Source organism: Stegastes partitus, unplaced genomic scaffold (assembly GCF_000690725.1).
Source record: "Stegastes partitus isolate 25-593 unplaced genomic scaffold, Stegastes_partitus-1.0.2 Scaffold38, whole genome shotgun sequence".
Classification (NCBI taxonomy): domain Eukaryota; kingdom Metazoa; phylum Chordata; class Actinopteri; family Pomacentridae; genus Stegastes; species Stegastes partitus.
In genome coordinates, this window is record NW_007577769.1 from 322058 (window position 1) to 394146 (window position 72089).

Sequence of the window (72089 nt, forward strand, 5' to 3'; positions counted from 1 at the left end):
CACGACTGTTTGTGTTGTTCGAGATCCGCTGTGACGATGTTTTCCTGTTTCTCGTGACTGACAGCCTGTGGCCCTGAAATATCAACTTCAAAGCAGCCCTCTTTCTGGATTAACTTGCTAATTGTACGCAAAGCTAAAAACCAAAAGACCTGTTAAAATAAATCCTGTGCAGATGTGAAGCGCTCTGTGTGAAAATGTCCACCGTGCCGTGTTGCATTTTTGTTTGCGTGACAGTGTTTGTATGTGCATGCCGATGTGAGTGTAACATTCTTTTGCCTGCATGAGCTTGTACGAGAAAAAGGCCCTTCTCATGCCAGCTGAGGTCAGGTCCGGACACCGTGGGGTGCACGCTTCTCCCGCCGCGGTGGGCCGAGAGGCAGGGGGAGGATTCCAACGCTTCTGGGAAACAGTCTGGGCCTAATTGGAGCCTGACTGGTCTCACATGTCTCCACTTACTGGAGGAGATGGAGGATCCCGCTGCCTGGCCTATGAGAGCTGCTGTAGGCCCAGGCCCCCCCCTTCATCAGCGTAACCACAGAAAAGTGAATCCACCAAGCGGGCCTGACATGACAGCACGACTGTCTGCGTGGTGCCGTCGTGTGTTTCAGTGCAGAGAGATCAGGTATGCTATACTGAGCTGTGCCCATTTAGATTGTGTTTTTTTAAATATTGATCTCTCTGGGGGGCTGTTTAATTGAAGGATCTTATTTTAGTGTAGCATGTGCGCTCTCCTCTGATATTTCAGCTCCTCACTCATTTGGGTTGAGGACTGATGAAACCTTCCCTCCTACTGCACAGTATACCGCATTCGTCTTCTCGTGCAACGAATCTCAACCTCAGAAAAACAGACATACACGTACACCATCTTTTCAAGTTTCTGCATATCCGCAGGGTAGTGAAAAAAAAAAATTAGAATAGTGCAGATAAAAAACAAAGACTTCCCAGCTGCTGCTGCTGCTTCACAACCACCACACGTTCACTTTTTTTTCACAGTTTTTTTTTTCTTTTTTCTCACTGTGGCAACATGCCTCTCATTTCCCATCAGCCTCGGTCACCTCCTTGGCCCCGCTCTGTAATTCTCAAAAACGTCATTATCCTCGTGTTTTACAGCAGCGATGTGAAATATTGTTTGAATGCAGTAATGCAAAGATGAGTGTAGACAATTTTCCAGTCACTTTGCTTTACAACGCACATCTGGACCAAACTGTTTCATAATTTGTACTCATGTTTTTGCAAAACACAGTGCAGGCGATGGCTCAGAGGTAATTATCATGCTAATAGGCACTGATTTATGCAGCCTTAACTTTAGGGACAGTTTAGTTTTTTTTATTTGCTTGCTGTTGTTTTTTTACAACTTAAATGCCTTTAATAAGTAATTCTCTTTGGACTCGTTGCCTTTTGTTGCTGACAGGTTAGACTTGAGTAGGTATTCACAACATTTTAAACCTTGAGACATAGATTCTACCTCATCACCACATTGACTCATTACCTGCTCACAGCTACAGTTCAGTCATTTCTACTGCAGGTGTCAGATCAGTTTAGCATTTATCCATCTTTGTGAATGTTTAGCTTGGACTTAAACTGGTTTACCTAAACTGCTTTGAATAGCAGTCTGCTTTGTCTGTAAATTACACATAGGAGATCCTCAAAACGAGACTGTTTTTGTCAGCAGAAAAAAAAAGTGCAGACTGTTCAACATCTGATTTTGGGTACAAAACCACCACAAGTGAGTTTTTTGGAACTTGCTGTTTTAACTACAGTCAAGTTAAAACAATGTGTACTCTCTATCTCAGTATTTACAGTTTACACTGGTCGTGTAAGATGCGAATAAGAATATGTAACCACTTTTCTACACAGGTTAGATTTCATGTCTCTTTCATTCACATTGAAGTTTTATATCAGCCACGCTCAGTAAAACAGTTCTCTTGACAACACATGTGCTCTATGGTACATATATCCTAACAATCTGCTGTTTCTCCTGCATGCCTGTTCCATTGAGAAAGTCGTTTCTATTGATTGCTTTTCCAGGCATCATTTAATATGATACATATTCACTTGTAAATATTGACCTTTCCCTGCTGCCCTAAACATTTGTGCCATAAATACTTTTAAAAGAACAAGCTTCAGAAAAGATATAAAATGTTATGAAGCTGTAAATAAAGGCTGGCTTTCAACAGTAACAGGAGATTGTTTTTGTGTTATTTTTTGTAGAGGGAGGATGTGGTTGGAGTAATGCAAACTCTGGAAGTGTTGTGCCTTATCACAACAGAGAGCATGACTCAATTTCAAGGCTGCCCTCAAAGTGTAAATATTATTCAAGATTCAATAAAACGTAGATTAATTAGGCAAAAACTTTAATTCATCAGCAATATAAAAATGCACATTATACTTATTGCATGCTGCAGTTCTGCAGGACAGTCTTGGCAGCAGAAAGTCTTTGAAGTCCTTGTGGCATACTGCCACCTGCTGGCGTGATTTTGAAACTGAGCTCAACATTAACATTCACAAAGAGTCATCATTGTGACAAATTTGTCTTTATTTCAGCTTGATTAAATGGCATTGATAGAAACCTTAAATCAAACATTATGACAGTATATCAAAGGAAAATGGTAAAACTAATAAGAAACAAAATGAGGACAAAATACCCACTATACATTTAAATATGTACAACTTTGATAAATAAACCAATACTGTCTAGAATTATGATTGTTTTGCATTTGTACTTTACCCTCTAGGAGCAGTGCGCTTAGAGGAGCAAAGGAAAAAAAAAGAGACCCAGGAAACAGAACAGGCAGGGAGCGTGGATTATGGACAGCAGGCACAGATGAGACAACTGTAGACGAGAGTAGAAAAGACAACTGCTTGATGCACAGCTCAGACTGCATTTGTAAAATTGTGCCGCGACACAATTTTTTTTTTTGCTTTTTGGACGCGTCACTGCTGCAGCGTGACCGTCGGATCAGCCGTCCTGTCCTCTATCTTTTGGTTCACTGCAGTACATTCCTGATACAAAAAGTAGTCCTGTATTGTTTCACATCAAACATTGGATCCTGAGACGGGGACAACCCTTTCTTTTCTAGGCATAGCTTCAATAATCCACACATTTATTTGTGCTCCTTTAAAGCCTCAACAACGACGTCATAAACTATATCATGACGTCAACTTAGATATAAACAAGCCGAAGAACGCAGTATTGTACAATGATTGGTGAGGTTGGGCTGAAGGCCTACCGTTAGAACGGTAACCCTCGACAGAGAACAAGATTTGAAACAAAAAATTCTATGCTTGATCAGGAAAAGAAAAAATGAACTATTGTCGCTAACCAGCAGCATTTCTCATCACATTTCATCTAGAGCGCCAGGCACTGTGCAGCAGTAAAGTAACTTTTCTAACACTTAAATAACTTTTGTATGATACAGTAATAGAAAGTGGTTTTGTGTTGGAGACAAGGTGAGAGCAGAAGAGAAAATGTGCAGGAAGAGAAAACAAAAAGGGGCTGACAGTTGTATTTTCTAGACAACCTAAGACCTCAGAAGCCCAAGGTGAAAGACACTCCGCTCTTTAGCGGTCACTAATCCCCAGGATGCATCTCTGGGACCTTCAGGAAATGAACATTGACAATCAGATCAAACGCTGAGACCCCGTCCAGACAAACAGACACCCTCACTGCAGCTTCACATACACAAAAAAAAACTCTTCAGTCTGGGACTCCGCCGAGTCTTTCATTCCTTGCATGGAGGTCGTGTTGTGAACAGGATCCAAGTCAACCTGACATGAACATTTTCAGAACATTGTAACAATCTCCTGAGTGGCAACTTGTTTTTTTTTTCTTTTTTGTTTTTAACAAAGAGGTTTTTGTTTTTCTATAAAATTATCAACAGTTTGCAAATGATACCCACCCTCCCTCCCACAACAGCCCCTCTGCAGTTTCTGTTGCGAGACCTTTATATTTTACAAAAGCAAACAAACAAAAAGGAGGAATTGACACTAAAAGCTGTAAAAATAGACACGTATTACCAAAACATATTAAAGCACATCAGAAAAGGTCTTTTCTTTCAGATAGTGAGGAATATTTTGGTTGGGTAGCCACACTCGGTCAGACCTGCTGAGTTAAAACGATGTGTGCGACGGGGGGACTGCATGAGTGTATGCATGTTGTGTAGGTATGCGATGTATATGGGAAGTATGATTTTTTTCTTTTTTTTTTCTTTAAAGCATCTTCAAAGGGGATTTTGCTGAGTTGCACAGCAAGACTCCCTTCCGGGCCTCATACACAGAGAGCACATACAAAGCTGTAAGAGAAAGAGAGACATTCAGACAGGAGGTTAGAGGAGCCCTTGGCCCTGACTCTTATCTAAAAACCCCAGCATGCTTCCTGTTTTTTCTGGCGCATTGAGTCCCAAAGCCAGACCTGGTATGCATCCTATAGAAATCCCTTGGAGAGGTCTGAGGCAGACCTCGACCATGGCCTCTGCACCAGCCCAGAATAGGCGAGCAGACACCTGGACCCCACCCCCACCCCTCCCCCGGCTATGTCAAGTGCAACGTTGGGAGAGCCGAGCAGCTCTAGTGCCTCTTCATGGACGACACCTTCTTCTTCCTCGCTGCCAGCATCTCATAAAAGGGGTCCCTGCTAATGGCTGCTCTGTTGGGCACAGATGCAGAGGAAAATGTCAGAAATTGCATTAAGCGTGCAAATTGATGCATCTGTGTGATTGAAGTCAGTATTCAAATGAAATGGTAAAACTAACACTTGTAGCGCTGATACTTTTACTATTTCTTCTGTTATCTTGCTTAGAGGAACTACTAAGCATAAACGGTAGCAAATCAAATGTCTGTCTGTGCCACTATGGGTACGTAACAGGAATGTGAATGGCTATTTCGGCACATATTTGTTGGGGAAATGTTGCCGTTGTCTTGACTTTATCTAAGAGGCAACTCACAGTCAGTGTTGTAAAGCCTTCTACCTAAAGCGCCCTCCATAATTATTGGCACCCCTGGTTAAGATGTGTTCTTTAGCTTCTTGTAAATTCAGTTTTTGTCTAAACAATATAGGACCACAATGAAAAAAAGAGGAAAATTCAACCTTTAATTCAAGTGGATGTATTCAGTGTGAAAAAAAATCCCACATTAAAAAATAATTCTTTTACATCAAATCATGTGTGTCACAATTATTAGCACCCTTGATGTCAATACTTTGTACAACCTCCTTTTGCCAACAATTCATTTGAGTTGAGTTGAAGGTTACATTTTTCTACAATTTTCAGTGTGAGAGTATGCTTCTGCAATAATTTATTTTAAGGCTTTTAGCACATCTTAACAGGGGTGCCAATAATTATGGAGGGCGCTGTAGTACAATGAGCCTTATGAGCAAGTAACAACCACACACTGTATCTATAAGAAGTAAAGAAAAAAAAACACTTACTTGATGCTGTTCATCCATTCCTCCTTCTCCTCAGCAGTCGGGGCAGAGATGCGGTAGAAGGTGTGGTTGCCCTCCACAACACGTCCGTCAGCCTCAGTCTTGCAGGCTTTTATCACCTGGTCCTTGTTGTCAGGAATGAAAAGCTCAAAGCAGTTCTATGAAAGTAAAGCAGATATAAGTTAACTTTAACAGACAGTATGTCTTAAAGAAACTTGAAAATGCCATGAATCCAAAATCCCTGTCCTGATGTGACAGTGTAATTCCAAAATGAACCAGTAAGGGGCGCTGTACTCACAGGCTTCTTATCCTCCACCTCCTTGATGCTCAGGTTCTCCAGCGGGATGATTCCTCTGGGCTCTTTGTCCTGCACAAATATAAAGTATGTATATGACAGAGCGCTGGGACAGCAGAAATGGAGCGAGCTGTGACTGAGAAACGGAGCTGCACTCACCGTGGTGTACTCAAAGTAGTATAGACAGTTGTCTGTGAGGATGAACCACCTCCTCTTCCAGGTTTTAACTCGTCCCCCTGTAGAGCAGACATTGAGCATCAGAGAGGCTCAGCAATAGAGAGACAGAGAAAAAGAGATAGAGAGAGAGAGAGAGGGAGGAGGAGAGAGAAACGAGCACCAAAGCACCGGTTCGAGCAGCAGACAGGCAGACAGATGTATGGGCAGACAGACAGATGACGGCTCCAGAGGACTCCTTTTATCCACAGCATCCCGCTATTCACCCTGAACCACCTTCACACCATGTGCTCCCCGTCACCACACCATGTCTTGACTTCATAACCACTTTTTCCTTTATCTTTACCTTTCATTTCTTTACAAATTACATGTAAATTAATTGCATTTGAAGGATCTCCTTAGATTATGTCTTCACATGCTGGAAACTGGCCCTGTTTTTCTTTTCTTGTTTGCTGACTCAGCGGGATACAGCTAGAAAACCAGGATCAATAGGACATATACAGATCTATGTGCCTTGCACTCACTGAACCTAATGATCCATCTAAATTAAGTTAATAGAAGACACAAACTTGGAAAAACTCAAATTAGTATATGAGGGTTGAATGTAAGGTGTAACTAAGGTTTAGGTTCTCTCCTATTTCACGCCCAGTGGGGGCTTTGGGGTTAACTGTGTGCTTGCTGATCTGTAGCTGACCTCTTGCCCCCTCTGTCACCCATAGTTCCTGTGAGAGGAAACCCGATCACAGATGCAGATGGCAGCCTTACTATGCTGGGGGGGAAGGGGGGAGAATGGGATGCCAACAAACAGAGCAGGGCAGGAAGCTCAGGGCCTGGAGCTATGCTCAGCTTCTCTACAGGCATCTCAGACTTGAATTTCCTGTTTGGGCTAAGTTAAGTAATTTCTCAAATATATAGAAGCAATTGTCTAGTTAGTAGGGGGATGAAGGGGGGCTTTCTATCATGGCATACAGACCTAAGCCTTGTCTAGACTTGGCTTTCCCACCACCAATGTTAGCAAAAAGCTGCATTCTGAAACCCATTTACCAACAGGCGACATTTTGAGGATGTCTCCGTACAGACACGTAGAACACACTTGCATTATCATATAACAGCATTAGAACTGTATATGATATCCTATCATGTTAAAGACATTATGATAGGTCAAACACTTGAATCTATGCTAAGTATCTACAGACAGTATTGACACGATTGATCTGCGGCTCATCACCACATCTTAACTCATCAGTGTGTTGCAACAGAAAAAAAAAGCAACAGATAACACAGACGCGATGGCAGAATCACACAGCTGACGGCCGAAGAGTTGATTGGTTTGAAGTTGTGATCGGTTTAATGACCATGTCTTATCACACCGAGGAAAAGAGAGATGACCTCCTCCCGTGCAAGAATTCCCGGGACGAGATGGGACGTCCCAGCAGATTGATGCAGGGGTGTGTGGACGGTGCTAGGCCAGAGTGGAGCTGAGTGGAGGGAGTCACCCATGCAAGACGGGACTGTAGGAGGTTGGACGAGTGGAGGTTGAGAGGGAACAGGCTTTCTTGTAAATCATTTGTTGTTGTTTACAATTTTATCATTCTTTTGGAAATGATTTAGCTCAACATGATGAATTTACCAAATCATCCCGAATCATACTCAATTACTATTTTCCCACCTAATTGTTTAATAATTACTTGAAAAGATGCACTAATTACAGCAATGCATGACCACCATGCTGACCACTTTAAAAATGCATGAACCATTCGAACAATGCCTGAATCCCTTTCAGCACACTCCTCTGCCCATGGTTCTCTCCTACAGTTTGGGCCAGTCTGGTCCAGCACCACACCAGGCCGTAGCCACACTGTTACTCTTGAGATCCATTTGTAGCATAAGATTAGGAGAGCAGCGCTACACTGATAAAAAGGTGCAGTATTCCTTTTCCATGAAACCAGAGAGCAAACAACAATTTTCCACTAGAGTAAAGTGGCGCATGATTAATTTTGAAGGACAAGAACAAGTCTTTTGTTGTGCTCGCTGTATGGGAAAGGGTATAATGCAGTTTCCAAAAAAAACAGAGATCAAAGAGAGTGACCACCACAGCATACAGAGAAAAAAGGGTCAAACTGCTGAGCAGAGCGGTCACAAAGCGCCAGCCCCCTGAGTTGAGCCCACGGGGTGGCAAACGCACCCAGCAACTGCCCAACAAAGATAAAAGAGTGTGGACAAACTGCCAGCTCAATGAGAGACTAAACAGACAGACACACATCTAAAGATCAAATGAGTCAATGAGAGACAAAATGTAAAAAAAAAAACAAAAAAAACAAAAAAAAAACCCCTGTATGAATGTAGTAAAAAAAAATGCGGAAGAGAACGAAAGCATGGCAGACCACCAAAAGCACCTGAGAGCTGAGAGATGAACTAGCGTTGGGGAAGAGCAGGTGTACATACCTCCTGAGGAAAGACAACAGCCAAAATCATGGGAACAAACAAACAAACGAAGAGGAAAAGAAAACATAAAAAATCAAATTAAATGATAGGGAATTATAGCACCATAGTCCTTTTAATCTGGTTCCAGTGAGGCTTTGATGCACTGCTTCACAGCTTTCATGATCAACACATTCTTCTCATCTGCTGGTATTTATCAATCCACAAGAGGGAGATCTACTCAATGTAGACTGATGCAAGCTACTGTAAAGCACTACATGAAATATCGCCTCCACTTGGGTCCATTTTCGTTATTTTAGGTGATTGACCTTCCACCCTGATTGTTTTTACCTCTATCCGCCAGTTAGGAATCACTGGAGAAAGAGTAATCTTTCACTCCTTTGGAATAGCCGGTTGTAAAGATTCACTGCAATTGGACGATTTGATTTCACTTCACACATTCATGCTTTTTACCAAATTCATTGTGAATCTCTACAACAGAGAGAAATCTCAGAGGAAACAGAAGTTGAAGGGTTGGAGCATCCGCGGTTGTGCTTTTTTCTAGTAATGGATTTTTACCTGTAAACATGGTAGCTGGAAACCTGTGGAACATTTCTAATGACATTGGTATACAATTTTTGTTGTCCAAAAATATGGCTGATTTAGATAGTAAAGACCATCAGAACAAAGACACCCTTTAAATGTCACAAAACTCTGATAAAATGTACATAGGGGGAACAAAACGACATTGAACATGTAAAGACATCGTTTATTACAAAATAAATCTGTATGTGAATGAACTTAATTTGCAAAGTAGGTACTTGTGTGCATGCGTGCATGTCAAGTGTATGAATATGCCTTGTCTTAAATAATTGAACAGCCTCCACATGTGGTGGTCTGATCTCAAGACCATATTCATAATAGATTAAAGCAGGCAGAAATGTCTTCAGATGTCTTAGGACGAGGGTGTACACACCTATTCATACATGCTCATAGGCACCTTACACACACACGCACGCACATTATTAACCTCAGGGGGAGACACTGGTCAGCTGGTTGTCCATTAAATATGCTGCCATAAAGACAAAATAGAATCATCTATGGGAATAGCAATAAGGACATAAATGCACTTGCTATGTGCCCAAACAACTGTGTACACACTGTATACTGTCACTCACCCAATTTTAGCAGCCAGCCCTCTCTGTCTGGATTGAAGAAAGTGTGTGTGAGGTCGTTGCCGTCGTCTTCTGGAATTTTGAAAGGCTCGTTCTTGATGCTCTCATACAGATTCTACAATAAAGAGAGTTGAACGTGAATACAAAGTATGTTTGAGATGAGAGTGCGGGAGAGGGGCACAAGAGAGAAATGACAAGAAACTTAGTTTGGTACTACTCACCCTGAGCAGGTCTTCAGGTAAGTCTCCTCCATCATTTATGCCTCTGTTCATGGAGATGAATCGTTCCACAGTTGGCTTGTCTTTCACATTCGGGTTGTGGAGGCTGGTGTTCAGCATGATGATGGCAAATGACAGGATGTAACAGGTGTCTATAACACACACAAACAGTGATCGCACAGTGAGGTAGAGATGAGGTTTATGAGATAGTGAAAGGCTGCAGTTCACCATAAAATGGTGCCAGTGTTTAATGTTATGTTTAAATATGAATGTAAAATAGCTGAGCTGAAGGGACTGCACTTTAGGGACCACAGCCAAACAGAGAGCAACAGATAGATGTCGCTTTGTTGGCGAGGACAAAGGGCCAGAATAAAAGACTGCACGTGGGAAGCTAAGTAGGCATGTGTGTTTCTGAATGTGCACTCTAATGTGTGTGCATGTAAGTTAAAAGAGAATGTTGCCAGAGCACGGCTGACGCAGCAGCACTTTATAAATGCCGTTAGGCTGCTGAGAAGTCCCATGCATTATTCACATCCATCTGCATCCATGTTAGAGGCAGTCGTCTGTCTAGGAGCATTATTTCTCAAAAGCCAGACGCTCTCTCATGACATAGTTCACCTCAGCAGACTTTGTGTCTGCTAAATAAAGCCATTTAGATATGAGTTCTATTGACATGACATTAGATCTGAGTGCAGTATTTAAAATTGTGTGCTTCATGGACAGTATTGTTTATCAAAAACAATCTGAAAGTCAGAATTAGTTGTTACTATGAATTGAAATTTAAATTATAGTAACATTATTTCTCAATACTATTTAAGTGAATATTTTTTCTTTTGGTGTCACAGCTGAGACATTTATGACTACTGGGTGTTTTATTGACAGCACTGATGGCTGTACCTGTGGACTGGAAAACACCAGGGTTGCATTGACAGTAGCGCTGAGCAAATGCCTCCATCATGCGGTCAATCTTCTGGGCTTCTCCCGGCAGCCGAAAACTCCACAGGAACTGTCTGTCAAGGGACACAACAAGGCACAACAGTCATCAAAATGCTCACTTCCACTTTTTGAAAAAGTGGAATTTTGTCTGTTGTGGTACGAGACTGAAACAGCACTCTGCATCCTTACGAATTGCGCATTTGGCTCCTCTTGAAAAATTTATTTGATCACACATGATTTGCATAAAAAGGGGGCAACAGCTTTGAGGATATGGATTACGAAGCAGGTGCCAGGAAGGTGCCTTACCTTAGGGCCTGAACCAGGTTGAGGTCTGTGAACTCATGGAGCTCCACAAAGGCATGAAGGACCTGGATATTGAATTCATCTCTGAAACAGACAAAACAAGAGTTTCAAAATTGATATTTTGCTTTCACAAGGAAAAATAAACACGCTAAAGCTGGAAATAATTATTTGTTTGTTTATCAATTAATCTGACAGTTATTTCCTTGATAGATAACTTTGTCACCCTTTCTCCTCCCAATTCTACTTTTTCTAATCACAGTCCAAATCTTCAATATATTCAATTTCCTATCATGTAAGACAAAGAGACACGCCTGGTCTACACAGAAAACAAGCTGAACATTGTACAGTAGCACAGGTTTAATAACATTTAGCATTGTTGCTGGAAAAAAAAAATAAAAAATTGAAATAGACACCATAATACCAAAACAAATAGAGTAATATAATAATTGTTGTAAAATGTCATTATCTTATATTAAACCTATACAAGTGAGTTCTTAGGAGGGATTTCATGGTTACTAAGAAAGATTTAACTGTGCTTATGCTTTAGTGGTTGGTCTCATTTAAAATGTAAGTGGACCAAACAGGAACGTGTCTGAGGACATCTCAGCTCACATGGGCTGAAAAGACCTGTGATACAATAGATACTCCCAACAAACCCAACAGAACGCACACCCCCCACCCTCTCTTACTTATCATCTACACTAGATCATGACATCATCTGGGGCCTTTATGCCCTTCAGAGTAAGTGATCTGCCCTGTGGGATCATGGGAAAGCTCAATGGAGAGCATTATCCAGTCACCAGCATTTCCAGTGGACAAATGACCAATCGTATCTCAAGTCTCCCCATGCTGCTGTGACCGCTCTTTACAGACTGGAAGAGCTTGATAACAATCAAACAGAGAGCATCCATCAACGATATGCACTGCATTTGGTTGTCTGACCTTACAGACCACACCCTGACTGTAACACTCCTGGCCCTGTAGTCCCTGAGCTGTGAACACCACACATCAGATCCATACCTATTTCCTGTAATATGTCTTCACTTTATCACAAGATCTCTGCTCTCGAGTGAAATCTTTAATTACTTTCAAACACATGCATTCCCAAGTTGTGAGTCTCTTGATCACGTTACTTATGAATGAGTAAGATAATCAAAGACATATGGAGGCTATTGAGTAACAGACATTGTCTCAAGAGGACACTCTAAATGTGGAACCAATAATCTGTGTTTGGGAAAGGATGGGCGTGTGTCTGACCAAGAGGAAACAGAGCAATAGGGAAAGTATGCGCTCTCTATTTGATGCTTTTATCAACCACATGGATGAGTGCTGGAGAACGATGATAGAAAATATGAGCGGGAGATGGTTAGAAAGAGGAAATAAAAATCTTTTTCCTGACCTTTCTCCAAGGTAATCTCCAATGGCTGTTTTGTTGAGGCCCTCACCCTTGTAGAGAAATTGAGCAATGTCATCGCTGGTATTCTTCAGCAAGTCATTCTCAATCAGGAACTGGATACCCTGAGAAAGAGAAGGGCCCCAGGTTACATCCTGCTTATGATAAAACATGAGGGCCAAAACATATTTCTGAAGATTCACAACAGTTACTTCCACCTACCTTTTTGGGGTCCATGTTAAATTTTTTACGGCCCATGGCCACCTGTTTATTCCTCTGCATATTTTTCCTGAAAAGTAAAAGCATATACTGTCATTCGCTGTACTTGACAAAAGAACATAGAAGAACATATTTGAATTGCAGGTGTATGGATGATGTATTGGGGCTAAAACTTACAAGTAAGTCCCATTATTAACTCATCTGTTGATTAGTTTATTTGACAAATCAACAACATAATTTGTGTCTAACATGTCAGAAAATGATGAAAATGCTTTTCAAAGTTTAGGGCTAGACCAATGAATAATATTGACCATAATATTAAAAAGTTCTCTTTTAACTAAACACTACTGTGTATCAATTCCAAATATCAGTTATCAGCCTCCTTGATTACCATAATCAGCATCGATATCGGCCTTGAAAAAGCATATCGCTAACCCATAAGATATACATTAGTGTTTTAAGAACTGAGAAGAAATTGCATCAAATTGGTTAAGGTAAATAACATCACATATATCTATAGTATCTATAAATTTAAAAACTAAACCATAACACAACAAAACTGAGGCATTTAAATTATTATTTTTTGTTAGTACTGGCCTTCTATATTCCATAAACGGGTCAAAACTGAAATACATTCAAGTCACCATTACATAGGACTAAGAAAATCAGCAAATAGTCACATCTGAGAGGATCGAATTGGTGACTTGCAGCATTTTTGGTTATTCATTATTCATACAAATCACATGTTAATCCAACAAATGGATGGTCCATCAACTGACTTTTTCAGCAAGGCCCAGACCACTACGGTAAATGTATTCACTTTAGCTGAACATTTTTCATGTTTGGGCAGGGGCTGGCCTGTCTTTCAGCTCAACTGTTGATGACAAGGCATTGATCAAGCAGATATGTCAAAAGGTTAGGGCATACATAGGAATGTCTCATTTCTCAAGTCTTAAGTAATTCATCAGTCAACAAGTAACTACAAGCTACCCATCACCATGGTTACGTCTCCATCCCCAATCGTTGAGACGTCATCACGTCTTCCCACTAATTCACTCACACCAGCATTCCTTTGGCTTTTGTCTGTCAAAGTCCAGCAATCATCTGAACAGCTATAACTCTAAGTCTAACTAACTATCATTTACTGCCTTCAATAAATGGATCACAGAAAAATCTGTTCACAAGAAAGCATTGTAACCCTTAATGGCTTTTAGATGCCTGTAAAAGAGTGCTTCAGAAATTTTCGGTAGCTGATGGGATCCCTATCCACTTGAGTAGACCAAACCCGAGCGCTCTCTCCTGAGACCATCCATTGTCTGCTTCTGCCCATACACCCACTGCATTATTCAATGAGGCCTCCCATCATAGGGGTGTGCCTAATGAAACATTTAAACGGCCTTAAAAGCATAGCCAATTTGGGGAGGGGATTTGGTGTGATGGGAGGCCCGACTTGGCCATCAAACATGAATACTTGACAGCTTCATTTGCTAAGTTAATAGAAGACCAGCAACAAGCCAATTTAAACTCAAAACAGAGGGAAATGTGTGTGCAAGGTAGGGCAGTCAGGTCCCACTTTCTTACCTCTCCTCAGTGGAACCCAGGTTCTCAATCTCACTAGTCACTTCTGCTATCTCATCCTTTAGCCGCTGTAGAGAAAAAAAAAATATTAGTCTTAAAATGTTACAAGCTTGAGAAGGGAATCATGTGTCCACCAATTTTCCCTGACGCCACCGAGGCGTGGAAGGGTGTGACCAACACAAACAACAGGCCAAGTATTTGTATAAAAAATACGAGAGCTCTATTAAACCATGCAGAGGGACAAACCGACTCACCTGTTTGCCGGTAAGCCAGGTGGCCTTTTGTTATGTTACATAAACACTTACATCATAAGCAACAGCTCAGCAAAGAGATCAGAGTCACTTTTTCGGCTGTTGATTAACTGACACTTCAGACAATAATTGTCTCTCTCCAGTTATTCTTTAAATATACAGTAATTATAAGTATCATCTCAGACAGTGTGTGTGTGCGTGCGCTCTCTCCCAAACAATCCTCTCAATCTGAATTTCATCGGGTGGAGAACATTCAGGGATAACCTCAATATAAATGGAGTAAGAAAGCGTCGAAGTGGATTATATTTTGTGCGGCATTTTAGTGATTAATGGCCTTATGGGCAGATTTAGTTGATCAAGCCAGGGCCGCTGGTGCCAGTCTGGCGCACTAAGGGCATTGCAGATGGAAGAGGATAAAGAGGCTCACATCAGCTTGATGAAAGTCTAAAATCGCAGACTGTAACATAAGAGAAGCCCTGTATACAAATACTTTTTCGCTACTGTTGGTCATGCAAGGCTTCTATACTTCAAGTAAAGGTTATCATTATCAAGCATATTCATTCATATCTTGCCACAGACTTAAAGTGTATCATTTTTCATGCGCAACACCAACTAACGAAGGCCTACACCACAAAGAGAACATCTGTGTTTTCAAGGCCTGCGCAATCACAACACATTCCTCAGATGCTTGCCTCCGCAAACAAAGGCTGTGCTCATACAGCTAAGACGGTGGTTGTCATACAGGGCCTTGACATGTAGTACCAGCAAAGAAGGGTGTAGGATTTAGAGAGGAGGAGAGGGGTCAGTATGCAGATCAGTGAGGTGAGGGGGCGAGTATGGGGGCAGTAGTGGCAGCCATAGAGGGGGGAAGGGTGGCGACGGTGGCCCTGGCTCATAAAAGAGAGGGTGACGGATCCCGCCTCCAGTGTCCGTCAGGGCCACCGGAAGTTGAGTCAGTCTCTGGGGCATCTGGAAGTCAGCTCCCTGAGTGGACGAGGCAGTCTGTCTGTCCTACGAGTTATTTGCTTATTATTGTTGCTTACTGAGTGACAGGACTGACCTGAGCAGCTGGAATGATCGTTTGTGCTATGGGCTTAAGTCAACAGCCAAAATAAAAATCATCATGGGCCATGGACAGGAATCAAATAAACTACTTTAGGAAAATTCAACAGATCTGATTTGAATTTCTGCTCTGTTTGAAAATCAGGAGGGATGTTCTACTGGCTGTTTGCACACATACAGCGATAAGAGCATAATCGTATTTTATCTGTATGTGGAGTCATTTGCTTGTCTTATTTTTATACTCATGTTACACATATAAATAGAACACTCCATAAACAGAGGTCTCTGTTAACACAGCATACCTACAAAGCAGGAATGGCTGATTAATAAACAGAAACAGCACGCTAAGGAAGTGACATGACAGGAAGTGTCTTACATTCCATTTGGGGTGAAATGTTCAAAGGGACCTTTCCTTGGAAAAGTGGAATTTGCACCAAGGTAACAAATCCTGGATTAGAGGTAAATGTTTATTCAAAAAGCAGATGAGCTGCAGTTTTGGATTGTTTGGATAATGTCAAAAAATCCTTCTTGCATTCTTCAACTTAAGCCCCATCATTTTAATACTTGGATCAGTTCACATTTTATCATGTAGCATCTACTGCAATGTCTGGATCCAGCTGACAGTTTGTGTAGGGCATACAGAAGCGTAAAGCCTCAACGTTGACCTTGCATTTTTGTTTTTTGTACCCGTCTGCTGTTTGGGTGCATGAAGATCTCTACATGCAATTTTAGAACAGCCTAATTGTCCTCTGCCAGCATTACCTGAATGTCCTCCAGCAGCTCTTGCTTGCGCCGGCGGATATTCTCCAGCTCCTGCTGCTCCTCTGGGGTGAGGTCTTCTGGCACTGGGGAGAAATAACAGAGAAGGTGAAGGGTTAGGATACCTTTAACTTTTTCTTCGCATACTATTCCTGAAGCATATTCCTAAGGGTAACTCTGAGCACCAAAATAGCATCTAATATTCCTTCATATCAAAAGGTGACTGAAAGTCCACAGTAAGGCACGTAAATCCACAAAGACTGTTGACATGTTTTTCAGCAGCAGCAGATTTATAGTCAAAGCAAAAGAGAGGAGAAGAGTTATGTTTTTTACACACCCTTACAATCATTACAAACACTAAAGCATGCAAAACACCTACACCAACAGTGGTCCAAGTCAACAGTAGTCAAAGTGCGCTCTAAAGAGGACTGAACCTTTGTGTGACAAAATGAAAAAGCTCAGGTCAGCCAAGCAGTGCTGAGCATCAGTGCCAGAGTAGCAAAAACTGTGACAGGTTTCAAAGTGCTGCCCGTCCTCTTGTCACTCACACAATAGGCGGTTATAATTAGCTTTGTCTTTGCCAAGGACTGAGGGACAAGCAAAGTGTCCTAGTTGATGGACACTGTGCTTATATGACTGTGTGGGCAAACCCCACCTGCACTGAAAGCAGAAAGGGACACCAGCAGTTTCAGCACTCTAATCATGCCAGCAGTCCAAGCATGGTCTCAGTTTCATTTACTTTATCACTGTACTGGAAGCATTTTAATTTTCATGTGTTCTCTGTTGTATTTAAGAAACAGTCACAAGTTACTACTGCATCAGAACTACCTGGTAAACAAACCAAGTATAACCTCGAAATGAGGTCATAATAGCTTAAGTGCATCTTGTCTGTTTACTGGCCACTAATATAAAGGCATAAATATAATATGCAACATTCTGTGCATTATCAAAAACCTTTGTTCACTTGCTGAAGAGATGCGGCCCAGTGAAGTACTCAGTAATGATTCAGGAGTGATAAACACAGGTTGATATTCCACTAAAAGTACAAATAATATACTGTTGATATAACTATTCACATTTTTTGAACACTTTGACGTATTACTTGAACTTCCAGTGAAATTATATTCAAAAACACAGTGCAGTCTGAGGTGTAAGACAAACTATTTGGCTGGTATCCTGCAAAGTGCTGCTTGCACTGAAATAGTCTTGCAGTATCACAATAGTGAGTATAGTTAGGATGCGAGGCTGTTTCTCTGATTCCCCCAGTGGCCAAAGACAAGCCCGTCCCTTCAACCTCTGCTCCTCCCCTCATTCACCAACAGCAGAGTTTAAAGGTCAAAGGGGTCGAGGAAAGGTTAAGTCTGGGGACCTCTGCGAATGGTTAACTAGGTAATGGTTATCGAATGATGGAAGCTGAGGATGGAGGAATCTTCAACCTAAGGTCTTGTATTACATTCATAGCTCTCCATCATAGAGAAATACAACTTTTTTTTTTTCTTTATTCTGCTAAAATGTACAAACATAATTGTGAATTTGCAGGACAGTTTTCAGTAATGTGTCAGTGGAATAAAGGCTACAAAAGCTAAGCATGACACAGCAATCAATAAAGCAAGAATACAGTCAGCCAGCCCTGTAGAAATGATGTGCGTCACTGTGCTTAAGACACACAAACATATAAACACACAGTTTCTCAATTTGCAACAGAAGACAAACAGCTTTCCTGACAAGACAATGTAATACAAATGTAAAATTGTAGATAAAATCCGATTTTGGCTATCCGACGTTTTACATATAGCCTGCAGAAAAAAAACTAGTCATGATTAGGGTCACTTACTTCAATAATAGAAGGCATGTGAACCTAAACATCTTGAGGCAAATACCCATGACATTGACTGGAATGCTAATATTTAACAGGGATAATAGACAATGGAAGTAAAAAACAGAAGCCTTATGGCAGGCTGTTGAGAAGCACCAAAACAAAGCCATGTTGTGTTTCCGTCTTGTTTTCAGACAGCTGGGGGAGTACTCGAGATTGACCTTTCACACATCATACCTCACAGCCTACAGTATCCCTCACGAGTCAGCCTCATCCATACCAAGTGTTCTGAGTATCCATGGAAACTATGGTTAGATTTGCACAACTGTTCTCGCATACGAGGGGGAGCTGAGAGGATAATGCTGAGCAAAGACAGGCACAGAGATATATAATTGCACAACTTCTTTTTTTATTTGGTCAGATTGTTTCCCCAAGAATATCTCATATCAGGGAAGACTTGAAGGTTGTAAAAATAGGTTGTGTGATTCACAGAAAATGCTCAACTGCATGCACACATGTAAAAGTGCTGAAAGGTCCAAGAAGACATGGACCTCCTTGCATTTAATGACCCCATCTCCCCATCGACAGCACGAGTTAATGTCATGCTGAGAGAACCCAGAGCACAAACACAAGCAACAGGGAGGGTGAGCTTAAAGCTTGGAGTTCATTCCTCTGTCTGGAGACATGATGTCAGGTTGGGTGGCTGGTGGACACTGAAGGGAGTCGCACCACACAATGTAGGACAGCAGGGCCCAAAACAACCACAGCATTCCTGGCTTAGAAGGACACCACAAAGTGAAGGACTGACAGAAGAGATGAGCTACAGAAAGGACTATAATTTGACTCCAAGGGGCAGACAGAGAAAAACTGAGCAAAGTAATCATTTGAGGATGGAAATTGTTTGTTCACTTGCCTCGTTCAAAAGCACAAGCAAGCAGCTTGTAGAAAATCAGAAGGACAGATGCATGATGGCACCATGGCCCTGCAATTAAAGGGCAGGTTTTCTCCTCAAAGGCCCACTCAGCCTCCCCACATGTCATCTGACATCACAAACATGATCAGAGTTACTCAAGGAGCTAATTGGCTACACCCATCACTGCCGTCCTAACTCCACCCAAAATATTCAAGACCACATCAGGGAAGGGAAAGGCCCTACTCACGCTTGTGCCAGAGGCGGGCAACAAGCGGGTGTAATTTCCCAGAATGGAGCAGATGAGGGGGAGCCCATCCACTTAAGTAAATGCTGAGAGCTGCTTGTTTCTCTTCCGTCCAGGAGCACGTCTTGGCTCTCATTCAGCAAACCTTTGCCCAATGAAATAGCCAATGAAAAGTGGCTGTCATCAGAAACAGAGAGGGCAAATGAAGAAAAGAAAGAGTGAGAAGAGCATCCGTTTCTGTAAGAGTGAAAGCAAATTATATCTAATATCTTAATAGCATAGATTTTCCTATGCTATTAATATCTATCTTTTGGTGTCAACTTCATATGTGAGAAAATTAGATGTTTTACTTAATATTTGCAGTGTGTACATGTACACTATTGCCCATCTGCCCTGTCTAAATCTGACTTCAAGGACATCTCAGGTGCAGACGTTATGATGAGATTTCCACAGGTTAAAAGAGAAACACAGGCCACCCACATCTAGTTCATTGTCCTTTACGGACTCACACTGACTGGAAAACAGATCATTTAGGGGAATTACATGCACATTCACATGAAGATGTGCAAGCAATGAGTGTCGCGGTGCACACAAACCGGGGTATAGTCACATTACCTCACTTACGCACACCCATGGATAACACCCACATACTGACGCCCAGGACTGAGTGTCTGGCACTGCGTCAGGACTCAGCAGCTTGCTTTTTGTTTCACCTTTCAACACTAACACCATGTGACTCGAACTGCCCAGACAATTACAGTATATCGCTACAAAACTGTTTAGACACTTTGTCTATTCATTTTCAATAAAACAGATTATTTATTTATTTTATTTATTATGTTATTATTAAACCAAAGTCATTATCTTAAAACAAAGCAACACACCAATTTCAACAAAATAAATTTGCATTATAAACCTAAGATAACCCTTCCTGTTAGCAAAGAATAACACACTGAGTGTTTACTGAATAACTTGTTGGGGCCAAAGTGATTTGAAATCTGTTAGGTTACCAAAACAAGTGCTCTTTTTCTAAATCTGAAACAGAGTTTAGTCCAATAGCTTGCCTGGTCCTCATTACTCTAGAGTGCTGCTTAATCTAAATTTATGACTTAACACTTAACGCTTGCCCTTTGAGAATAATTTGCCTTCTCCTGAATTAGTGCATCTTGTTTCTTCTCAACTACATTCTACAGTATATTATAAACACAAAACTGTAATGCCTTCTACGTTTCCAACTCCCTGATGCTGTATTTGAGCCACAAATAATGCTTAACATTATTATTGTTTTGACTGTGTGTGTCCTTATCTTTTGCTTCTAAGATTGTCTGTAGAATTCCTGGATGGGCAAATCAGTTTTTAGTGCAGGCTGGGTCAGCAGAGAGCACAGGGGAGGTGACATCAAGGGAGATACCAATTATAGTTCCCTCTCCCACAGCAGCAGTGCCCACTAATACACATTCTGATTGCCATCCTAGCAGAAGAGGCAGACGTCTCATTTCCACCCAGATCACTGAAAAACCCTCTTTGGAAAATAAGGAAATTAGAATCCCGAGCACTCGTGGATCTCTCGTCCCCCCTCCCTGCAGATGTGACCCAATTTAAGAAGCTCCTCTCAGCGAACAAGGACCAGAAGAAAAATAAAGCAGGAATCGTACATTAACTAAATAATTTCACCACCTAGACTGCCCCACAGCGACTGGAAAAGATCCACGCGCAGGTGCAGTTAAACAAAGCATATTGAAGCTCAAATGGCACAGCTTAGCGTAACACCAGGTGTCTCCTTATGTGTTTTAGGACAGAAAATATATGGTCATTTTGCACCTAAATGTGGAGTCTTGATGCTTTGCAGCAGCAGACAGAGACATCAGTGCACATATTTACATCACAACCCTGCCTGCGATCTGCTGACTTAGAGAATATGCAAAGAGACACACATCCATTCCTGGAGCCACGTGTTTGTGTGCCTGTTCTGATTAGACTTCGATGAAGTGCATAAAGTGACAGATGCAAATGAATGACACTGGTAGCAGCTATTGCACCTTGTGCGAGGTCCATCATATGTTCTGTGTCTACAGTTTTTTCCTTCATATTTTTGCTGAGGAAACACCGTCCTTCTGGTCCTTTTACAATTTCCATTAGACTTGATTACCTTCGTCCTCATCTTACTCCATCATCTCTCCTATCGAATCTTTGTACCCTCTTTCTATCCAATTTTATCTCCAAATTGCACCCAAGAATATCAGTTTTCTCAAACCGCCCTCCACCTGCTCCTGTCCTCCTGTGCCTTCAGGCTGCTGTACAGCTTTGTTCCTTACAGTTACATGGACACTTCCATTTAAACTTGCTAAAACCCACCCTCCACCCCCATGGTCCCTGCAGGATCTAATCAATCGACCCCCAGCCTAAACCAATAAGAGTCCGAGCTGTAACAAGAAGCAGTCTACTTCATGATGAGGTTTAATGCATTCAGCACACAACACGCACACAAGCAATCGATCATGTTAGCTGGGGTGGGCCAAACACGCACAGATTTGCACAACACACACACACACACACACAGCAGTATATAGAGGTCTCCTAAACACCTCTGTGATTTCTGATCTTTCCTGCTGTTGGCTGCATGAACAACATAGAGTGATTTAAAACTGGACGGTCTCATCCACTCATCTCTGAATAGAGACTGAATCTCATTACTACAGCAAATCCCAAGGGTACTCTCACTCATATATATTTGAAAACAACACACACCTTCAGATTCTGAACCAGACAGTCTATAAGAAAGCAGAACAAAAGCTGTAAAGGCACACCAGCCTTTTATGTGGTCACCTAAAAATAAATGATTTACCTCTGACCTCCTGATCTATGGCACCGCACACAAAAAACAAAGCCCAGACTGGACAGAAAAGGACAACCAGTTATGGATCACAAACCAAGAAAGGATCCAACCTGACCTGGCCAGTGGGTAGGAGGTGACGGGAGACTGAGAGAAGAGCGACAACGGGAGAAGGAGCCTTGTGTTTACCAGGGAGGTGTGGGACAGGGAATGGCAGGAGAACACACAGACAGTGGGAAGAGTGGTGGGACGATCACAGCTCTTCCTTTGTGTCTGAAAGCTGCCTCATTCCTTAACAAGGCCCAAACACAGGGACTGATGACTTTGGCATCCTTGGCTTTAGTTTTCCAAGCTTGGCATTTATTTGTTGGCTTTCAGCCACTCTCGCTTCTTTACCCCATCAAACTAAGCCATTCATAAAGTACCCTGATTAGGTGATGTCTTAGTCTGACTTCTAGAGCCGTGGCCATGAGGATTTTGAGTCTGGATGAAATTCTACACTTGTATCTCTCCCATAATGCATTTAAAACTAGTGAGACAAACAAAAAGTGCTGTTTTCAGCCCCCCAGTTAGAGGCCTGCTGCCCAGGTATTGGTCTGCTGCACCAGTACTCAATCATCTAAAGTGTCAGACAATGATGCTTCATTCACTGACAATGCAGCAAGAAATGTGGGAGAATGACAGGACAACATAGCAGTTATATTCCATGAGACAAAAAGTCAAACCAATAGGACTTTATATGATTCCTGTCCTGGAGGTGTTGATTTGTTTCGCATGCATTATCTTGAGCTTCACTCATTTATTCCTCAAAACTGTCATAGTGTAGTTAGTGTAGTTACACAGTCAATGAAATCTGACCAAAGTCCCACATGACAGCAAGTCCCAAAGTTTAAGTACACAAACATAAGATCAATTAACCAACTAAAAACATAAACATCAGCAAATTTTAGTGCTAACCCGAGTGAGAAATTCTCCAGAGTGTCACTTTTCTGTCTTTCCAGGCAGCTCCTCTTGTTTTAATTCCACCTTGATGTATAAAAAAAAAAATAGTCCCAGAAGTTGCGTCTTCTTTTAGATTCTATTGCTTAATGCTGGCAAGCCAAAACATCCACATCTCAAGTGGGAAGGACCCGCTCGTCCAGGCAGGAAGAAAGATACCGGCGAGTCTTCTCAGCTGTACAGCACAGCTATCAGCTCACAGCACACTGACACTGACACAGTCCATTTGGGAAGAAGCCTTGCTCACTACCTCTCTCTCCCTCCCTTTCTCTCCACATGCTCGTTTCTGTCACCACTATTAACATGGAGGCTCCACCCAGTGGTCATTCCTTTTTCTGCCTGCTCCTCTCCCACACAAATACAAACACATGCATTAGGGTCAGAAATTACAGGAATATATATATTCATACATCACAATACCCTCATGACTTTTTTTCATTCCTAGTAATGAAGTATTTTGAATTATGGTTACAGGAACAATTAATTTCCAGTCAGTATTTAGACTTTTTATTTGAGAATTATCAGGGGTTAAATCTGACATTGATTTGTATAACAATTAATGAAATTAACACTGCTCATAATTCACATTCTGAATGCCTTAATGAGTGGATTACATTGCTGAACAAATACTGGCTGACCCTAATGCCCAGACTTAATAAAATGTCCGCACAGTGTCTCAGGGTAAAATGCTAAAAATCATAAAGCCTGGAACCACAGGCCCGAAACAGGCAACAGCATGTCTTATGTCCAAACTTATGAGTTAAAACGTGTAAAAATACAAAGAAAAGTTACTATATAAGGAAATATTTTTCTTTAAAAACATCCAGTCATCTCCCATAGAGACAGTAAGGGAAGTCGTAAGACTCCAGTATGAGCTGTTGACATGAGTCAGCATTTCGAGCCAGGTCTTCACTCTCCTGACCAGTCATGCGGCCAGTCATACTAACATTATCACCTCCAAACTGCAGTTTAACAATGGAGTCTGTGCTGAAGTCAGCTGTGTGTGTTTTTGTTAAGGCTGGTGCCCTCATGCTAATGATGCTTTGCAAGAGATTGTGCAAGGTTCCCAGCATTCCTCCTCATTGTGTCTGTTTAACAACATGAGTGTACACTTGCCCCGGGTATGTCTACAGCTCAAAGCAGACACAAGCACTTGCTTCATGTCTGTACTGAGACAGATGAGTCAACCAGGAGCCCTCTGCTGTGCTGGCCACACTCTGCAGCCTCTGACAGCTGTACTGTTATGGGATCCACATGTTAGTGGAGTTAGCGGAGCCAGTCGTAGTATGAAATTGACATTTAATTGCATATATCCTGCATTAGACGCAGTATTTATGTAAAATTATCTTTTGTACACAAAATCTCAAAATGAAACTGCCATAAAGACACTCACCTCAGGATCGTGGTGTGTGGGGACTGCATTTTATAATCATACATGGAGAAGTCCATGAGAAGCGAAAGAGTTGCATTCTTCCCAAGAAATAAATCTTTCAATAAAAAAAAACTAATTAAAAAGAACCTGCTGTTTTCTGTAAGGCTATGTTTTTCTGGGAATTCAAGAAGCAAAGTATACAGTGAAATGTCAGGATGAAAAAGCGATTCCATATGTATAAAGACCATATTCATTACACTAGGGGTTCCCAACCTTTCTTTGCTTGTGACCCCTTTACAATGAAGAAATGTGTGGTCATGACCCCTCCTCAAAGGACTAAGAACACATTTGCGGCAACAGTTGCTGTGTGTAGAGAAAGACAGCCCCCCCTCATTCTTTTGAATAAAGCCAGTTTAAAAATGCAGTGGGGGTGTTGTTTTAATGGAGGGCTGTTTCTGGTCTAAGTAGTTATTAAATGCAGTTTTTAGAAGCACAATGAAAAAGGATATTTTTTTTCTGGCTGTTTACATTTTCAAATGATTTTGTGTTGAAATAAAATATTTAGTAGGAGTAGACAACATTTCTGACATCTTCTTCTCTGGCTGTAAAGCGTGCCATAGCGTCACTGGACTCACAAAGGAAGGCTGCTCAAACAGAAATGACCCGTCACTCCCCCCCACACAGCACATCCCTGACACAATTCACAGCCAGTCTGCGAGCTCCGTTAGGGCGGCTGTGCTGGAATGTGGGAACGGAAAATGTGAGTGGGTGGGAACTGAGGCTGGATAATGTATAGCGAGGCCTGCCATCGTAACGCACGGCTTCAGTGTAAAGCCAACATACAGATGGCTCAACAGCATAAACATCCCGCTGCTGCGTACACACACACACATAGAATCCATCATTATGAAAAAAGAAAAACCTCAGCTTTCTTTAATAATCCCCATTCTGTGTTATTGGCATTAATTGTTTTGACAAGCCACTGTAGAGGCTTCAATCTTTTCCCTCAAAAGCGGAAGTGCTATTTCTTCCCACAATGCACGCCTTTGTCCTCTGATGCTGTTAGCCTTGATTCTTATCGGGGTTGTCCTACTATCAACATCCTCTCATGCCAGTAAAATACACACACATCCCAAAAAAAAAGAAAAAAAAAAACACATGAAGGTAAAGCTGGACAAGTCACAGTTTTTTTCTTTTACAGATTCCACTTCTTTTAGCATCTTTATTTTGTCTGTGTTGCCTTTTTTTCTAGAAATTTGAGCCCACACACAAACTGTGGGATATCGCTTCCTGTCAAGTATATTGTCAAACTCTTGGCTTCCTGTTGCAGAGCCGTTTCTCAAAGATCGGAGGAGGAGGAGTGAAAGCTGTGGCTAAACCCACCCATCCTGTGGGAAAGGCAATAAAATAGCCATTCTTTCTCCTTCCTAACTTTAATCTTTCAACTCTATCACAACAGCGATGAACAACAACAATGGTATGCAACTGTGATCTGAACAGTGTACAAAAACAAGACATCGCAAAATGACTCCAACAAAGCGGCTTTACAACACATCGCTGGGCTGAATCGTTTACCTTGTTGACAACGTTTCTATGGGGTCAGCATTTTCTCAATGCATTTTTTGCATTTGAAAAGAAACTCACAAATCATCTGGTTTTCCATGAGTAAAGGAAAGCACACAATGTTGCACACTGACGCATTCAGTTCTACCTCACTTCCCTACAACCCAAACAAATTATACACACATAATGCTGAGCAGACGAAGCAAGCACCATTAGAGCATAACCAAACCCTGATCTGCTCCACAGCTGTTTGATGGGCAAATCAGCACGCGCCTTTTAAAATGCTTCCACTGCGGAGTTCCTGCCAGCCGCCATTTTAAATGTCTGGGCCCTATCAGCAGGAATGATCACATAGTTTTGTTCTGTATGAAAAGTGAAAAGCACCCTTGACATGTCTATACCTGTCATGGACAAATTTGAAAGTCACTCAAATTAGTGCTCTGAGAGAAGACAGGAATAATGAACTGAAGACTAAACTGTGCAAGACAGGGGGGAAAAAAAGGCAGAAGCAAAAATGAGAGATTCTGGTGCAATATCCATCCCTGGAGAAAGAAAGACTCAGTTTTATGTGTTTTATGTGATTTCACACGTGACTGACAAGGAAATAAAGGCAGTAAGTAAACTCTTGCTACGATCTTATCTACAGTAGGTCTGCACTTTACTGCACTTAAACACTTAAGAACAGCTGAACTATTTGTGGAACACATATTATTTGGCTTCTCACAGGCCTGTATGATTACAAAGTTATGGTTCCCATTCATATTAGCTAGAACTGTCAACAGTGTTAACAGTACATGCCGTGTACTGTTGTCAGGTTATTCTGACAGGCTGTGCTGCAACAGACACCACTGAACTTAGACCAGAACTGAAGCCAAATATTACATCTCCTAACATTTTTATGAATTATTATCCGAGTGTAGAAATGTCAAAGAAATTAAACTTGCAGTCAATATTACAGGCAAATTTTCATATGGTAGAGTGTTGATCAAGGAAATGATTATTATTATTTTAATTAATGCCAATGCAATTACTGCAACTAGTTATTACTTTCTATCAATGATGTTTTGGCCAAGGTTTCTCACTGAGCTGAATGACTGTGGCTGAGCTTCTTGTTTGCGATGATACACAACAATCATATAGCCAAACTTTGATGATTTCCTTTGTTATTATTCATATAATGAATATATGCATTTCAGATTGGGTGATTATAAAATTATTCATTTTTGCCACAACTTGGCCAACAGACTTCAATTTGGCCCACAGCCAATCACAGCTTGTCGTCTTTCACAATCTGCGTGATGTCCTGATCAGGAAGATGGTGCCAGGGGCCAACTTCAGAATCAACAATGCAAACAAAGCAGTGTGCATGCTAAGGAATGGAAAGGTTTTAAAAAAGAAAAACGCAACACTGCTGTACACAGCAAAGGGCTCTGTGCTCCCATTGGTCAGCACTGACTATTGGTCAAGCTGATACTGTACAGTCTGAAAAAGCAGAAGTCTTCGTAAAGACAAAACTTTCAACATGTTTGACATGTAGAATATTATCTGAATAATTAAAAAGACAATAGATAAAATACATCTTGATCACAGTCCTCTCTCTGGCCATTACAGTATTTAAGCAGTGTGTCAGGTGACAGTGGATATCTCCAGTGATACTGCCCTAAAAATGTCAGCAATGCTGCCAACCAAGTTTTTGCTGAGCTGTCCAAGAGAATCAACACAACCCTCCACTGCTCTGTATAATAACTGTAACTACACAGAATGAACAATGGTCTGAGTAAAGAGGAGGGCTGCAACTGATGCAGAAAGAAGGCTAGAATATGATTATGGGGAGATGATGACGATTATCAAACCGCCGGGGCATTAGTGCCAGGCAGGGTACATTGTACCAGAGGCCCCATTAGAGCTTTCAGCACTGCTCATTAGGGAACCATTAGTGACAACTACTTTAACTTCCCAGACCACCCACCTCTAAGTGGCAGAGACAAATGGACTCAAAAAGAATCGACTGCTCCTCTCTCTCATCTCTGTGCCTGTAAAAACAAGCAGCTGCTGTGTGCCAGCCAAGCTGGGCCAGGACCACTGAGGAAAAGAGAGTGTAAGTTCCCCCTCTCCTTCCGCAGAACAAAAGAGCAGCAGCGTATAACAGGATCAGTCAGTCAGACGTTAACTGTTCTCTAACACGATTAATAGTGACGCAAGTTGAGAGTGCTAATTATTGCTGCCAGGCTAACCAAGCCAAAGGCATGAAAGAATCATACTCAGCAACAAAAGGCTTTCTGTTTCTGCTTGAAGGCTGCACACTCACGCATTATTACCAGACAATAATACACTCAATAATAACCTTATGTAAAAGAATTAATATCAGCATGCAATACAGTTACAACATTTGAGTTGTTGGAAAGAGCTTCTGTGGGAATAATGCCGTCATGTCAACCAAGGCGACCCATTCAAAGGCAGGAATAATAGAGAACAGTGGAAGAAATACATGGCTTCCATGCTGACATTGAGGAGTAACTGTCTGCTCTCACACCTGTTGCTCAGTATCCAGTGAAAAATGACACTGAGGATCTTCTCTGAGGCTGTTAAACAGAGTTACACTTCACCATCAAGGGCCAAGTTAAAAATGTGTTCCTATGGTGTTTGTACATGTGTTAAAATAACACAGTTAGATCCATAAATACAGCTAGTTCTTGGATTATAGATTCACAGATATTATGAAGAAATGTTTTAATTACATAGAATGGCACAAAAAACAAGTGTTCATGCAACAACCTATATACAAAATGTATATATGACAATTTATATTTGAAACAGTATTGTGTTCAATGTGCTCTTACATAAGTGACAGACGGTGTATTGTTTCTGGATGACTCCATTAGCCGCACTGACAGTACAAACGGCAGTAAACACTGTAAACAAGGCCAAGGAGAAACTACCAGTATTTAGTTCCTGACATATCAAAAAGGAGGCTCATGGTTTCAGACTTCCGAGTTAACCTCTCGTAAAAATGTTTTTCCCATTAAACACAGCTCGGTGAAGCCTTTCAAACGATACCAAGACGACGTGACTGTCTTTCCTCGTCTCTTCACTCACCTACTCCGTCTTCCGACTTTAACACCATGCTGTCTGCGCTTCGCAGGTCCGAGTCCAAAAAAGTTTCAGGAGACTTCCGAGAGTCACAACTTTGACCACAAATACTTATCGATCACTTTCTTAACCGTTCAAGCTTTTCTTGCCGAGTTACCAACCACCCAGTGGGGTAACTTCCTCGGTAAATGGAGTGCGTTTCTACCGGCAGCTCCAGGGAGTGGTTAGAAGAGACGGACTTTAACCGAGCTGTCTCTCTGTCAAGTCCCGCGGGATGAGAGCAACGTGAATCTCGTTATGATTTTCATAATAAAACCCGCATTGGGAATACCTGAATATATTACCTTTAAATAAAAGCATAACTGGAAGCAGCTGGGATTGTTTAAAAACGGTGGTAAAATTAAAATCATTTGCTAATTTTACTTGTTCAGCATCTTCTCTGACCGGTTGGATGTTAACTTAGGCTACACTGAAGGATTTTTAGATGCAAACAAAATGAGCCATACGATCTCACATTGTCAAATTTTAGGATCTCTGAGTTGCCTGAATTTTTTATATAAATGTTTTGAAGCTATTTTGTAACTACAGAACTCTGTTCTATTTAGATCTGGTTATCCAGCAGTATTGTTGCTTTTGTGTTACAGCTTGTCACGCTTGCTCCGTTACAAAAGTTCAGTGAAAATAACCTTTTGTCATTTTTATGACAGAGTGTTGTATATTAAAAACTCTTCTATTCGTGTTGTTTCATTCATCATTGTGACATGCAACTACATATGGTTCAGAAAATATCACTCACTCGCTGACTCCTCTCCTAAAAACCTCTGTACTTGCAACCTACCACACTGGAAATCTCAAGTTTTGCAGAAGGTCTGGATCATGCAATAAAAACAGTCCTCTCTGTATGCAAATATTCTACCAAAAAAAAAATAATCCCCAATTACTATTCTGAGGGGACACCCTTGGTTTAGCTTAGCCCAGTGTGATTGTGATTGGCTTGAAGAAATACAAACAAACCAGAGCATCTTTCTGTTGTTGTTGCTGTTATTTTCCCCCACTATTAGAGAATGACAATGAGGTACCACCAGCCCATTTTGAACTTTAGCATGCTTTGGCTAGGCAAGACTAACTGCTGGGAGAGCCTGGGTTAAACATTGAATAGAAACACATGGAAAAATGAAACACACTGGGATTGCCAGAGTAGCTGGAAAATGTTGCTGGTATGAGAGATGTCTGTGATAGCTTGACTGGTCTGTTGTCACCACAACCCTAGCCTGGATAAACATGAGAACAATAGATCAGCAAAGGGAACGGAACTGTATTACTGACAGTGTTTTTTGCTGTACATTGCAGCATGTTATGTTAATATGTAAATAAATCTAGATAAAGTTACATTTTTTTTAATAGAAAAACAAACTAATGCATAAATTTTTCTAAATGTGTGGAAGTCACATCTTTAGACATCAGCTCTCATTTTAAGATCACAATAATCTCCTAAAAAATCTGAGTATGAATATTTTTGCATTCTTGTTTCATCTGAAGAGCCACCAAAAAGGCTGCAAGGTGGCTCGGTGGTGCCTCGCAGCAAGAAGGTCACTGGTTCGCGTCCCCATGAGGACACCCGGGATCTTTCTGTGTGGAGTTTGCATGTTCTCTGTGCAGCGAGGGTTCTCTCCGGGTTTTCCGGCTTCCTCCCACAAGGTCCAAAAACATGTTGAGGTTAATTGGTGATTCTAAATTGTCCGTAGGTGTGAATGTGAGTGTGCTTGGTTGTCTGTCTCTAAGTGTAGCCCTGTGATAGACTGGCGACCTGTCCAGGGTGTCCCCTGCCTTCACCCTGAGTCAGCTGGGATAGACTCCAGCCCCCCACGACCCTAGTGAGGATTAAGCGGTGTATAGATAATGGATGAATGGAGTCACCAAAAGGTTTACAAAGAAACAATGTGGTATTTTTAAGATAACATTTCTACAGTTGTTATTTTCATTTTTCTTAGTTTATGTCCACAGATCAACCTTCAGCGATCAATACCCTCATACTGCACCCAACCGTTTCAGTTTTAATCTGGTCACTCTCCCAATGCAATACACTGAAGCACATAAACAAATCTGTAAATGTTTGGTAGTTTAACAGCTATTTGCAATTAGCTTTCTTTTCTTTTTTTTTTAAAATCTGCAAATATTCACCTCATCAAGACTAAACATGAAATCAAAGTGGTTGGTTATTTTCATATCAGCTGTTAAAATAAAAACAAACATATGGGAGCCTCTTATTTTGAAGGGACTTGCGTTCCACATCAGGTAACAGTCTCCAGTTTCTTGCGTAATTGACGCAGCTCAGGGTGAAGGTGCCGCAAACGGGCCAGATGACGCGTCCGCCGCCTGCGTTACCACCCTGTTGCCTGGAGCGCTCTCTCTCTCTCACACACACACACACACACGCGCGCGCTGCTGAGTGGGGGCAGGGAGAGTGATTGACACACACACACACACACACACACACACACACACACACACACTCAGACCGTTTCACTGCTGCTGAGCTTGCTCATATTCGTGCGTTTGATTCACCACATCCGTCGAGAGCAGCCGTGTGCGCACTGCAGTATGACTTCTACCGCGGAAACAAATGCAAAGCAGTTCCATAGAAAACAGCAACAACACCTGTGTTGGGCAGAGACATTAAACTTTGAAAAGAAATTCAAACTCACTGTATTCCCGTATGACATCAGGACAGAACCTCATTAAAACGTATTGCCTCTGTGCGAGTTTGCAACTACAAGGTATATTTATTTATTTACACTTTATATTGCAGAGAATATTTTTTCACATGATATTATGACAGATAGTCCTTCTACAGCTCTAGTTTTTTATCATTAGGGCTTCTTCAGTGTTTATGCTTAATATTAGACAGCTCAAAGCTTCATGTCACTCAAACCTGGACACAGGCACCACAGATGTTGGTGAAACTGGTTTCTGTCAAACCCGGATGAAGCTGACCAACATGTTTTATGCCTGATGCAACTTCACATGTACAAATAAAAGCCTCATGTATTTATTATTTTTTTTTTAGATGACTTTCATCTTTCATTGCAGCTCATTATCAAACAGTATATTCACAATCTCTGCTTCTTGAGCAAAGCATTTGACAGTTTTTTTTTGGTCTGAGTAGGGAGACATTTTTGTGGCTGCATATTTTATTGAAAAAACTGTATAGACTTTCCATCCACTTGTTAAAAGTGAATAAATCAGCTGGTTGCTTTGTGTAACACCTGAACAACTGTGCCGCTGTCAGATAGGAAAGAGGTGAGCCTGTCCCTGCCTGTTGATGAATAGAGGAGGGCCAAGAGGAATGCTGCACTCACAGCCAATGAAAGAGGCCAGGTAGAGGGAGAAAACTCCTCTCTGTTTTTCTTTCCCTCTCCCTCCAACTATCTAATGCACAGGAGAAAAATGTGCAAGAGCTGTCTGGGTTCATTTTTAAAGGTATTGAGTTCTTACTAAGGAAGCTAATAAGACTCACCTCCTTCTAAAGACTGGACTAAAGCACTACATTCTGTGTGGCATCTTCATTTCGGGCATCTCATCTTAAAGCTGCCATCCATGAATACCTCAACTGTGCAGCACAAACTCAACAGCTGACAATGCAGCCTGTGTGAAGTGAAGCCTGTTCGCACAAAGTTTCAATTCATTGTCACAAGTACACCCATTCCCCCGAGCACTGCTGTAAAATCGGTGCTCCAGAACTGAGAACAAGTGAAACCAGAGAGCAGTCTGACCTTTAAATAAAAAGATCATGAGCTGATGTCAACACATTATTGTGTATTGTTGTCTGCAACTTCCTGTTGCACACAAACTGAAGTAGAACTGATCCTTGAGTAAATGCTGTGTTAAAGGAGTGTTTGAACGTCAAACCAGAGTCACACTGCATTGTCGGGTCTAAAGAGGTTTTTGTTGAAGTATGTTAAAAGATGCAGCTCATTGTTAGTTTTACTGAGCTGAAGAAATTCACATTTGGGTGAGTTTTTTTTTTCTGCTTTATTCAGACATCTCTGTTGTTTGCATCTGTTTGGTTGTAGTTTATGTTTTTCCATTTTAAAAAGTCATCTTAGACAAAAACATCCGGAAGAATGACTGTCACAGCAAAACGTGCTTCACAAAGGTATTCTCGGAAATGATACAGACTATATCAGATAATATGGTGTTACCATTATTTTGCTCTTATAATTGGAAGATCAAGACACAGATTCTTTTGAGCAGAAGCATGGAAGCCTTCTTTAAGCTGCTAAATCTGCATAAGCTGAAAGTAGCTCACTAACACCCAGGAACATTTTGACCTCTCACAAGCCTTGTTCATGTTATGAGAAAGCTGCCGTTGAGACTTAGAGTGCTATGTTAAGCCTCTGGTTTACAATGTGTTTGCAGGTGGAAGAGCCAATCCTCAGGAGAAATTGTGGTTTTCAAGGTGCGCTTAATTGAATGTAGTGAAACAAGAGCCCTCTGTCCACGTCTCATGTCTGACCACATATTAAAATCCATTCATTCAAACAGCGAAACCAGCAGGTGTATCATTACATTAGTACACATCACTGATGATTCCAGTCAGTGGTTATTTGTCAAAAAAGCCACACAAAAAAATTAACAAAATAAAACATCATACCATATATTATTGTGATATTGTCCATCCATCCATCCATTATCTATACACCACTTAATCCTCATTAGGGTCGTGGGGGGCTGGAGTCTATCCCAGCTGACTCAGGATGAAGGCAGGGGACACCCTGGACAGGTCGCCAGTCTATCACAGGGCTACACTTAGAGACAGACAACCAAGCACACTCACATTCACACCTACGGACAATTTAGAATCACCAATTAACTTCAACATGTTTTTGGACTTTGTGGGAGGAAGCCGGAGAACCTGGAGAGAACCCACGCTCCACGGGAAGAACATGCAAACTCCAGGCAGAAAGATCCCGGGTGTCCTTACGGGGATGCGAACCGACCGTCTTTTTGCTGCGAGGCTATTGTGATATTGTAATTAATCTAATTATTATTAAATTATTATTTTGATAAAAAACACATTTTGACAGATTCAATTTTAGATAAAAAATTCTGTACAATAACAAGCCATATCTCATTTACGAAACACATCTATGTTCAGTTACAAAAAGACAAAACTTCTTTTTCTGACTCATTTATTCAACATAAAAAGGAAATATTTATGAATTTTCCAAAAACTTGTGAATGTATTTTCAGTCTTTTTAGTAAAAAAAAAAAGAAAAAAAATATTTTCTTTAAAAATATATAAATTGTATGAGTACTGACTGTTTTTTTTGTTTGTTTTAAAAAATATATTATTGTTGTTTTACATTAGACATGTAAAACCAGGATGCTTTTTTATTTATTTTTTTTGCAAAATGGATTTTTAAAAAATTATTTACTGTGTACTTAGACACAGCATACCACTATACCCATATACACATCCTCTGTACTGGTCAATGATGTACCTCCATATTGTATTTAAAGAGTGTCCCAAAAAGATTCAGCAGCTCACACTTAGTATTTCATCTTAAAAATAATAGAGGACTTAGAAGAAAATAATGGTCACAACTATTGCAGAAGAGTTGTTTTTTTTAAGTTTTATTCTTTAATGCGAGTTTAGCGGTAAAAAAAAATACATATATATGGATGCTAATGTCTCCCTATTACTTTTCCATGTTCAGTGTATAAAGCCCCCAAAGACAGAGAAGATAGTAAACAAACAAATTCATTTTGATGTATAAAATCAGGGCTCGACCTGTCCAGGGTGTCCCCTGCCTTCACCCTAAGTCGGCTGGGATAGACTCCAGCCCCCCCGCAACCCTAGTGAGGATTAAGCCGTGTATAGATAATGGATGGAAGATGGATGTATAAAATCAACTAAATGCTAACGTTTAGGTTGTAAATGGCCTGAAGTAGATGCCAAGAGTGACCCCTGCTGATCATTTGTATTAATTACAGTTCAATCTGCAGGAAAAACAAAAGCCAGAAAGGGAGAATGAACTATATGGTCACACATCATAAAAACCTAAACGATCCATAAGAGTGTTATTACACAGTTGCCTACATATTTACTCTATATTTCAAAATATCTACCAGTTAAAGAGCCGGCTGGTGTTCACACATTGACGTGGTTTTTACTACTACAGACAACTTAAAAACAAAATTCATCTCCAGAAAAGAGGCCTATTGAGAAATATTTAGTGTCTGCACACTAGCTTGAAACAAGCAAACACCTGGCATGAAAAATGGCCCTGTTGCCATGAGGTTATGTACATGCATGGCAGACATTCTTTGGCATTAGCTGTGGCTGGAGTTATGTTGCTCCACGCATGAGCTATTGCACAAGCTGATTTTGAAACTCCTGCTTTACTTGTACAGGTGCAGACAGAGACGTAATGAGACCTTGGGTCAATGCATCCTATAATTTTCTAGGTGGGAGGGAGAGCCGACCTGGGTGATTAATTACTGACATGAGTCATATAATAAAAAAAGAAATACATCTAACTCCCATGTCACTTTTCTGATGCTTGTGTGAGAAAGAAAAATAGTCTGTGGGCGGCCAATCATTTCACAAATAAAAATACAAAAACTCCCTACAGCAGGAGTCACCGCCACTCACTCAAGTACACATGCAGATACTGCTGTCAGAGGCTGGGCAAATCAGTTTTAGGAAGAGGGTGTGAAATACAGAGAGCTCCTGATAAAGCGGGCCAGCTGAGAGCCTGTCTGCACAGGACAAATCACTCTTCCTCGGGCTATCTTGAAGCATTTGCACTGCATACAGTTCCACAGTCGCCCCAACAAGCTCTATCGCAAGTTGAGAAAGCAATTGTTCATAATGAATAATTCAAGAGTCTGACTAATAAGCAGTCTTGAGAATTGGCAAACTAAAACCCCTTTGGTTCACACACTGATTCTGGGTGCAATCGTATGGGCAACACTTAGAGTGCAACGAAAAGACGGATGATGATGTTTGACGTCAAAGGTCGCCAAAGTAGCAGCGTTACAACAAGTCTTTGTCCTGACTGTGTTATCAGTTCTGATCGTTTTATGTCATCTATGAGAACTAAAACGTATACCCTGAAAAACAAATCCAAGCACACCACCAGAAGACTTCAGTTAGCTCCCAGAGCTCTGTGGACTTCATCTTCCTCTGTTTAGATTTCCACACACTCCTCCTTGAAGCAGTTCGCTGGCAGACTAATTCAGCATCAAAATCACATCAAAGAAGAATACAGTTCTGTCTCTAATAAATCTTGTGAGGAAACGAAGCACATTTGCTGTCTGTCTATTTATATTATGACCTGTAGCTGCAACTAATGTGATAATTGACTGAAAATGTAATGAAATGTACAATTAACAATCCTGTACTAAAATGTAACAAAGCCCAATAATCTTTTTTTTTTCAAAAGGATGATTTTGTACTTTGGACAGATATTGTAATATTATGTTCACTTTCAGCCCACAGGTGTACATTTTGTGAATAAATAATTTCGTATACATGGGATCATACAGGGGCTGCAAGGTGGCGCAGTTGGTAGCACTGTTGCCTCGCAGCAAGAAGGTTGTCGGTTCGCGTCCCAGTGGGGGAACCAGAATCTTTCTGCGTGGAGTTTGCATGTTCTCCCCGTGCAGCGTGGGTTCTCTCCGGGTTCTCCGGCTTCCTCTCACACAGTCCAAAAACATGTTGAGGTTAATTGGTGATTCTAAATTGTCCGTGAATGTGAGTGTGCTTGGTTGTCTGTCTCTAAGTGTGGCCTGTGACCTGTCCCCCGCAACCCTAGTGAGGATTAAGTGGTGTATAGATAATGGATGGATGGTATCATACAGGCATATGCACATGGTCATACACTCAGGAACATGCAACAACACTCTGGTCTTATTCAGCAGGAGAATATCACCATGGTCTGAGCTGTAGACCTCAGATGACTGTTCCATGAACCTTCCTCTGCACTCTCTGTATCACAGATTTCTAACAAAACACTGCCTTGTGACAAAAAATAAATAAAACTCTAACAAAACAGCATCATTTAAAGGTGGGACACATAAGCATCCACAGCATTGACATACAAACTACATGACATCTGACATAAACAAACATCCATCTATCCACTATCTATACACCGCTTAATCCTCACTAGGGTCATGGGGAGCTGGAGCCTATTCCAGCTGACTTAGGGTGAAGGCAGTGGACATCCTGGACAGGTCGCCAGTCTATCACAGGGCCACACTTAGAGACAGACAACCAAGCACACTCACATTCACGGACAATTCAGAATCACCAATTAACCTCAACATGTTTTTGGTGGGACAAAAAACATGTTGAGGAAGCCGGCGAACCCGGAGAGCACCCACACTGCACGGGGGGAACATGCAAACTCCACGCAGAAAGATCCCAGTGCCCCCATCAGGATGCGAACAGGTGTAGTATTGCATATGGACCCCCTTGAAAATGGACCCGGGGTCCATAATCTGCAGCGGAAAATGGACCCTCCCTATAAAATATGGACCCCCCACAAAAATGTGCATAAAATTTAGGGTTAGAGTTTAGGTTTAGGGTTATAATTAGGGTTAGGGCTTAGGTATAGGTTTAGGATTAGGGTTAGGGTTTAGGGTACATGACAGAGGTGGCGATAATCACAATTGCCAGCCTTCTCTCCACACCTATATGGACATTCTCACCCTTCGGACAGAGATACCGCTGGCAGTGCTACTCTCCAGATTTGCCATCACCATGTGTGCCATCAGGCAAATCCATGTTTTTGAAGAACATGCACGAGCACTTTGAACCTGTTGTTACTGTTTCAAAGTTTACCTAAAATAAAATTGTTATTCATTACCTGTTGAATTTTGTTGTCTATGCTGATATTTATTTATATTATCAAAATTATTAGGGGGGTCCATATTCTATATGGGGGGTCCATATTGCGCTGCGGAAAATGGACCCTGGGGTCCATAAACTATGGGTGTCCATTTACAATGTTACACCAGCAACCTTCTTGCTGCAAGGCAACAGTGCTACCAACTGCGCCACCTTGCATATGAAGCTCAAAGTTTTTGTCTAACAATGTTGTAATTCCCAATTTGAGGCTTTAAACCTTGAAAATCTGAGGATTGCCAAGTGGTAAATATGGCTTCCAATAGGTTTTGGATACACTGGATGGCTTAACCTCTTCTGGCCTTTGACATTACTTGAAAAACAACCACTGTTTGAACTCAAGTACTCTCACTTGCTGCTGCTCATGGCTTGGTTTGTGCCTCCATATGGATCAATGTGTGTCCACAGCTGCCCCTGGAGCCTACGCAAACAGTTTGTGTGAAAGGGATCCCCAGCAAATCCCCGGCACACCTGCCTCACAGCGCAGACGACCCTCGTAACTGTACTGATATTACTCAGCCAATTTACTGTCACATCCTCTATGAGCGATGCAGTCCTCGTTATCAGTCTCATCCTGTGCACTGAGAAGATGAATCGGGGGTGCGGACTCACACTCACAGTGACTGTGAATGTTAGACATTTAAAGTTGGAAAAGGCACTGATATAACACAGTGCATGTGCTTATTTAATTTAGCTGCAGTGGGAGAATCACAGAGAAGATAAAACATTATTTGTACTGAGTTTGGGCACATGACTACATGAGGTCATCTTGTGGAGGATTTTTTAGAAAACTTCTTTCTAATGTTTGCTGTTAGCTTCTGCAATAGTCTTGTCCAGCGTCATTTGGAAAGATTTTACGAGTGATTTAATAGTGCTGCTGATACAGTTTGAACTTGCTGGACAACTACTAGATGAGTCACACATGAATCACTTGAATGATTCACAATTAAAAACAGAAATGTCAACACTCTTTACACGGTCCCATCTCATTGCACCACAAGTAGGTGCCATCACAACATGAATGCTGTTTTTCATCACACGTTAAGCAAAAAACGTGCTACAGCGCAGGCGGTCGACAGCTTTGGCAACACACGCTGCTTCGTGTTCAGCCCACAAATTGGACTAATAGCTGAATATTCAAATGACAAATGACTGCTTTATCCACCTAACATGTCATTCAGTTTTGTTGGCTTGACAAAAATCTGTGAAACTCTGAACACACTAACTGTCATCACATTATTGGTACCAGAACAATCCAGAATACTTCCCCATTTAATATCCAAAGCAAACACCCCTGCCTCCAAAAAACAAAACATCTCTTTTCACGCACAACCTTGGTGCTGATTCAGGTGTTTTGAAATGACTGAGACAGCACCGCTTCCCCTTGCTACACGCTCAGTCAGCTGATTCATTACATTACAACGAAGCTGTTTTAGTCATGTCAACACACAGTTTAAACACTCCCGATGGAAACCTACACACCACTCTGCAGTGTAATGGGATGCAGTTGCAACACTTAACAACCAATCCAAAACAACACACACATCAGCGCCATCAGTATTCGGATCTTGTTATCACTACGGGATGAAAGAACAGCTCCAGAAATGTGGAGACAGATGGCGAGTGTAAACAAACTCCTGAGGAGACCAGCGTCTTAGGCAGAGCAACTCCATCAGGCTCCTCGATCTGTGATTAAACTGGGAAGCGCAGAGAATTGTTGATCCAGGTTTAGGAGGTGATCCCCGGTAAACACAACGCTGCTGTCACAGCTCGAAGCAACAGGGGCAAGAGGACATATTCATCATCCACAGGGAAGCAGGACAGGGGCAGAAACAAGTGCCTTTGGCAGAGCTGGGAAATGTGTGCCTGCCAAGCTGTGTTTTCACCGAAGGTTTCAGTGTTGTCACACAGTACGAAGGATCCGCTGTATGTGTGGAGTCATCATGAACATGGAGTCAGACCTGCCGAAGATTAGACCTGCTCAGTCAGTAATAACATTAGCTGGCGCTCTCTCTGTATTTGTGCAGAGGTTTAAGTGGTGCTAAATCAGAGCCTCCTTAAGCCACAAGAAGCTCCCTCTATTTCTGTCCAACTGTTTGTTTTCATCTCTGGTGGAGCCATGTGTTCAAGCCAGCGGTTACACGAGCACAGACGAGCACATGGTTATTCAGCAGGTGATGGAAAATAATGGAAGACATGGAAAAATAATTCTAAACTAACAGCAAAAATGATTTTAGCCAGAGAGTTCTGTGATGTGGGGCAACAGCAATGAAGGAACACATGTCACCAACCAATCAGCAGAAAGCTACACTGCAACACAGAGTTTACTTTACCTGGTGCTTGCTCGAGTGGCTCGACAGCTGGACACAAGAACGTCTGAAGGCTCGACACGCACAGTTCACTCACCGTCCCCATAACTACGGTGTGTGGTTTGTGTATCTGTGTATGAAGGTATGTCTCTGTTAGCAGCTGTGTGACTGTCCCTCCTTATAAATCAGACAGAGAAGGGGAGCCGTATGGTCCCAGGCTTGCCACTGCGGCTGCAGAAAGTCACTCTCTTCTCCCGGCCGTTCTGTCCATCGAGAGATTCCCACTGCAAGGTCCTCCTCTGTGTCGCTTTGCCTCATTTAATCCCCCTGTCGGATGGCTTCGTTGCTCCTCAGCACTCATTCACACTCACGTACTTTCTCTTCCCTCTTCGATCCGAATGTGCAACTTGCTGGGAAGCTAAATTCACTTCTGCTTTCTCCCTGTTCCCCTTTTTGTGCTGGCATCTCAGCCTCCCTCCATCCTCCTGCTCTCTCTCTCTCTCTCTCTCTCTTCCTCTCTCACTCGCACTCTCTTGCTACTTTACATACTAATGCAAGCAGATCTTCTCCAGCCTAAAACACCGTGGACACAAATGGAAACGCCAGGTGTGTGGAAAACACACTGTAGATTATTGTATCCAGGGGCTCTCGCATCAACAAGTACACTTGGTAAAATCTTAAAACACAACTACGACAGGAAAAGTCGATGCAGGAAATAATTCATTTTTCATGAGAATCATCACTGTCAGGAACACGTCACTGTATGGTCCTGTGCAGATACGGAGTTTGATCTCCACCCTCTGTTGCTTTCATTTTCCAGTCACTCATCATTTTTAGAATCAAAAGCCTTGTATATAAAAATAAAGATTTCATTGTTGCTTGGCAACAGTGTAGAAGAAATGATTTGCTCCTGGGCAAAACACTGTAAGCCATTTGTTTTGATTAGATTATTTTCACACTTATTGAGGGTTACTCACCGCAACACAGTCACATTTTGGTGTCTTGCAACCACAACACACACTGGGTTTATACACGCCCTTGCTACAAAATAAATGGGTTTGGTTCTGCCACAGATGTGTTCGTAATCAACAAATTCATTGTGGATTTTTGTTTCCTCTTGTGGAGCAAAGCAGAAATGTTTACCTTCCCTCATGACCCAGCATGACTTCACCTGCCGCTCTGAATTAGTCCACTTGACAGACACAAAGTGTCTCTCGCTCCTTTACAGCCTCTCTCATTCAGCGTCAGTCATTAATTAATTCTTCAACTCTGCCTTGTCTGTCAGTCATGCTGCCATCAAGGTCAGCGACTCAGGCTGGGTAACAACTGCTCATTGTGATGAAGCAGATCTGAGACACGCTGCATTTGTAGGGCTTGCATGGCTGTGACATTACTCTTGATCCAACAAGCACTGCCCAGTTCATCGCCAGAGGGCCAATGGCTTCAAACTGACCCCTGCATGAACTGCAAAGTCAGTCCTTGCTACTTTAAATGCTGCAGCTGCACATCACCCAGAGGAACAGCACTGTCGCAGGAGAAACAGCGACACGGCACACAGTGAAGTCAGCATAAATGTTTCTCCTCTTTTTTCAGTATTCCTCCCCCTCTGCTCGACTCCACATTGTAGGTGTATAAAAAGTGCAGTCAATCAAAGGGCAGAGGCCCCAGATTCCTAAAATGTTCCAATTTACACTTTTACATCGGTTTTTTGAAAGTTATAGGTAGTTATAGACTTACATGTGCAGCCCAGTCAATATAAATATTCATGATTATGAAGAAAGAACAAAGGAACTGTGAGGAAGTATGTTGCTTTCTGCTCGTTAAATTTGCATAACTTACTAAATCGACAGTAACCGATTACAAATTGAGCTTCACAAGTTTTAAAAGTAGCTGATCCTGCCGTCTGTTTCCAGCTGGTTTGTGGGCGGGGAAACTCCCTTTAGAAATTTCACACTGCAGTAAAAATTTGGTGCAGGAACAGTAGTTAAATGTGTGCCTGCAACATGAGACAAACAATTTGTCAGTGTCTTCATGTAGTTGTCTGTACAGTACTTTGGCCCTGTCTGGAACTACACTGAAACCACATGATCAGCTTCCTTGAGCAGTACATGCCACCAAGTGGACAAAACATGTAACAACACTTTTATTCTTTGCTCACCAAGCCAAACAGAAGGCCTCTGGAGTTTAGTTTTGAATTCAGCTATGAAACTATGTGGGTTGAACAACTGACTGCATAAGCAAATATTACAAGCAGAAACCCGTCAGCTGCCTCGCAGAGGTTCTGATAAAAATCAGTCATACGCTTGTCTTCAAATAATCAGGTAGGCTGGGAAGTTATCTGTTTGATGACAGAATTTCCCCAGCTGAATCCCTAATCTACAGAAAGTGGATCTGTGTCGGTGGAACTCCTACATAGCAGCCTAATGTTAGCATCACCTCTGCTCACTAACAACTGGCTGAGTGGAGGCAGAACCAGTGCCTCTGCTGATGCAGCTAAACTGAATATCCTCACCACAAAGGGTAAAGCTCCTGCACCAAAACATAGGCTGAATGTGATAATAACATCGTCCTGATTATAAGCTGTAGCACTGATTGCCAAGTTTTCATCCCAGCTGTTTCAAAACTCTAACATCCTGCCTTCATGTGCTATTTTTTTTTTTTATCTGCATCTCTTTTTGTTTAGTGTAGATTTAATTATGGGAGACAAAGGAATAATGTTTTCATCTGGTTTCATCAATCAGCTTAATTTAGAAGAATAATTATTTATACATCTTTCACTCACACTAAAGAAGGAAGAACAGCTGCTGCACAGTTTGCCTCAACTTTGAAGAGGCAAACTTCAACTTCTTCTCTTTTTATAGCTTTTGATTTCCATGTCACAGTATTTTTTTCATTGGGAACAAGATATGTCTGCATAAGTCCACTGAGATTTTGTTGCTGCTGCTGCTGCTGCTGCTGTGACAGTCTGAGTATGCTTTGAACGTGAGCAGAGCTAGGAGCTCGAGTAAACCTGTCATCACGCAGGTAGAGGGTGACAGTGGGAAAACAACATATTACAGGCCAGTTGAAGCATCTATATTTCTCTCACGTCAATCACTCACTCAAGGAGGAGGGGTCAAACAGAGAGAGAGAGCGATGACACAGTTAACCACAGTAACCACACGCACCTGTCACTGGAGCGCACCACGCCTATGAACACACGCACTGTTTCCTTTGTGCGTGCAGATTTCATTATGCAAAGAGACACCAAGCTGCACTCACAGGTGCAGGTAGATGGCAAAGTGCACAAGGAAAAAAAAAAAGATACAACGAAGAATTTTTAACACCTTGCAGCTCAAACGCCTTTGAAATGAGTCTTGAAATAGAGCCGCACCCAACGAATCCCAAGATAGCTGGTTTAGGGCACCAGCACCTCGCAACATGCAATAATACAGTATGATCATCCTGCCATGAATTTTAGAAGGGAATTGCACATATATCACTACAAGGCTATAAAATATACAGATTATCCTCAGACACGCTCTAGTCCTCCACACAAATGTAACATTTCAAGTCGCATAAGTCTGGTCAGCATTAATAATAAACTAAAAAGGGGGTAAAAAAAAAACATGTTTGCGCCTAAATAAAGTGAAGTCTGTGAGACTTGAGTCTTGACAGCGGATGGGTTTCTTCCATCCTCTCTCCTCAGACTTCAATTATGCTTAACAGTCATGGTGCTCAGGGACAGAAGAGATGATATGACTTGCACTTACTCATTCAGATCCACAAGCTGTCAATTTGACTAAGACGGCGTCAGGGACAGTGAGAGTGTTATTTGAATGTGGTGGGAGCTTCAGCATGGCTCCTCTCTTATGCCTCGCACTTTAGCACATAAATTACATAATTGTCAAGTGATTCTTCAGCTGCATTGCAAAGAGGAAAGCACTGACAAGGGAGGACGCCTGCAAATAAATATTATTATACTGTTCAGAAGACATACTGTAAGGGCTGCCCAGACTGCCAAGTTACTACTGGATGGTGTATGCAGATTGCTCTTTTGCCAGAAGCTGAGATGCAGAAAAATTGTATGAGAGCGCAAATCAATCATCCCAAAAAACACACTTCTGCTTAGATTAGACTAAAACTTTCTGCCAAACACCAGCCCTCCCACTTTCTAACAGAAAATCAGTTGAAATCTCGCAATGAGGCCATTGCTGGGGGTTCTATTTTGAGATGCATTGAGCTCACAGAAAACCTAAACTGCTAAATAATTGAGATGACGCCTCTATCATCGCCTAAGCTGAGCCATCACTGTGGCTCATCGTGGCCTGACATCATCAGGCAGGTCACCCTATATATGATGTCAGGCTGAGGTTCCTGTAAATGGGGGGGGCCAGTTTTAAAAGAAAGCATTTTGCAAAATCTGTGTCATCTAATGAGCCAGTTGACCTCAGCAGAGATGATGGCATGGTATGAACAAACCACTTTGGATCAGGCAAATTCCCTTAAGAGGAAAAACTTTCTCTCCCTTCCTCCCTGCATATATTTCCAGTGTAAATATGTGGATTTGTTTTAGTGCCCAACATGCTGTCACAGCTGCAGTGTGATGGTTAATAATTCAACACGCAGATCTTTTTATATCTCTTTGACTGTGAAACACCACAGAGGCCACCTGTTTTTTAAGCTTGTTTATAAAAAATAAAAAACCAACAGGGTGCTTTCTTTGCGTGTCTACATGAGATAAACGCCCCACTGCACAGCATGGCATATAGACTAGTTTGTTGTGTGACATGCTGTAATTCAAGAGTCCCACCAAGCAGGCAGACTGGCAACACGGCTCAGTAGACTACAGTCTGGCATCTCCTGGCACAGCTGAGCACGACCACGGTAGACGGCAATGCAGAAAGCATATGTGTCGGGGTGTAAGCGGGCTGTGATGAAGACAAACCGTAAGTCTCCCCCTCCATCCTGGTGGTCCTGATGCTGCTTGTAGGCGTCCCTGTCCGGGGGATGTCTCTCTCGCCGAGCGCCCGCAGCGATCCGGATACCTGGCGTCCCTTTCTCGTCTCTTCTCTGCCTGTCGCTCACCTCCGAACTTGACAGCAGACTCTCGCAGACGTAAGCTCGCTTAAATGTGCCACTTTTTTTTAGCTTGTTGCTGTTTTGTTTGCACCTGCAGTTGTCGTTCCAGACTAGCGCTCGTGCCGCCGACGCTGCTGCTCGCTGGTATGCAGCCGGAGCAGCACGCCTGGCCCCGCCCACCGCCGCGTGACGTCACTCACCTCCAACTTTGCTGAATATTAATCAGTTTTGTCATTTACTGAGTACGGCATCGATTTTGAGAGTTGTTTTGCTGCAAACACAAATGCAACAATTATATATATATATATATACACACACAAAATTTGTTTTCAGGTGGGACAAATTGTACAAAAGCACAACTCAAGTCTAAATGAACAGCCTATAGCAGTGTGAGGGACTCTTTTTGGCCATTTGGAGGCAGTATGACACAGACACTTTCTCTGGTGATTACACCAATATTCACTCCTTTCGCTTCGCTTTTGGGCTCAACCGACTCCATCCATCCATTATCCATCCATCCATTATCCATACACCATACTAGGTGAGGGCTGGTGTCTATCCTGCAGGGGACACCCTGGACAGGTCACCAGTCTATCACAGGGCTACACAGAGAGAACAAACAACACACTCACATTCACACCTTCGGATAATTTAGAATCATCAATTAACCTCAGCATGTTCTTGGACTGTGGGAGGAAGCCGGAGAACCCAGAGAGAACCCACGCTGCACAGGGAAGAACATGCCTTTACAGCACCGGGTATTCCTAGGTGGTCTCCCATCCAAGTACCAACCAGGCCCGACTGCGCAAGATCAGATGGGACCGGTCGGTGTCACAGTGGTGTGGCTGTAAGCCCTCAACCAACCCCTGAGGGAAATGCCTTGAAAGGCTCTTTAAAGGTCTCATATCATTTATTCCACAAGTTCACCCTACGAACTCCAAGCTCCTGTCTTAGCTTAAACTCATTTTTCACTGCAATAGGAAGTCCTGCACCTCAACGGAAACAGCACAAGCACGGTGAAAAGTAGCTCTGCTAGTGTTATGCATTTGTAATGTACATAAATCCTAAAAAAAAAAAAAGTAAAAAATACTTTCATCGTTCATTCAAAAAAAAAAAAAAAAGAAAAAAGAAAAACTGGGCTTATCCTGTTGTGACATCACAACGGGCAGCAGACCTGAACACCTTGTTCAGAGACACATTTCCTGATCTATAGAGAAAGGGGAAAAAACACAGGGATGGTCTTTTCAAAGGTTTTGTGGATCTTTAGGCACATCGGGACAACACAGCTATGTTCAAGAACAATGAAATGGATTTTGCATAATATAGGCCCTTTAATGCATCAGCTAAGCGACATATCTGTCTGCCACATGGTGCTGCAAGTCGAGCTAGTTTAGAGCTTTTCACGTCGAAAAATTGAAAATAAGGGTATCAGTACAGTAAATTTGTTGGCTGACAATCAAATGGTTACACAGGCTAAATGTCACCTCATTTTCAGCGCCTTTTCAATGCTGACTATCCACTAAAGGCAGAAATGTCAAGGCAATCTTTAAAAAATGGTTGACTGGACAGCTATAAACAATGAGCTGAAATACAAAAACAACATCCTTCATACTGTCACACCGTTTTTCACGTTCAGGTTTCAGCATTTAAGATCGCACCTCATACAAATCAATGGTGCATAATAGGTAGTTTGGTTTTTATGGCACACATCCAGAGGTGACATAAGGATAAATATTTCTACCCTGACCATTGAAACCTTTTAGTAAATTAGTTCTTATCATGTAAATGTGACAGAAACTTGACACAGCTGAATTGGTCTAACAATGAACAATTACCAAATACAGAATTTGAAGCTGCACTGCTGTAAAATCATTTATACAATGTTAATAATATCTAAATTAATAACCTTCTGAATCGTATCACTATAACTTAGACATCACTTTATATAAGCAATAGAAGACAGAAGAAAAATGCACAATCGGCTCACAAAAGTCACAACTTTATTGCACCTTTTCAGTTAACTATAATGTGGTAAGAGCTACTTTCATTATGAAAGCTCTCTTCACTGGTCAGAAAAGGTGGTGCAAAATATAGAACCATCAATGCAAACGTGAACCGTCCATTCACTCCATTAATGTTCCTTTGTGTCAGTTTGAGAGTCTCACCCCTACGTCGATTTCCCCAACCGACAAACATATCTGGTGGAAAATTGGACCGCCGCAGCCTCTCTTGTACTGTACACACTACAGTGACAGAGTGAAGGTCTTGCATGAAAACAGACAACTCTCTTATACACAAATGAACAAACACATTTGCAGATAAATTCTCAAGTTAACAACCACCAACTAATCTGAGTATTAGTAGTACATTAAAGATCTGTGTCTTTTCTTCTTTAAATTATATATTTATAACATTAAATCCTATACTTTTTATAGCCAATTCAAGGCAACATCTCTAGAATGAAAAGAAATGCATGGGCAAATCTTTACAGCATTGGAGGGAAACACAGGTAGCACAAGATGGACTGTACAGTCTTCTACACTGGCAAAGCATTTTGTTATAACGTTAGTTTCTCTATGCATCTGTGCCCAGATTGGTGCAAGATGATCCCATGGTTTCCACACCTGAAACACTTTGTATAAAACAGTTTCTACAGGATGTACAGGATGCAACATGGTGGCCGGGGGGGGAGAGGGACTGCTTGGATATGAAACGGGGGAGTCTGATCAGAGATGATAGTGGGATACAGGAGGTCTGGTTACCTGAGTCTCAGCCCAGTTTCTAGGTGACCAACATGACCGTCAGAAAATTGCATAGAGATACAAGATACAAGGGGAATAAGTTATTGTTATGTGGCAGTCCCATTCTAACACAGTGCCTGAAGTATAAAATGTAACCCTTTTATTTCAGTACAGTGGTGAAGAACAGTTTGTGGCGAGTTCGTTACAGAGAATGTAAAGATCAAATCTTCAGACTGAGCAATTCTGAAAGAAGAACTGATGAGATGAGCTACATAGGTAAATAGCTGCACAGTAGAAAATAACTGCCCCTGCCCGAGTCCCTTCAGAAACCCCAACGTCTACTCTGCAAACGCACATTGCACTATGAGCCGCCAGGAAACGAGAAGGTACACGTAATCATTCAGATGCAATCGAACTAACAGCATCCAATGTGTTGTTCGCCAATATCATCCGCAAACAGTTGAACTGTTAAGGAACAAAAAAAAAAAAAAAAAAGGTACATAAGCAAGAATGCAGAACCAAGAAAAAAAAATCAGCTCAGGAAATATTTCTGAACCAGTTTATGCATGCATAATAAGAAAATGGTAATAAATTTAAACCTCAATTTTACCAACAACATGCAGGCAAAATTTGGTCCTTAAAAACAAGCCATGTGACACCGACACTGCAGTAAAATAAAATCACAGTTAACAAAAGGTATAAAACAAGACAATTATTAAGAAATCTAAAATAATATAGGTTTTAATTCATAAACAATTTTGGATCTGTGTAATTTGGTATAGAATAATTTCAGAAGGGTTTAAAAAAAAAAAAAAAAAAAGGTCACTTTTTTTAAAATGTCTAACTTGTTGAGCCCTTATGTCTGCAAAAGCAACACTCAACGCTCTGAGATTGAATGACGTTTTAACACATGAAAGCCAAAGAGTGACAGCCTACCTTTCACATATATGTTCAATTTTATTTCATCTCGAAGGAGCAGATTCGGGGCAATAACCAAGGCTCAAAGGATGCCAACATAGTAAGTAATTGCTATGACATGGACATGTGAGGGTTAGTTGTTAAATACTGAATGCATAGAAAAACTGCAGTCCCTCCCTGTGGCATTTGGATTCAAACGGGTCATAAGTAGTGAAATCCAGCTGGCCATTGGTGACAACATTTCATGTTGGTAAGTTTAAACCTGCCATTTACAGCCAAAGGGACTGCTGTCAGTGCAGTCTCATGTGCTGCTTTTGGCACATATCTTAGTCCTACATTTAGGGAACTGAAGTAAATACAAGAGAGAAGTTTTTCTTTAAAAAAAAAAAAAAAAAAAAAAAAGAGAGAGAGAAAAGATACAGAAGTTTGGTATACAGTTTTGTTGTCTCAATTTCCAGTCAGCAAGACCTCAGCAGCAATTGGATTCTCAGCGGCGGACTCCAAAAACTCTTTTTCCTCCGAGTGTTACAGACCACTTGTTCCGCCTGTCCTGGATCTTCTGGAAGATGCTGCTGCCACTTCGCCACTTCTCTCTTTTAAAGTTCTTTATTTTCTTCACCTGTTCATTTGTAGGCAAATAAAGGGAAATTGGAAAAGTCAGTTCCAGGATATATTGCACGATTATGGCCAAAATGATAAACAGGATTATTGTGATCATCATTAAAATCACAATTTTCAGTCATGATTATGCACTGTCACATCTAAATAAACAGCTGCTTTAAATTGCTTTCACCTCCATGGTGCACTACATTCCTGCTAATGAACACATCATTATATCAAAATACGACTTAAAAGAAGGTCCTAGGAAGTCAATGTATCTCCCACAGGACAAGTATAAATGAGAGTGTACCTAAAACATCTGTTTATTGATAGACACTACAACTTAGCAGTGCTCCCTAAATGGCTTTAAAACTGGCCACAGTAAAGAGGCTGTGCACAGAAAAGCCCCTAGTCTGCTCAGTTACTGCAGCGCATGCAACAGAGACAGGTGTTTGACTGAAAATGACATTTAAAAGAGGGAAATGAAGCATTCCAATGTTGATTTATCTGAGCTGAAAGCAAGTGATTTTTTTCTAAATGGACGCTTTTCTATGAGCAGAGCATGCATTTGAAAAGTCAATGTTTGCAGTCAATCTTAATATTTAATTGTGATCATGTTGTTATCATTTGATTAATTGTGCAGCCTGAGGTTATTGCTTCAGAACCACTTCTTAAGATGTGCTGCCTGAACATGATGAGAGAAGGAGAGGGTGCTGTATTGTTTAAAGACAAATAATGCCAACACATCCCTCCAGGGAAACAATGACAGTGTTGCACAAGATTGTCTCCATTAAAAACAGCCCCCCCCCCTCCGGGAATGCAGTTCAAACAGACTGTAAGCCATGTGGTTGGCAGCACTAAACTTGTGTTTTAATGCACAAGAAGAACTACATTTTATGTCATTATTCTTTAAATTTCTTGCCGTCTTAATTTTTCCCTCACCTTTCCCCTGTCGAAGTCTTCGTCCCACTCATCGATCACAGTGTCATGCTTGGCAATTCGAACATCTTCAATGGCATCTCTACTAATAGCAGAGACCTCACCATCCCAGCTGAGGACTAGTTCACACAAAAAACAACCTATTAATGCATATGGAAACTGTAGATATTTTTGCTCAATGATTTCAGTGAAATCAAAGCTTCACTGACCAAACATTTAGACTTATACATCACTCAGTGTCTCACCGTTGGCTCCATAGGCCTTATCTGTGGCGTTCCGGAGCAGTTCTTCTACCACCCCGCTAGACTTCTTTCCGTCCCAGGCTGCAGGAGCAGCACGGGTTGGTGCATCTCCTGACGCCCTTCCATCAGCCGCTGGCGCCTGACTACGTTTGTAGCCGTCCCTCACTTGGCTGTCCCACACCACCACTGCGGCTGGATTTGGAATAAAACAATCAGAAATGTATGAGAAAAACAATTACACAAAAGCTGAACTGTGATTAAATCTGGCATTCTCAAAATGTCCTGAGTCACGCTCCAGTCTAAGAGTGAAAATAACTGGTCACAAAGAAAGGCTGAGAGGCTGTGCCGCAACTGAGCAATTGTTTTGGCAAATGGCTCTCATCAATACAGCGGGCCATTGTGTCGGCATGGCAATAAGATCACTAACTCCTCAGTCGAGTTTTCATAACACATTTATTTTAAGTGCACGCTCACATACCTGTGCTTTGTTTGTTTGTTTTGTCACTCTCTGTGGTGTTCTTTTTAGAAGGGGGCTCCGCTGCTTCGGGCTCAGCGTCCGGACAACGCTTACTCTCCTTCCACAGTCGCACTTCTTCTTTGAGCCTTTTTTTCTTCATTTTTAATTTCTTTTTCAACATTATCAAATCTTCTGTATTATTCTGAATGTCCGTGGTCTTCATCTCAGAGTTGCTGTTGCTGGAAAAAAAGTAGATAGGCTATAAATAATAAAAACCATAAAGCAGCCAGCGGGTTGTTATAGAAACAAATGTAGCAGCAACAGATTTTCCAACAGGGCTGCAACTAACCATCCCTTTTATTGTCAATTAATCAGCTGACTGTTTTCTGGATTCACTGATTATTTGTTTGGTCTGTAAAAAGTCAGAAAATGTTGAAAAATGTTTGTCAGTGTTTCCTAACACCCAAAACTACAAAAGTTTTGAGCACAAACTAAAACTATTCTGTTGACTGTCACGGTGGAAGAAAGGAAGCAGAAATTTTTACGTTTAAAAAAATGAAATCAGAAAGTTTTGGCTGTTAATCTTAAAAAAACATAGTGATTAATCCATTATCAAAAGAGTCGGCAAAAGAGCACCTGGCAAGGAAAGTAATAGTTCAGAACTGATCAGATTAGTGGACTTATCATTGCAGCTATAATGTCCAAGTTGTTAGCTTAACCTGAACTTAAGACGGTAGTTTTTGAAGAGAACAAACAAAAACACATCAAACGATAACTTCAACTCACCTTTCTGATGCAGAGCATGCAGAACTTGTGTCCTGCAGAGCCTCTCCCAGCTGAGCCATCTTCTTTTTCTTCTTCCTCTTCTTCAGCACAGAGTCCCTATTCTGTTCTTCCTGATTTGACTCACATTGCGTTGGGGTTGCGGCAGATAACTGAGGCTTCTGCTTCGACTGCTCTGCATTAGAATGAGATGTTAGACTCCACATGCCACCCTGACACCAATCCTCCTCCTGGCTTGATGCGTCCAAATGAGATGGGACACACTCCCTCTCCTTCGTTTTCTCTCCATCCTCATTCTCCCGCTTGCACTTTTTCTTTTTCTTCTTGCACTTCTTCTCGCTGGCTGACTCCACAGGGCTGGACAGTGTCATCTGAGCTGGGGATGTGACTGGCTCTGCATCACCCTCCACCTCAGAATGCCGCCGCTTCTTTTTCTTCTTCTTCTTCTTCTTTTGGTTGCTTTGTTGAGCTTCAGGGTTGCTGAGGTCTGTATCTTGGACCACAGAATTAAGGTTGCTGGAAGACTTGGGACTCTTTGGGCCAGGACAGTGAAGCCCGTTGGTTCTAAGAGAAAGGCTGGCGTTTGGTTTTTGCAGTGTGGAGAGAAGGGATTGTTTTTGAGGGCTCTGATGTTTGAAGGATCCACTTGAGTGGGCTAAAGGTGATGACTGGACTTTAGGTGAATGGAATGGACCAGCTCTGGGGGGGAAAAAAGAAGAGAACATCTGAATTAACCAGGTCTTTACAGTGCTGATATTCAAATAGAAAAATTTGCATTTCAAATAGCAATTCCCACGTGAAATCAAGTTCACACTTCATACCTGTGAGCGTGAGTAGGCGAGGCAAAGGTGAGGGAGTTAAGTTGATTTTGATGCATGGGGTCACTGGACAGCTGGCATGGCAAATGGGGCAGAACATCAATGCTGCTCAGACTCCGGCTGCGAGCCTGCAGTTATCGACATAAATAAAAACTTGGTGGTCTAAAGAAAATAGCCATGAATGTGACAAAAATAAGGAAGAGAATCAAATAAAAGGAAAGGGGACGGTTAAAAGGGATGGCAGGAAAAGATGAAGGAAGGAAAACAAAGAGGAAAGGGTATGGCAAAGAAGAATTAGAAATGGTTAGAAAAAAAGAGCAAACTTAAGGAAAAGAAGACAAACTCTAAACAAGTGCTAACGTGTGATTGATTAGACAGGTACACTGAAGAAATAGTCATTACACATGGCAGAAAATTGAATTTCATAAAAACTACTCATTGAAATCAATGGTCAAATTCGGGATAGCAGTGTGAAGTGACACAAGAGAAAGCCAAGTTATCATGAGCTCGCACTAAGACAGGACGTGGTGCAGAAGTTCACCTTCTTGGCCGACAAGGCCAGTTTCTTGGCAGGTGGAGGTGACATGGTGCTGGTGGCTTCAGATGTAATGTTGTTGAGGGCCGGGGGTTTTATTTTTGACGTCTTCTGCTCTTCTGTGCTCTGAGAGCGCTCCACGCTCCTGGCTGGAGATGCAAGGCCATTGGAGCCTTTCCGAGGAGTGGAGGGAGTCTCTCCTACTGGTGCACTTTTTGGACCAACCGAGTCCTGAGAAGTAATCACAAGTAGCAGTTACACTTCTGTGCATTCACACGACCGAACACGGCTGTTGTGCACCTTCTTAACCCTTTCAACACAAAGTAACTTTGGTTTGAAATTCATGATCCGATATGGTTTTGATTAAACCCATAAATTCGTAAGTAGACTTCACATCATTACATGTCTGGTATCAATCAAAAGTAGACAAGTTGAAAGTTTACTCTTGTCACATACATACAGGTGAATTACAGGTGTGAAAAGGTAAAGGTAAACTTCATAATTACCAGGGATATATGCCTACAGTGAAATTATTATTATTATTTTCATTATTATCAGTATTATTATTATTATTACTATTTGCATAATTTATTTCATGACTGAATCGCTTGTTCACATACAGGGATTCCCACTGATAGACAATCAAAATGAATGTAACAGAAAGCCGCCATATACCAGAGCCCTTTCTACCGGGCTGCGGTGTTGATGGAGTGAAAGCTGCAGATCGGTACAGTGGGCTATAGTGTTGAAAGGGTTAAACTCCTGCAAACACGTACCACACACTTGCTAATTTGGACGAACTGCTACAAACAATGAAGTCATAATGTTCCATGAACACTGTTTGCCAAATCAGACTGTAACAAAGTTGGCTATTAGGGTGTTGTGCCTTTCACATATTTCACTTTTTACATTAGAGCTCCAACTATTAAGAGTCATTAGTTAGCAAAGGGGCTGCAAGGTGGCTCGGTGGTTAGCACTGTTGCCTCGCAGCGGTTCACGTCCCGGTGAAGACACTCAGGATCTTTATGCATGGAGTTTACATGTTCTCCCCGTGCAGCATGGGTTCTCTCTGGGTTCTCCGGCTTCTTCCCATAAGTCCAAAAGCATGTTGAGGTTAATTGGTGATTCTAAATTGTCCATAGGTGTGAATGTGAGTGTGCTTGGTTGTCTGTCTCTAAGTGTGGCCCTGCGATAGACTGGTAACCTGTCCAGGGTGTCCCCTGCCTTCACCCTAAGTCAGCTGGGATAGGCTCCAGCCCCCCACTACCCTAGTGAGGATTAAGCGGTGTATAGACAATGGATGGATAGTTAGCAAAGCTTTTTTGATTGTTCAATAACTATTTAAGTCACTGTCTGTAGCAAAGGTTATAAATATTCCTTAGTTCCAGCTTTCCAAATATGAGAAGATGCCTCTCTTCTTTGTTTTATGTTACTACTATGTTACTATACACTGAATGTCTCTGGGACGGCACTTTTTGCCTAAGTACATAGTGCTGGACACTTCTCACTGTTTTCTGATGACTAATTATGACATTCCATAATCAAAAATGTATTTTTTCTTTTTTGTCTTTTTAATTTTCCTGCACTGTGAGGACTTATATCACAGGCTAATATAACACATATCTAAAAATTACTATCAGATTTAAAAAGTTGCCTTAATGCTGCCTGTAGAGTAACATTTGTATTTGTGTGTCTTCACTGGATATTATACCTTTGAGTCAGTGGTGTCAGCAGAGGAAGAGTCTGACAAAGACTTAAATGAGGTAGATGCTGCCATGCCTCTGCCCTCGCCACCCTGCTTTTTGTTCTCCTCCGTCCTGCTGACCCCATTGTTGGAAGGGGTCGGAGTACTGCTGCGGGACTGCACCTGGCTCTGGGGAGAGGGCTTCTTCACCTTCTTGAAAGGTTCCTCGATAACTGTGGGTCCACCTGGCAGCTTCGGTGGACCGTTGGAGGACGATGTCCAGTTGGAAAGTCTGGGCTGTGGCTGAGTGCTCACACCGTTCCTGGAGATGGGCAAACCCAAACCACCATCCATAGACTGGATCTTACGCAGCTGTGCAGGCTCAAGTTTCTGTCCAGAGGAGTTAAACTTTGATTAAAAATACAGAATCTGATCTAAATGTTAAAACCTGCAGAAATAGACACTCTCACAAGCTCACCAAAACACTTAAGAGCAAATGTCATCTTTTCTTTTACCTTTGTGACCTGCGGAGAAGAGAGAGGCCCATTCAGGTTGGCCCTCTTTATCTGTTCCGATGATGCGCTATTCTTCCCAGAATGCAGCATCCCCTGCTTGGTGGTCTGCGCATCTGCATTCTTCTTGGTTTCAGGGATCCTTTAACAACAATCAAAGACAGCAGTTTATTTGATGATATACCCAGGAGGTACAGACAACATGTTTCTGATCTCTTGCAGCACTCACTAGCATCGTACCTCAGGTAGAAAAGCACATAAGCCTGCTGGTTCAAGACCACTTTGATGTTACTCGAGTGCACCATTGAATCATTCATCTGGTACCATTGTCCATTGCTCGCCTAGGACGAACAAAAGGGAGATAAACATTAAAAAAAATAAAGCAACTAGATTCAAAATGTCCACCACTAATCTTAAACCTTATGCACTAATTAGGTGTGAAATATATTCATTTTCAGCTCAGTTAATGCAGTTACAATCATATAAGGTGCTTTTATGATCACACAGAATTGCATTTCCAACTGTTTTCACGTCAAGCAACCACCTTGAAAACAAGACGGCTTACCTCAAGGTTTCTTTAGCTGTGTTTTAACAAATAAATAAGGACGTGCTGGTAGCCCTACCTTGACATAGCAGTAGTAGTGGCCAGCATGACAACTGTATCCAGAATGCACCAGAACAGCATAGAGGCCGTACATAACAGGATCTCCTGAGCTCTGAGACATGTAGGGGCGGATGTTCAGAAATTCTGGGTAACCAACATCCTAAAAAGGAAGAAGAATGACACAAAGAAATATGAGACACGCTGAAGAAAGGGGCAGTTTTTTTTTAACAGTCAATGGTGTGACAATTCTTTATTAACCTTTGTTATTTTTCCTCCACTGAAGTTGGCAAACCTCTTCAGTGAAAGGGTCAGTACATTAGATGTTCGATGGACTGTGAAGCGCTTGGTAGCCGGCACTTTCTTTTTGCACCTGAAGATTTAAAAAAACAAACAAAAAAAAAAGCAATGATGATCTGTAATGTGAATAAAGGTTTGTTTTTTAACTCTATTTTTCATACCTTGCAGATTTACTTGGATGTTGTCAGACTACATAAATAAAACTCACTTGGCACACATGTAAGCGTTCTCTCCACTTAGCACGTCTGGTTTAACAAATAGTTCCAGGGCTCGCACAATGTTTGCAGCTTGCTGAATGACAAACAAAAGAGAAATTGTTTTATGTTAATGAAGCTAGATTTTCCAAAAATTATATTTGTATATAACATTTTCATGGAAATAAAGCTCATACTGTGATCTTGTGTCACATACCCGGATCTCCACAGCGATGTCCAGGTAAGGGTCATATGTGTCTGACACGCTTTTACAAATAGAGCATTTCACTGAAAGACAATACAGAGAACAGAGTGTTGATGCTTCGGAATAAATCCAATCTAGCAATGCAACAGGCTAAGAGTGAATTTTGTAACATGTCACACAAGCTACCGTTCAATTTCCTGTAAGCACGAATCTATCAACAACCTCAAACCACTGTCGCTGAGATCAAAAACTGAGGGGAAATTCCTTTATATTTAACACTCTTAACAATATTTCCATTCCAGATCTGACAGGCATTAGTTACTGGGTCAACATGACACCTGAAATCACATCACAAGAGGCTTTACAAGCTGCTCGTTAGTCTGAAACAGATGCACTTTGCAGACATATTTTACATAAAAGTTAGACAATCATCATGAACTGCTTCCCCAGTGAGAGCACATATGATTTACGGTGAGAACATCTACGTTGGGCTGCAGAAACAGTCTTTAATTGGTCTGTCTGGAGATTAATTAATGCAAAATTGCAAAAATGTTTCCAAAGAATTCCACCAACTATTCTGTGGATAAAGGCATTGAAGGCCAAGAACAGATACAGACATGGCACCCTTCAGTTTTTCATGCATCATTATAAAGATGAGTTTGTTGACACTGTCTTACAGTTCGTCTAGTCTCATGGGAAATGGATCGATAATGTCATATCAAAAGCAACAAAAGCAAGTTTTCTTTCCACCGTTCTCCATGTGAAAAAAACAACAACAACAACAACAACAAAAAGACAGTCAATACCTCTTGACCTGAGGTAACCTCCAAAGATCTGATGAACCAATGTTGTGGCCTGGGTCTGCCTGTCAAGTCTAAAAGCAGAAATGAAAAAAAAAAAGAGGAAAAATGTTATTCATATAATAGTTTACAAAAAAAAACTAACATACTTTTAATGAGCATAAAAGCCTTACTTTGGGTAGCCATTGAGACAGGCTTTCTGCATGGCATCGATGGTATACCGCAAAAATTCATGAGCATCCTCTTGGCTCCCAAAGCGAAAATGTCTGGCAATTTCTGGTGAAGACAAAGGTATTTTACATTTAAATTAAATTTGTGCTAATTTATTGTCTCAAAGCAGAGTGCATTAACAAAATTAGGTGCTTTATGGCTTTTCTTAACACTTTACCACGTACAGAGACAGGGAGGACACAGTATGGTATAGAAACACTTTTACATCTTTCTAACTCAAAAAAAAAAAAAAAGTTATTGTGTTAAGTTAGTCCATGTGTGTCATTTACAGCATAGCACGCCATATAAACGTTATTCACTGACTTCTTCATCGACATTCCCTAAATGCAGGGATTACTGACAATAAGTAAACATCAATCAGTGAAAGACACATGGACGAACTCATTACATGACAAACTCTAATCAGAAATAGAGAAACTCTGAAAGGCATATTTATAAAGTAATAGGTCAAGATAATGTGAAGTTGGAAGAGGACTCTTTCATGGGTACTTACAGCCGACCTCTAATGTTAGTACCTCATGCATCTTAGACATGCACTTGAATAATGACCTGATAGAAAGGTTATGGTGGCTTCAACAAGCTCATCGACAGTAAACGTCCCACATTAAAGCTGATGTAGCTCTAAAGACTTTGCCCCCCCTCCCCTTATTTTCTAATGCAATAGGGGAGAGTATGAACTGGTAGAATTATAATGTGGCCATCAACACATTTTCAGCATAGCATCCCTGCACATTTAAGACAATGAGTCACCCCAGAGTGGGGAAAAGGAATAAGACACCATGCACGAATGACCTATTCCAGGCACCCTTAGGAGAGTGTGAAATCAGTGGGCATTAGATTGGTGTGTTGTGCTTTTATTTTGTTTGTGAAACCCCAGCTGTGTGATCCGAGGGTAATTCCAGAATAATTTACAGTAAACATGTTTGGATTTTTATGTGATGACATAGTGCTGTCTTTGCCTTTTTTCTTTTTTGGGGAGGGATGTTGAACACCATTCGAGCTGTGGTGGCACATTTTTAGCTCTGCGGAGGAGGCCACCAGGTAAATAAATGTAAAGGGAAACCATAAAGCTCATGCAATACATCTCTGTGCCCTGGCGGAAAAGAAGGCAGGCAGGTGGCCTGTACATTTTTGTGCTAAAGCTGCTCTTCTCAGCCTGCAGTCACAAGGAGACAGAGAGGGCATTGGGGAAGGAGGGAGGGAGGAGATGAAGGGGGGATGGAGAGACAGAAAAAGAGGCGCAGGAGGTGGAGACATGATTGCAGCAGCACATAAGGAGGAAGCAGGCAGGTAGGGAGGGGATTAGGGTGCAGTGAGACTACAGCACCATGTCAAGGTGCAACTCACACCTCATCTCCACTGTCAGTGTGGTATTCATTCACTACCTGCAGCCTCACAGCTTCACTTATGTACTGCAGTTACTGCCGGCTGCTGTCACATGGGACACTGTGGCCAGTGATGCGTCATAATGCCTCTGGCAGTATTAAGCCAAAAAATCAGGTGCTGCTAACTCCTGCTGACACAACCTACATCGCAAACTTGCAGGCACAAAGGTGCAGACACAATTACGCAGTGTGAAAGGGAGGTGGTCTTACTTTTTAAGTCTCTGATGAAGGAGACAGGTTTAATGGCGTTGCCTGTGTTGGCAAAGGCTTGGATGATGTGGTTCTGCATTACACAGATCATACAAAAGCCCGACTGGTGACCTGAAACACAAAATAAAAGTACAAAAGAGTGTAATTTTTAACACAAGATCTGTTTTAATCAATTCATATCCTGATGAAAACTCTATCCCATTGATTGGTACGCAGAAAAAATTTACCATCCACCACAAAGGAACAATGTGTGTTAAATGTGGCTCCTTTGTACTGTAGTAAAAAAAAAAAGTTAACGTGTAGTTCGACCACTCTGGGTTAAAAAAAAACAAAGTCTGAATCAGATTGATGCCATTCTCCAAAATATTTTGCGAAATATGCATGGTGCTTAATATTTTTAAATATATTTCACTAAAGAAATATTCTTTAACATTATTTAGATTTAAATGTGAACTTAACATTTTGGTATTATTCTGGTGGCACTATTCTACAGGACACTTAATGAGAAACACCATCTTTAGAAGAAGAAGAAGATGTAAAAGATTTCATAATTTAGAAATGATCCGCGCTGTGTCAATCTGTCCTTATACTGAATTTTATGACCTCAGCCTTCAGTTACACCAGGTCTACTGCAGGTCTAAGCTGAAGCTCAGAAACAGTGTCCAGGAGTTTAATTGATTTCTACAAGACACAGCAGCGTTGCGAAAAATGTAAGTGAATGAGACAATAAGCTTTGGCAACACAGAAGAACACAAGTCAAGTACTCACAGGCACGGCTGTGCTCCTTTGAGAGTAAGTAGTTGGCAAGTGGCGGGGTGTAGGTGAGACACTGCACTGTGGAGTTGAGGAAGCAGGTGTTTCCCAGGTTGTGGAGGCCGGCTCCCACCCTGTACACACGCTCCCATTTGAGGGTAAGCTTGTTCCCTGGAAAGAGCATCTTCTGTGGGGCAGGGATCCCATCACTCTGGCTCCCAACCACATTCTCTGAGACTGAAGCAGAAGGGGAGTCAATTTTGTGACATTGGCAAACAAGTGATTTAAAGTACATAAAAACTCGGTTTTTATGGCCAACATTAAAACACAAAATATGAAAGATGTCAGACTATCTGCTCAAATTTCAGTTTAACTTCAGAGCTTACCTTGCCTCTTTATTTGAGCAGGCTCTGTAGCCTTCTGCCCTGTAGCACCCTCAGTCCTTGGATTGAGGATCACATACTTGTTCTTTAGGCTGTCCAGCTGGTAGGAGAAACCCTTGCTAGCAGGCTCAAACTCTATTTTCTGCAAAAGGACCTTCTTGGCAGAAGAAGCCAACAGTTTGTTGAGGTCACCCTCATCGCCCGTCTCCTTTCGACCAGGTTTTAACGCCTCCTTGAGTTTATCCACTATCGGCATTGTTGGAACATCACTGCAGAAAAAGACAGACTGGGTATTAGTGTCAACTCACACGAGGCAAAACAAGTAACGAAGATCGTTTCACCAATTTCCCCAAAAAGATCAACAACATGTCTTCTTATTACATTGACACCCTATTCAAAAACGTCTCAAAGGACTAAAACTATCTCTGAGCTAAACAGAGCCAAAAAATAAATGTAATGTTCAATTTAATGTTTAATTTTTCTTTCTAATAATAAACTAAGTGCCTATTAACACCCTTGTTTGTTTGTGCTTCAGTAGGTACCTCTACAGGCCACATATCCTGACCTTGCTTCGCAAGAGATACAGAGACTGAGTGCATCTGAAGAGCCAGCTGGGTCTTGGCAGCTGTCCCCACAGTTATGCAAGACATCAGACGTTAGTAACATAGGGTGGGGGAGTGTATGGGATAGGAGAGGATGATCATTTAGAGCGTATAAGGTGTAAGCAGATGCTGTTAGCTGCCAGGTCACATTTGTACTACGTATACAAGTAATTTTGTGCCTGTATCTACATTTCCTCTGTTATCTTAATTCAGTCGATTGGCATGGCTCTTTACTAAAACAACACAGAATCTAATTCTGTTATCTGTGCTGTAAATGATTTGACAGATGCCCCCACAAACAAATCACAAAACTAAACAATAACGTGCAGCTTTAAAAAAATAAACACGTTTTCATTTGTCATCAAATGCAGCAAAAGGACCATTTCGATGTAGGTAATGGTGTGTGTATATTTCCACAACATCTGTCTGCTAGAGTCATCAGCATGAATAACTTTTGATGTGATATTTTCTCCAGAAGACAGCAAACTGTCAAAATATGCTCAGTGCTGACTGAACATGTGTAAGAGTATTACATCACACAGATGCTACAGTAGTACAATAAAACACCAAAGGCATGAGAGCCGTGCTCATCAGAGTGGGCAGTGACGTCATAAGGAGGGAAGGAGGGCTGAACATGCATTGTATGCACAAGGGCATGCTGACCTTCACATGCTGCTGATACTGATACAACTAAGAACGACACAGCCCACAGGGACACAGCCAACTGCAGTGATGCCACCACGAGAGCAGGCAGCAGTGTTCAAACACTGGCCACAACATGCATGTCTAATTAGATTATGTCACATTCATTAGTGATCTTAGGTGTTCATAGCACACAGAAACTTCCTAATGCTCGTGTTAATCTTGGCAGCTACACTAACAATGCCCAGTTCACTAAAATCATGCCAATAAAGGCATAGCTCTGTTTTTTTCCCTTTGATGTTCAAGGTGATGTGAGTTGTTTACTAGTTTATACTGATATTAACTGAGCAAAATTACTATAAATGCATGAACACAAAAAGATAATCTTGTAGTGTGAATGATGCCCAGGGATGTTAACATGGCTAGTAGATGCTGGGAATAATAAAATACAAAAATAACTTAAATAAATATAATTACATAAATTATAATGAATTGATATATATTAAATTAAATAAATAATGAATACAATAAATTATTGGGAATGTATAAAAAGATTCAAGCCATCTTTAATCTGTTTTGACCCATCTTGTATTCGTATGTGCTTGGCTACGTTGGCTGTTGTCCATCTGTTATCAACACATATGATGAAGTCAAGTCATGAGGTTTACAAAAACAAAGACATTTTTTGGAGTTTTTAGCATTAAAAGAAATGATTCTGTCTTATTAAATCATTTTTAAGTTGTGCAGATGTTATTAATATTTTGAGATCTCTCAACATAAAAATTAAAATGTGTCTTACTTTTAACTCCTCTGATCACTTACACTAAATATTTCCACTCAACTATATTCTTCTTGTCTATTTATTATATTTCAGAGGCAATCATCACACTGGCATTTCTAGAAACATCTGCTTCAGTGGCAATATTTTGTTCGACTTGTAAAAATACAACTGACAAAAACTCACAAGTCTGGTGTAGTTCACACTTTTTCTTTTTTTCCCCTTTATTTAACCAGGTAGGATAATTGAGAACAGATTCTCATTTACAATAACAACCTGGCCAAGAGGCAGCACTGAGCAGAAAATACAATAAAGGCAAAAAATGTAATTAACTCTGCCAAACCAATTAGAAATGAAATTATTTATGAATTATTCTTTCAGACAATCAAAAAAGAATTAAATCAGCGGCTGTTCTGGTAACTATTCTCAAGCAAAAAATGTTAATATATGCTTATTACAGCTTCTCAAATGTAAGGATTTTCATCTTCTTTTACTTTTTACAGCTTTAAAGGGAATAATTTCACTATAATTGGCAATAATAATCTTTGGACAACAGACTGCCAGTATAGGCAGGCAATATAAAAACGTCTGGCTCTGGGAAATGGAGGCATGCATTATACTCACAATATATAATAGGGGGAATACTTGGCAATGAACATTAATAATAAATAATAAGTGCATGATCTTAGTGTCTGTGTTCTATCTTAATGGAGATCATGCAGGAAACTTTCCAAAAATATTCCAGCAACGATTAAGAAAGACACAAAATCTAAATGAACCATGTCAATTTACATGTCGATATTTTTGGATACAGAGGCCAGAGAGAGTCTAGCATTATGGTTCGTCTACATGCTACTACTTTATTTTGGTTCATTAAGGTTACTCACTCAACACAATGAATAATGCTAGCGTTACGGGACTACCTCATACTAAAATGGTAACAATAAGAAGCAATAAAAACGGTAAATCACAAGCATCCACTCCTACACTAGACATGCGAAGGATGGATATTCATTGGTATCACCTGAAGGCAGCGCCTCCTTTGCTGTCACTTTTTAAGTTTCTCCATTATTTTTAGCTTGTTTATAAAAAAATTAGCTTGCTGCTGAATTTTTCATATTTTTATTTCTAGTGGTTATTGATTATTGTTTTCAGCCCCATGCAGTAGCCAGGGCAGCATGTATTCACCAGCTGGACTTCACACTACGGGCCAGTCATCTTAGCTTAAATGCTATGTAGCTAACGTCAGCCACGGCTAATTTTGACCTGAACGGTTCAAAAAAATGACTACAAAACGTCGTAATAATCCACAAGCTCTATGATATTGAATCGGTTATCTTTTCATGTTGTCGATTTTTTCGTGTTCTGTCGCTTGTAACCTATACAGCGACCGCAGCGAATTAGCCAGCGAGCTACCTTAACGTGGCGAGAGCCTCCAGTCTTCCTCAGTGCTGCAATGTGAGTTAGCGCCTCAGCGTCCAGGTGGCTAACAATCCCCAGCCGCCAAATCCTGCCTTTTTACTTTAACGACACCAGCCTGGAAATAACGTGGCTAACGTATATTACACGAGTACGTGCGTTTGTTCACTCACCTTTCGTCCAAACGGTCAAAATAGTTGACAGTAGCAGAGTCTGCTTCCTCAGCTGAAGCTCCTGGGTCTGGTATTTTCGCCCATGCTGCATTATGAGAGGGCGGCGACACCAATGACTGACAGGCGTTGAGGACCAATCACAGAACAGGTCACTCCGTTACTGGAAGGTTCAGCCAATCAGCGCACAAAGTGGCTCTGCGCTGTCGGGAGAGAGTCACACGTGACTTCTAGCCATCGCTGTTTACCATTGATGCAATTGGCACGATGCATGTTAACAATTTCTACTGTAAGCACTGAAGGAAACAGCCTGCATCAGCGCGCTGAAAGGGCCGTTTACATGAACGTTCATGAAATCACTTCTCTATGTGTTATTATTCCAAACCTTTCATGATAGCAGATTTCATTAAGATCAGATAATCCTTCCCATGCAGGCAGGTTTTTAATTAGATTTCATTCTGCTTGAGTACTAGCAGTGCCATAAAGATGCAGTTTAATTGGTTTATTTTTTGTACTGATTGCATATAATATTACATATTTTAATACCAATTTACCTCGAATGATTTTATGTTGTGAAATCCAGAGAGGGCCATGATTGATAAAGTGCTCATCTGTGCACATGGACATGGACTCGGGTCTGTGAACGTCACATGTTGTTGCTGTGTCCACTGGGCGGCAGCAGATTTCCATTAAAGACTCAAAAGTGCTTGGTAAATTCTTAAAAGTAATTTAGGGCAACGTAACTCATGCATGCTGCAAAGAAAGAAAAAATTAAAATCATGATATATATAATATAGTATGTAGAACTACCAAATTGCAAGGTTTATGTAGATCAGTTGTGTTGACATAATTATGTTGGTAGTTGCATCAACTTAATATTGTGTGTAAATTAAACTCAAATATCTGTATCCACTGATTTAAAACTAAATTGAAATAGTAGTACGTTTAAGAAGTTTGCTTGATTACTTGATTTTTCTTCACCATGAATTCAACATATCAAGTAACCTCCCCTGGACAATGTCGGACTGTTTTAGACTCTGCATTAGCAGACCTGAAAGCTGGACAAACACAATTCAAAGGACATTTCATAGTAAAGATAATTTCTGTTCTGTTCAGTTCAGCTAAAGCAATAAATCTAGGGATACTGTGATGAACTATGATGGGAATATTACCAATCATGGACTTCTGTAAGATGACTCTATTGTGCTTGCTTCTCTTAAGTCTCTTAAAAACTGATTTGGTAAGCTAAAAATGTTACATGATGATTTACATGAAGTGCCGATGATCAGTGTAAGCTTGTTGCATGCACTGATTTGAAAATAAAAAGAATAAAGCACATTGAAACAGAGTTTGGCATTTAATATAATAGTCAAATGTACAGTAATGTTTCAGATGGATATGCATGCAAACATCCTCTTATCTCAAAAGTCCCATGTGAAACCAGCACAAGACATCCTACTTGATTACAGTTTCAAATGAAGAATCTTTTTACATTCTCATATTAATTAATAAAGTCACATGACATTTGCTTGACACTTATGATCATTTAAGTCTCTGCAAGAAAAAAAAAAACATGATGATTGGTTACAATATGTTCTTTAATTCACCGTCCTAAAGCGTGAACCAGTCAGACAGATGACAGACCTACAACTTGATCCTTACTGCACACAATATGTATTAGCTAATACTGTTAAAATATTTAGACTTCTCTTTATATAATATGAATGGTATCATAAAAATGCAAAAGAAAAAAAAAGTGGGCTTCTTTTTCAAAGATGAATCATATAACCTCCTTAAATAAAATATGTTCTTACACAAACTAATGCATTACAAAGAGAACAGCTGTACTATAAAAAAACAAAAAAAACATACAAAATGGAGGATTCAATCCTCTTTTCTCATAATTTTCATGAGAGACAATATGACTATAGTGACAATTGTGTTCAAAGTGCATTTTGTCTATTCAGGATTATTTCAAGAAAACACCTACAAAGCAGAAGCACTGATTTTGACTACGAGGTGACAACGTGTAATCGACAACATAACGCTCTTATACGGTGATTAGTTTTGTGACAAATGGAGGGGTTTTGCATACTCAGCACAGGACAGAATCTGAGGCGGAGGAGGCAAGAGGTGGCACGCCTTCCTTATGATAGCTCTGCTGTCACAATTTAGGGTGCCAGAGATTTACAGAACTTTGATAGTACTTTGAACTTTGAAGTATGTGCATGTTGAATTAAAGAATTATAGTTCACTTTTTAAAAAAATTGCTTTGGTTAGCAGAGAAAACAAAAACTGCAAATTAATAGCACAGGAACAAAAATACAATGAACGGCAATACTGAGTTGTGATGATTATCCCTTTATTTCATCTGGAGGAGAAGTGGTTTATGAGGAAGTGCTTTAGATATAGGGGTAGAGGTGGTACAAAGTGCTGAGTTCATACGACTGTTCATTGAAAACATGAGGCCTACAATTAAAAATCTTTTTTTTTTTTTCAACCTCATCATGGAGCACCCACCCTACAGCTTTTTTAACAAGAACAAAATCAAAATAAGAATTTGATTGATTTTATTTGTTTTTTTGTTTTTTTTTTTGTATTTATATGTTTGCATATTTCAACTGCTGACATCTTCAGACTTCTGGACACTGGTGGAGTTAAGGGTCTTCGATGTCCAGGAAATCCTTTTTGGGCGGTGCACTGCCTCTGTACCAGGCACATGAGTCATCACTCCTCTTGATGCAAGCAAAGTGTTTGGCTTGCTCTCCGTTGTATATCTTCTCAATCACCCAGTCTGTCCACAGACACTCTGTTGGGCTGCTGATTGTGCAGGGGATGGAGGTGCAGCGTGTGATCTGTGTGACAGCGAAGACACCAAGATCAGGAAACATAAAACGTGCATTTCTGGAGATTAGTTTCCTATCACTGGTAGGTGATAGTTACTAGTAAATTAAACTACTTTCCTACCTTGCAATCGCAGCCTGTTTCATAGCGCTGAGTCAGACTCTTCTTCTGGGTGGCACTCAGGGCCTCCCAGGGCTCAATGAAGTCACACAGTGTGACATGCATCGTCCCATCAGCCTCCAGTTTACCTACAGTAGAAAGAGAAGCAATGAGGTGACGTGAAACTGGAAATGAAGACACATCAGGAAATAATATTTGCTATATTATGTGGTGAGTGCTGAAATACCTGTGATCAGATACTCTTTCTTGCCATTGGTCTCCAGAGTCACTCCACAGATAGCAGAAGAGGGAGCAGTGTAGATGGCATCAATGTCCTGAGTGGGACCTTTGAACATCTGACGATGCAAAGAATGAACTTTTAGATTCATATTGCATTAAAGTTTATATGCAAGCATGAGGATGATAACTAAAATAGCTTTATCCTGTATACCTTGATCTGTTTGATGTCATACTTGATCCGCTTGATGGGATTTCCATAGATGTCATTGCCAGCGTCAACTTCCTCCTCCCCAACTACTTTTGCCCTGATAACTGGAGAAAGAAAAAAAAAACAAAAAAACAACCCACATTAACATTCATTGTATCCCAAGACAAGGTTTCAAAGTGAAACACCACTGTTATGTTAAAACTGAACTGGATCTGGATCTGCCTGTATCTGATCTGAGCCCTGCCCAGGTTTGGCATGCTGAAGTTGGCCGCAACACATTGCTGTGGCTTGGATCTGAAGAGTTTGCATGTGCCAGGTGCTGGGAAGACCGAGGCACATGAGTGTTTCATCAGCTGCAATCAGAGGGAGGAATGTGTGCTGCCTGTTCCCAGGTTCCTGTGCCGACACAGGAGGAAGCCAGTCAGCAATCTTTGAAAAGCTGAACTAGAATGCTCCCCTTGCCCCAAGGCCTCTCTGCCGGCCTGCCTCTCTGTCTGCATAGAGGTGCTGACATGCAAATCAACCTCTTTTCTCTCGCATGCAGCCTCCCCCTTTCTCTCTCTCTCTCACTCTCTTGCTCTCTGAAGTTGCAGCTTCCAAATTCACAGAGGTTTGGATGGGGAAAAGTAAAATAGTTCAAGTGGAAAAATATTAGCGGAGCCATACAGATGAGCCTTTGAGCAAATACTCAGTAGTGAGCAAAGTAAATGCAAACACTGAAGTACAGTACAATATTGATCACATGCCCACCATAACTAAAAACCAACAGACTACTGGTATAATGCAACTTGCAATGATGACTGTAACGCCACAAAACTATGACCATGTAGAAGCTGTCCAAAATCACAGTTAAAATGAAGCTTTCGTGTGGCAGAGACTAGCGACAGAGTTAATGCCAACCAGATGTTTTCTCTCAAGTTCCATTTCAGTCCCTGCTAGGGTGGCAGCTACTGATTGTCTCAGACCCTCACCAGGCTGCTCCTTTACCAAATAAGATCAAGCATTTTCATTTGCTTTTTATACGAAGCTGTGAGCCATATGTGTCCTAATTCGATGACAATAGAGGCTTAGAGAACATCTCCTTTTAAGGGTCTAAAGCATCAACCCCATAGCAGAAGGAAAACAGAGAAAAAAGGAGTGTGTGTGCACAGATGGAGGGAGTGATGGAGTGATGAGGATGGTTGCGTTCAGCAGGCAGGGGAAAGTCACATAGCAGAGGCAGGGAGAGGACAGGCCCTCAAAGCAATACTGCAAAACTGTCACAAACGACACAGAGAGCCAAAAAGCTGTACGCACTGAAAAATGATTTAGACGCTGCACCGAGGGATAATTCACACCAGTTCTTCGTTTTACAAATCACAAACGGCTTCACTCACACTCATGCACATCGAGGTAACAGTGCTGAGAAACTCCCCAACTTCTCCGGCTGCAGAGTGGATTAGTGGTAATCCCCTTTGCTCGAGTGTGCAGAATCACACAGAGATCACTTCTACTTGTACGAGCGTTAAGCAAGGCAGGTGAAAATAAGCACAGTATGTCAAAAAAACACTCAGACATGGGGCTTACGTGAATGAGGATATATAATTTGAGCACTTCGAAGAGTTAGGGTTAGCTCTTTAAGTTGTATTCAACATGCTAAAAATAGACAGCTGAAAGAGAAAAGAAGATGGTTATACAGTAGTATATCCCTTTCATTATGCTATTTAAGTTATAACAGTTGGAATCTAAAAAGTTCTTATTCAGCCACATCCAGTCACTGTATTTTAACTTCTACTATAACTTCATTTTCTGTGCTGATATACAGCATATACCTAATTCTTCAAGGACCTGACGTTTACCGAAACAGGCTGACAAAGCCCTTTCAGAATCACAAAACTGGGAACTGAAGGAACCATCTCATTTTCTAGTTACTCAAACAATAAACACAATATCTTGCATTTAGTATTGTGGTCGTGGGAGTGCTTCAAAAAACAAAGAAAAAAGCAAATGCATGTCATGTAATTGCTGGGCCTGCACATTCATTTTCCTCCCTGAGAGGCCACAACGTGGTCAGACTTTGAATAAAAAAACTATACGACAAATGCAAACTGACTACTCTGCTTATCCTGACCAAAGATGCATAGACTAATCCACAGCTGGTTTCTTTGTGGAGTATTAACCTCTGCCATTATTCCATCAGAGCCTAAAAGTGGCAATACTTGGTCTTTCAGGCATCAAAATGTTGTTGCTGTTTACTTGACATTTGAATGTTTTGTCCTATATTTGTGAATGCCACGTGACAGACGATGTGAAGACGATGTAAACAAATGTTTGTCAGCAGTAAAGTGAAGTCAGTGCAGCTGTAAGTAAAATTTGTTTCACTCGGTGCTCTGAACCTGCTGGACGGACCGATCTGATGCATTACTGCAGGTGAAGCAGGAGTTTAAAGCTGCCATTCTGAGAGTTTTGCACATATGCAGTCACGCTCAAAGTAGGAAAATCTGGATTTAATATTAGCTCTGTTTACACAGCTTGCAGGGCTGTGTTTATCCCGGAAGTCACGTTAAAGCCAGCTTTCCTTTCAAGGTCTCCAATGATTCACTTTCCTTCTTCACAAGAAGCAGCACAGATACACCCCATAATCAGTAAAAAAAAAAAAGAAAAGAAAAGAAAAAAAGAAATAAAAAGCAAATACATAATGAGCACAGCATATGACTGCGCAACATTCCTCTGTCTCAGCAAAAGACCCAGGGGATGGATTTCAATTTATGAGGGAAGACTTTTTCTGAATCCTGCTCTGCCTGTTTTGACAAGGTAAAGAAAACTAGATGTTTACAACTGAACCTGACCTGGTATTTTGGCTATTTCACAGTAAGGGGGACAGAAATGAGGTCGGCTCTGGTGGAGGAAATAGCTCAGGTGAAAAAGGTGACAGTCCCAGTTAAAACTACAGTGTGCTTTGATCAGACTGTTGGATCGGTGGCTCCCCTCTGCTCAACATTTATACTTTATATTGGTATTTTTCCAACCCACAACTTTTACCTCACACAAAGGACGTTATACTGTATGAAGTACAATGGATCACAACAAGTGGCACAATGGGAAAAGGATCTCAGAATAATAGCTCTTATACTGTGTGTACTCAACTCTCTTGAGAGGAAATAAGTTTGCAAACTACTTGAGTAACAAATCTTAAGTAATTTTCTTCGTACTCCAGAAACTCTGACCGAAACTAGAGCTGTGAAACTTGAGTTTCACTTCAGTAAACTGTCTGACTCTCAGTCCCTAAAGAAAGTCTCACCAAACTTTATTCTACACACGAATACTGTATCTATGAGAATCAAAATCTATTCAACATAAATACCCATCACCTACAGCTAGAACAGCAGAGGAAAAATAATGATTCCCCCTCATTGTAAAAACAAGCCTCATTAGGGAAGCTACCCAAAGTAGGTAATGACCTTCATTTAGAACGTGCTTAGTCAATTTGACATTTCATCACTCCACAGAGTGCTGCAAATTTATTTTCAGTGTAGCAACCAGTGACTTTACAGGGATTGTCAGTGATTATACAAACTCACAAGATTTCTCTCTGACGTTCAGCTTTCGAAATGTGTTTCGTAAATGCTGACTGACCTCTCTGTGACACAGTAGCCTTTGTGAACTCTTGCTGTGGGTGGCATTCTTGTCAAACTACTAGATGTCAAGTCTTTCTGTCACTTTGGTATGGTTATGGAAGCTGCTGAAGAAACAAAACCTAAAAATCTTTTTTAGCTGGAGGGTCTGACCTCCTTTAGTCCTTTGTGGTTTGTGGTTACACAAGGGTCTATCCGTGGTGCTGATGCAGAAAAAGAGAGGTCAGGGTCATGTGGCCTCTGAAATGGTGATGAAATAACTCAAGTTCAAATCTGAACCTTAGTTTAGTCAGAGCCCTGCACCGTCTGCCTCAACAAATAACTGAAAGTGCATCCAGCACTGATTTTAAAAAGCCATGTGCTATGAAGCAAGGCCCAAAGTAGAACAAAAGGTTTTAACTTCCCAATCAGTTCCTTTCATTTAGTTTAAACTGCACAGTGAAGAAAACTGCACAGATGTAATCACCTATGCCTTCTTTATTGTGTGATGCTCCTTCAGCTTCACTTTTGGGCCCTTGTAACTTTTTCCAGAGATGAGATTTATTCAGTTTATTATCAACAGGTATTTCAAATAGTTACCTGTAATCGGAGGCATATTTACTGAAAACCTCACATAGCAACTAGTTCTGTTTAGTCAGTTTTGTTCATTTGTCAGTTTAGAAGTAGTAGTAGTGGGTCACTATGCCCTTAGATCCTGTAGTATTTTTAACAATCAGTACAAGGCTAATTTGTCATAAGTTCTAAGGTCATATTAGTCAAACCTGTCACTGTCTTCATGTTTCTTACATGAGCTACCTGTGCTGTGTTATCTCAATGAAAAGGTTCAAGAAACTGCAAAAAAAAAAAAAAAAAGGTGGGA

General features: G+C 41.2%; 3 protein-coding genes across 5 annotated transcripts in view; all 3 read right to left on the reverse strand.

Annotated features, from left to right (window-relative positions):
- Positions 1-2512: 2512 nt before the first annotated feature.
- cyth1a (cytohesin 1a) lies at positions 2513-40652 on the reverse strand. 3 transcript variants are annotated; one of them, XM_008303113.1, is made up of 13 exons: positions 40287-40652; positions 16210-16292; positions 14138-14202; positions 12560-12626; positions 12344-12462; positions 10948-11028; positions 10603-10715; positions 9709-9857; positions 9491-9602; positions 5877-5953; positions 5721-5789; positions 5426-5580; positions 2513-4645 (listed from the first exon to the last, which is right to left on the reverse strand). In XM_008303113.1, exons 1-13 carry the CDS (start codon positions 40366-40368, stop codon positions 4567-4569), a joined length of 1251 nt encoding a protein of 416 aa, XP_008301335.1. In that variant the 5' UTR covers positions 40369-40652; the 3' UTR covers positions 2513-4566. The 3 variants fall into 3 exon arrangements, with proteins under 3 accessions (XP_008301335.1, XP_008301342.1, XP_008301348.1); XM_008303120.1 differs by lacking the exon at positions 40287-40652 and adding an exon at positions 29043-29300 and having other exon boundaries at positions 5877-5955; positions 9490-9602; XM_008303126.1 differs by lacking the exon at positions 40287-40652 and adding an exon at positions 22970-23035 and having other exon boundaries at positions 5877-5955; positions 9490-9602.
- A 6654-nt stretch (positions 40653-47306) lies between these two features.
- On the reverse strand, positions 47307-64333 carry usp36 (ubiquitin specific peptidase 36). Its single transcript, XM_008303135.1, has 20 exons — positions 64229-64333; positions 60618-60883; positions 60247-60468; positions 59479-59589; positions 57826-57928; positions 57659-57726; positions 56865-56935; positions 56662-56744; positions 56415-56526; positions 56176-56316; positions 55793-55893; positions 55556-55694; positions 55068-55430; positions 53363-53587; positions 52825-52949; positions 52007-52702; positions 51242-51459; positions 50767-50955; positions 50525-50640; positions 47307-49601 (listed from the first exon to the last, which is right to left on the reverse strand). The coding sequence occupies exons 2-20, from the start codon at positions 60868-60870 to the stop codon at positions 49470-49472; spliced, it is 3468 nt and encodes a 1155-aa protein (XP_008301357.1). The 5' UTR covers positions 60871-60883; positions 64229-64333; the 3' UTR covers positions 47307-49469.
- Positions 64334-65563: 1230 nt separating this feature from the next.
- Positions 65564-72089, reverse strand: part of timp2b (TIMP metallopeptidase inhibitor 2b) — a 7729-nt gene continuing 1203 nt past the window's right edge. The window contains exons 2-5 of the mRNA XM_008303146.1: positions 67620-67720; positions 67416-67524; positions 67193-67317; positions 65564-67080 (exon numbers count right to left, since the gene is read on the reverse strand). Coding sequence (XP_008301368.1) covers positions 66883-67080; positions 67193-67317; positions 67416-67524; positions 67620-67720 — 533 coding nt within the window. The 3' untranslated portion in view covers positions 65564-66882. The remainder of the gene's footprint in view (positions 67081-67192; positions 67318-67415; positions 67525-67619; positions 67721-72089) is intronic.

What these genes read in the sequence shown, in the direction of transcription:
- cyth1a (XM_008303113.1), bottom strand. Translation starts at nt 40,368, where the DNA reads ATGGGGACGGTGAGTGAACTGTGCGTGTCGAGCCTTCAGACGTTCTTG. An exon ending in GGAGATTACCTTGGAGAAAG is followed by an intron (nt 11,029 to 12,343) that starts GTCAGGAAAAAG and finishes TGTCTGTTTCAG; the next exon opens with AGATGAATTCAATATCCAGG. An exon ending in AGGTGGAGGATAAGAAGCCT is followed by an intron (nt 5,581 to 5,720) that starts GTGAGTACAGCG and finishes TTACTTTCATAG; the next exon opens with AACTGCTTTGAGCTTTTCAT.
- usp36 (XM_008303135.1), bottom strand. Translation starts at nt 60,870, where the DNA reads ATGCCGATAGTGGATAAACTCAAGGAGGCGTTAAAACCTGGTCGAAAG. An exon ending in TGTCTCAATGGCTACCCAAA is followed by an intron (nt 57,727 to 57,825) that starts GTAAGGCTTTTA and finishes TTCTGCTTTTAG; the next exon opens with ACTTGACAGGCAGACCCAGG. An exon ending in GTGGAGGAAAAATAACAAAG is followed by an intron (nt 56,317 to 56,414) that starts GTTAATAAAGAA and finishes CTTCCTTTTTAG; the next exon opens with GATGTTGGTTACCCAGAATT.